The sequence below is a fragment of the Aquarana catesbeiana genome, linkage group LG04 (genome assembly GCF_042186555.1).
Source record: "Aquarana catesbeiana isolate 2022-GZ linkage group LG04, ASM4218655v1, whole genome shotgun sequence".
NCBI lineage: Eukaryota > Metazoa > Chordata > Amphibia > Anura > Ranidae > Aquarana > Aquarana catesbeiana.
In genome coordinates this window covers 272704104-272776192 of record NC_133327.1, presented here as the reverse complement: position 1 = coordinate 272776192, position 72089 = coordinate 272704104, and the positions used below count along the sequence as shown (strand labels likewise).

Below are 72089 nucleotides of genomic sequence, written 5' to 3'. Positions count from 1 at the left end.
AATTTTATATATTGGTAGATAACACCTATTGCAACAATATAATTGATAAACAAATCTGGGACTTTATACGTACCCCTCATCCAAAGATACCAACCTTCTATAGTTTGCCAAAGATTCACAAAAACAAAAATAACCCCCCAGGACGACTCATAGTCTCTGGGTGTGGGGCCTTGACGGAAAACCTAGGTAAATTCATAGATGAACAAATCAGGCTGTATGTTATGAATTTACCTTCATATATCAGGGATACTTTGCATCTTCTCCAAAATCTAGAAGAAATGGTATTGCCGTCTGATGCCCTGCTGGTGGCAGTTGATGTTGAAGCTTTATAAAGCTCCATCCCTCACCAGCAGGGCATCAATGCGATTAGTTATGCCATTTCTCAGTCACATAAGGGCAATCGTACGTTTAATGAATTTATTCTTTCAGCATTGGAATTTATATTGGTCCATAACACTTTTTGATTTGATGGTTTCCACTACCTCCAGGTGTAGGGTGTGGCTATGGGGACCTGTTGTGCCTCCTCACATGCCAATCTGTACCTGGGGGAGTGGGAACAGGCCTTTTTGACGGATGACAACTATTCCTGTCTAACTGAAAAGATACTGAGTTGGGATCTCTATATAGATGATATTTTGATTAACGGGGGGGTCACTTGAACTATTGAATGATTGTATTTCAGCCATGAATGAAAACCACGTTAGCAGTGCCCACCCAGCACCATTAATTAAATCTATTCCCTATGGCCAATTCCTGAGAATCCACTGGAATTGTTCAGATGAGATTATATTTTGTGTAATGATGATCTATATGCACTGTGCCTCTAAGTGACCTCTCCCTCCTCTGCCTGGTAGTGACTCATCACTAGTCATCTTTTTTGTTAACTTGCTCATTTAATCTATTCCTGACTACTGGACTAATTCCTCCCTGCGTCCTATTACACACAGCACATCTTGGATTACACCCACTACTCCCATTACATTTCACACTGCACCCAATCCACCCAGCACATCTCACACTGAACCCTTTACCCCCAGCACTACTCACACTGCTCCCACTTACTTAAAGCACACTTCACACTGTTATCCACCACTCTGAGCACATTTCACATTGCACTCACCACTCCTAAATCATCTCACATTGTAACATCTGTCCATTTTTGACAAATTGAACATTTTGTTAAGTGACGCTAGACATAATCACCCCTCCTTTTTAGGTGAATATGATGAAACTGTGTTCACTTTGAATACCTAATTTTGTAAGAGGAAATTAAAAAATCTGTATTTTTTTAGTACATTATTGAACATAAAGTAAAGTCTAGGTGTTGTTTTACCTTAATGCATTCCCTGCATTAAAGTGGATGTAAACCCCATTCATGAAATCTGACCTGGGCAGATACACTATATTACAAAAAGTATTGGGACACCTACCTTTACATGCACATTTGCAGCTATAACAGTTTCAGCTCCTCTGGGAAGGCTGTCCACAAGGTTTAAAAGTGTGTCTATGGGAATGTTTGACCATTCTTCCAGAAGCGCATTTGTGTGGTCAACCACTGATGCTGGACAGATGGTCTGGCTCGCGGTCTGCGCTCTAATTTATCCCAAAGGTATTCTATTGGGTTGAGGTCAGGACTCTGTGCAGGCCAGTCAAGTTCCTCCACCCAAAACTCACTCACCTGTATCTTTATAGACTTTGCTTCGTGCACTGGTGTGCAGTCATGTTGGAACAGGAAGGGCCAACCCCAAACTGTCCCCACAAAGTGTGGAGGATGAAATTGTACAAAATGTCTTGGTATGCTGACGCTTTAAGAGTTCCCTTCACTGGAACTAAGGGGTCAAGCCCAACCCCTGAAAAGCAACCACACACCATAATCCCCCCCCCCCTCCAGCACATTATTTGGACCAGTACACAAAGCGAGGTCCATAAAGACATGGATAAGTGAGTTTGGGATGGAGGAACTTGACTGGCCTGTCCTGAGTCCTGACCTCAACCCAATAGAACACCTTTGGGAGGAATTAGAGCAGAGACTGCGAGCCAGGCCTTCTCTCCAACATCAGTGCCTGACCTCACAAATCCACTTTTGGAAGACTGGTCAAACATTCCCATAGTAATAAAACAAATTTCTATCAGCGCAAATAATAATAACCTTCATCACTATATAGTGATATGTGTGGTAGGTGATATAACAAAATCAAAATCCCACCAAAAAACAAAAAAATTGAAAAATACCCCCCACCTGGCTGCTGCATACACAGAAAATGTGCAAATAATAATAACCTTTTTCACTATGTAGTGATATGTGTAGTAGGTGATATAACAAAATCCCACCACAAACCAAAAATTAAAAAATACCCCCCCCCCACCTGGCTGCTGCACACACAGAAAATGCGTTCACTTCACATATAGAATATACATAACAAAACAGTGTTGCGTTTCCTAAATAAATACCAATAAATCCTTAAAGAGAATAAATGATTAACTTGCGATAAAGCACGATACTAAGTGCACAATTAAATATTCGTGTTCCCTGACTGGGAATAGTGAAAAATACACAATAATGAAATATACATGTTCCCTATATGGAAATGATGAACAATAGACAAAAAAATACATTGAATAAAAAAGAGTCCAAATGCACAAATATAAATCTCAGTCTTCTGCACAAAAACGCACAACACACCACTAGTGCATAAACATTGAAAATGGATCGAGAGAGGCACCAGATAAATGTTAAGGGGGAAGGGGAGACAGCTAGTGGGGTGTTTTTTACATTAAAGCAGATGTAAACCCTCTCCTATACCCAGTGAAGTGAACAGCCTCAGATGACACGCAGAGATGAAACAAATCCTCCAACATAAGTTTTACATGTATATTTGCTGTCTTTTCCTTTCTGTAGTCTTTAGAAAGTGCACATGGTGTAACAAATGTTTCTTCCTGTTTCAGGAGGGGGAGTCTGGGCATACACTGTGTGACAGTTGATTGGAGGAAAGGCACACACCCCCCTCCACATATGCAGAGGAACGAAGAAACTTGCAGCACTGTGCTGTGAATAGACCAGCTTTCTGCTTATCTATTTATAGCACCCTCCCTGACACAAATTTTTAGCTGCTTTTATCTCATGTGTCAGAGAACTTGTCAGACGTTATCATGCTGATAACAGACAAATGGAGCAGCAGAAAGACACAGGGCTTTGGAGAGAGATAAGTAAACACTACAGATATACACTATGGTCATACTGCTGATAAAGGGGGGGTTGGTCATTAAGACCAAACAGTATTACCAAACGGAAATGGAAAGGCAGTTAGGGGATACAGATACTTATCTCAAGCTTACTGGTAACCCTTTGCTGGATTTTAAGAACAAACTTGGGGAGGTGGTGGTCAGTCAAGGAAGCACGATATTTGAACCCCATATCTTGTCGCATGCCACACTGCAGATGTAGGGTCTTTATATACCATTATCAGACATCATGAGGCTGTGGTATCTGTAAAATGGGCATTGGAGAGCTCCAACCTCCCCATTAAACAAAAGAAGTTTTTGATTAAACGTTTACATGTGCCTTGCGGCTTCACTGCCAGTTTCCTACTGCGCACGCGCGAGCAGCGAGGCGCTCTGTGAATGGCCTTGTGGTGTTCTGGGAACACACACTGTTCCCAGAAGGCAACGGGGCCGCTCACCGAGGAGCAGAACACGCCGCGGAATAGGAAGAGGCAGATTAGGAAGACTGCCTAGCAACAAGGGTTTAGGTAAGTTTTTTTTTTCAAATGTTTTTTTTTTTATTTTTTTAGGATTTTTCATGCAATTTTTTTTTTTTTTAGGGTGGCCCTCCACTTTAATATGGTTTGGACCCCGGGCAAACATTTTTTTTGGGCCCCCCCAATTCAATTTTGCTCTTTACCCCAACTTCTCAAAAAACGGACACACACATAGAATTATCTTAAAAGAAAAAAAAACTTTAATAATGTAAACATAAAAGAACTGGTCCACGAACAAGCACACATGTAGGTGTTTTGGCGGCACACATTTGCGCAGACACAGCAGCTCATTCATTTGAATGGGCTGCCATTCCTGCGTTTAATGCAGAAAAAAAGGTGCATGCAGCATTTTAAAAATGCAGTGGCCTTGAAATCCATTCTGCTTTTGCACCATGTGATTTATCTGCAGTTCCTGCGCACACATAAACATACTGCGTTTTTAAAAGTGTGGCCTAAACATCTAAAAATGCAGCAAGTTTGCCGGTGCAGGAACTGCAGGTAAGTCACATGGTGCAAAAGCAGAATGGACAGACAGAGCTGTATTTCATTGCTTGATGGGCATAGGTGTGCGCAGCCTAATTAATGATGCATGCACCTTTTTTTTTCAGAAAATACAGGTATGGCAGCCCATTCTGTGCCTGCGCAAATGTGGGCCGCCAAAACACATACATGTGAACCAGCCAGGCCCAAAATAAGCCCATCAAGCAGTTAAGACCCCTTTCACGCTGAGGCGCTTTGCAGGCGCTATAGCGCTAAAAATAGCACATGCAAAGCACCCTGAAACAGCGGCTCCATTCACTCCAGTGTAAAAGCCCAGGGGCTTTCACACTGGAGCGGTCCGCTGGCAGGACGTCAGAAAAAGTCCTGCCAGCAGCTTCTTTGGAGCGCATTAGGAGTGGTGAACTCATCGCTCCTAAAGCGCCCTTGCCCATTGAAATCAATGGTTAGCGCCACCGAACCGCCAGCGAAGCGTCGCTTTGTGGGTGCTTTTAACCCTTTTTCGGCCACTAGTGGGGGTTAAAAGTGCCCCGCTAGTGGGCGAAAAGTGCCACAAAAACGACGGTAAAGCGCCACTAAAAATAGTGGCGTTTTACCGCCGACACCCAGATGCTTTCAGTGTGAAAGCAGCCCAAATACAGTATGCCATGTGCTGTAAATTATACTGTGTGCTCTTCTCTGAGGCCTCACTCAGCCTGGACTGCAGGTCTGCTCAGTGTTTTTAAACTTTCTTCTATAACACAGACATGACATGGGGATAGGGGGAGCAGGAGCCAGTGGAGGAGAAAAGACCTTACCTTGTCCTGGAAAGCTCAGCTCTGATTCTCAGCTCAAATTTCCACACTGCTTAGTTGTTTCACTTGACCAGGCAGGCACCAGGCTTCAGTGCACTCCATTCCGCGCTGCTGTCTCACTCCTCTGATCAGGTACACAGCACTGCACACATAGCAAGGGGCGGGGCCAGAGCGTCAGTGGAGCTCAAGGCCCCGCCCACCCGTGGCCCGCTCCTCAAACCAAAAAAAAACGGCACTGGCACTGTGGGCGCCGTGAGCGCCGCTGACATAACATTCAGCGCCGATTTGCGGGCAGCGCGCAGGGTTAACGGGCAGCTCTGCTTTGGGCTGCAAACAGTGACAGGACCCTGGGCAGCTGCCCCGTTTGCCCTGCACTAAAGATGGCCCTGGGTGTGACCACCTGCATTCTGGCTCAGAGATCCTCTCCTGCTTTCAGTGGAATTGTTCTGGAAGGGAGGTTGGACTTGAGACCTGAGTGGCAGGCAGCTCATGTGGGGAGCTCTGACCAATCATTAATTTGCATTGGCAGAGGCCAGGCCTCCCATATAAGTTGGGGTCACATTCTTCCTTGCTCTTCTCCCTTGGAAGCACAGGAAAGACAGCATGGCATGCTGAGGTGCTATACCGGGCATCCCCATGCGGGGGATGTGCCGTGTGCGTGGAGGAGGGATGGAGCCGCAGGGAAAGTAGCTGAAGTGGAGGAACTTCATCACTGTGGAGTGCGTCAGGTTTCTGTGGTGGGTGAACACAGTGCTTGATTGTAAAGAGGATCAAGTGGAAGAAGTAGAAGTAAAGCGGCGGAAGTGAACCCGCTTATCGGATTCCTGTGACTGAGGAACACGGGACTTTGATATAAGGAGAAGGTCAGTGTAACGTTCAAAGAAGTAAAAATGCTGGAGAGAGTAGCGTAACAAACTGTGTGACTGTGGAACACAGTATGGACAATAATGGATGGCTGGAGCAATAGTCAGTCGTTTATTATGTGTTCAGTTCACATTTCTATAACTTCCAAAGACCGAAGGGTGTTAGTATGCGGGTCATGAATAAAGTGGTACAGCCCTTCGACCTTAGAGGATTAATACCTCAAAGGAAGCATATCAAGTCGGGCAGAGGAACTATTCAAAGTAGTAAATCTTCAGCCAGATAGTCCTGCAGTGAGAATCAATACAAGGGAGTTATTCAGAGTGATTCATCTTGTTAACTGGAAGCAATAGTCCTGCAGTGAGAATCAATACAAGGGAATTATTCAGAGTGATTCGCCTTGTTAACTGGAAGTAATAGTCTGTAGTAAGGAAATTCATCATCAAGGCCATGGATGATAACCTATCCTTATGGACTCATCATGGGCATCTCATACATCCCTGATATCTCTCAAAGTTTCATCCCACCAATAAAAGCAAAGAAAAAGGAGTAATTGACTGTTGTTGTGTGTCTAAGGATTGACAAGGGGATGGGGCAGGGTGAATGGCAGGTTGTACAACTAAATCAGCAGCTCCTTCGGGGGTAGTGCGGTACATAATATTTTCTATAAGTATACACAAATGTTTTGCCTTTCATTTCTATTTTAAACTGAATGGTTTGTTTTACAAGGTAAAGGTTTACATATACTTTAATTTATATTTCCTGGTGCATCAGTGCAGGATACAATGGGTTCTGGCTCTGCCCCTCAACCTGAACGGATCGTTAGACTATAAAGCTTTGCAGGATCTGGCCTGCGGCATTCTCTTTTTTGTCCTCACCTGATAGGATTGGATCACTCTTGGGAAGACCCCTTACCAAAAACACTAGTCCAGCCAGGTTCAGCCTCTCCTGTGTGGAAGTCCTGCCTGTGCAGCCTCTAATTGAGCTTTATAATAGAAGCCCCCCTCTGCTGGTCTCTGGGGCATTTCTTTAGATACAAGCTTTAAATAAGCTTAGAATATCGCTGCGTTCTCAGGGCATTACTTTGGGCTCTTGCATAGGTGTGCACAGCCTATTGTATTAGGGTGTGCACCCTTAAACTCAAACACACATGCATGTGTATGTCTACATATATATGAACCCAGCACATTGATCTCCCTGCCGGCACAGTGAAAGAGAAGAGCATAAACACTTTTCTTATGGCAGAGCAGGTAAGAGGGAAATCTTTACCATGTTCCTGCTGCTACACAGAGCGATAACACTAATGTGCATGGGGTGATTAGGGTGTGCCTGGGCACACCCGGCAAACCCTGTGCGCACGCCTATGGGCTCTTGGTGCTCCTATCCCTGTCTGTGCATCGTCGAGTGCATTCCCTCTCCCAAGATGGTGCCAGCGGCGGGGGATCCCTTCCCCTCATGTGCGACTGGATGTGATGTCAGGAGAAGCTAGGATTTCAGTTTTTAATATAGCGTTGGGTTGTGCGGCTTAAGTCCGCTCATGCGCGAGTAGGTGACATAATTTCCAGCAGACGGAGGTGCCGGACTTAACTTATTTAAAGCCCGTTTACTTCTGGCTTGCAGATTAATTCCCCATGTGGTAGGATATGTGGTACATGCTTGCTTTTTCAGGATTCTAGCCTTTTCAGAAGGTGAGCCTATTCAAGGTATGGTGCTGCTATCTCCTTCCTGTTTGCGCTGGGGCTATGGGTTCTACTGCCTTGTATACCATCCGTACCTGTGCATCCTCCTTTTTGGTGAGTTATTTCCCAATGTATGCTGCCATGATGTGCCAGGAAATTGGAAAAAACTGTATACTCACCTTTCCGTAATTTTCCTATCCTCGTGCATCTTCATGGCAGCATGCATGGACCCACCCTTGAGGTGATAGTTACATTATGGAGAGTGCCTCAGCCGGTACCTGCAAAGCATTATAGTGTAACAGACCTAAAAGGTTGAGGGGCACCCCAATGTATGTTACCATAAAGATTCAGCAGGAAGGAAAAATTATGGAAAGGTGAGTATACAATTTTCCGTTATTTTTGGTGATCTCACTTATTGACAGCTGCGTATTTTGATGACTGGTAATATATTTATAGATACAAAATAAATGATATTTCTATATATGTCAATGTCTTATGACTCATTTCCCCACAAGTATGTAAATCAGAAGTTCTGCTTGTCCTCTGACTTCACTAGCTGCTTTTAAGATACAGGTCAGGTCTCCTTTATCCATCTGCTTCTTGAAAAAAAAAAAAAAAAAACATATCCATGTTTATTCTGAATCCTTCCTTTTCTTCTCAACCTATGGAAATAAAAAAACTGTCAATTCTAATATGTTTTATTGCATTATATTCAGGCTGTAATTTATCTGTGGACAAGATTCTATAGCCTGTCTCTCATGATAAAACATCAATAAAGTCATTGTAAAGGCTTTTTTCTTTTCAAAATAAAAAAGAGGTTTATACTTACCTGCTTTGTGCAATGGTATTGCACAAAGCAGTGTTTACCTCCTCTTTTAAAGTCCCCCAAATTGTTGCTTTAAAAAAAAAACTTTGGATCACTTTTATTGCTGTCACAGGAATGTAAACATCACTTGTGACAGCAATAAGCATGTGACAGGTGCTCTTTATGGAGAGATCTGGGGTCTATAAGACCTCAGATCCATCCTCTGCCCTTAAAAGCATCTGATCACACCAAGATCAGTGTGTTCAAATGCTTTTGATTTTTGAAAATGGCGCAGCTTACATCCGGGTAAACTGGAAGTGATGTCAGGTCATTGCTTCCGGGTTACCATAGCCCAGAGCCAAACAAAGCTGATTTGGTCTTTGTTCGGCTTTGCAATCAGCCAGCAGAAGCGACTCCTGGTGGAACGGGAGATCCTGGTAAAGCTGCAGAAGGCGGGGGAGAGGGGGTTGTCTGGTATGGCTGCTTGTAGAAGCAATCCAGTGGCTAGTTAGCTGCTAGGATTGATTTTACAAGACAGCTGTCTGATGGCTCTAAAAAACAGTACCGGGATATGGCTGCAGCTGTAGGTATCATGCCTGTATAACCACTTAAATTCTAGCAACATACGCAGTGGCGGCTGGTGCTCAAAATTTTTTGGGGGGCGCAAACAAACTGAAAAATTCTGAAAAAAAAACCCCCATCAATTGCAGCCTCACTGTGCCCATCAAACGCAACCACTGTGCCATCAAACGAAGCCACAGTGCCATCAAACGCAGCCACTGTACCATTAAACGCAAATACTGTACCATCAAAAGCAGCCACTGTGCCATCAAACGCAGCCACTGTACCATCAAACGCAGCCACTGTGCCATCAAAAGCAGCCACTGTGCCATCAAACGCAGATACTGTACCATCAAATGCAGCCACTGTGCTATCAAACGCAGCCACTGTGCTATCAAACGCAGCCACTGTACCATCAAACGCAGCCACTGTGACCATTAAATGCAGCCACTGTGCCATCAAACGCAGCCACTGTGCCATCAAACGCAGCCACTGTGCCCATCAATTGCCGCCACTGTACCATCAAACACAGCCACTGTGCCATCAAATGCCAGCACTTTGCCCATCAAACGCAGCCACTGTGCCCATCAAACGCAGCCACTGTGCCCATCAAATGCTGCCCCTGTGCCATCAAACACAGCCACTGTGCCATCAAACGCATCCACTGTGCCCATCAAATGCAGCCACTGTGCCATCAAACGCAGCCACTGTGCCATCAAATGCAGCCACTGTGTCCATCAAACGCAGCCACTGTACCATCAAATGCAGCCACTGTGCCATCAATTGCCGGCACTTTGCTCATCAAACGCAGCCACTGTGCCATCAAACGCAGCCACTATACCCTCAAACACAGACACTGTACCATCAAATGCAGCCACTGTGCCATCAAACGCAGCCACTGTGCCCATCAAATGCAGCCACTGTGCCATCAAACGCAGACACTGTACCATCAAACGCAGCCACTGTGCCCATCAAATGCAGCTACTGTGCCATCAAACGCAGCCACTGTGCCATCAAACGCCGCCACTGTGCCTATCAAATGCTGCCACTGTGCCATCAAATGCAGCCACTGTGCCATCAAACGCAGCCACTGTCCCATCAAACGCAGCCGCTGTGCCATCAATTGCCGGTACTTTGCTCATCAAACGCAGCCACTGTACCCTCAAACGCAGACACTATACCATCAAATGCAGCCACTGTGCCATCAACCACAGCCACTGTGCCATCGAACACAGCCACTGTACCATCAAATGCTGCCACTGTGCCCATCAAATACAGCCACTGTGCCATCAAACGCAGCCACCGTGCCATCAAACGCTACCACTGTGCCCATCAAATGCTGCCACTGTGCCCATCAAACGCTGCCACTGTGCCCATCAAATGCTACCACTGTGCCTATCAAATGCTGCCACTGTGCACATCAAACGCTGCCACTGTGCCATCAAATGCTCCCACTGTGCCATCAAATGCTCCCACTGTGCCCCATCAAATGCTCCCACTGTGCCCATCGAATGCTGCCACTGTGCTCCCCCCCGCCCGCCGTCTGCCCGGCGAGCGATGTCATCGATGTCTTCTTCTCCTGTCCTCTCCTCCCGTCCTCTCCTATGATTGGACGCCTGACAGGCGTCCAATCACAGCGCCTGTCATTTCAGCCAATCAGGTGACGGGTAACAGACCCAAGCACCTGATTGGCAGAGAGGGGGTTCAGTGTTAGGAAAGCGAATATTCATTCGCTTTTCTAACACAGCTGAGTGAACTGTGAGCACCAAGCATGGCGCTCGCTGTTTACCTTTTTTGACACCTATTAGAGCCTATGGTTCTAATCAGGTGCTTCAAAAACACCCCCCGATGCTATAATTCAGGCGCCCGGCGCCCAAAAAGGGGACCAGGCACCTGAATAGGGGGTGGCAGTGGCGGCCATGGATAGATTCATGCAATGTATGAATCTATCTATTGGTGATAGAGGGGGTGGCTGGAGAGAGGGGGCGGCGCCCGTGCGCCCTTATGGGGGCAGAGGAGAAGCAACAGTGCACTGATCTTCCTTGGAAGAGAGCAGCATAGCTAGAGAACTGACCACAATGGGTTCTCCTGCTTAGTGTGGCTAGTTTTTTTTTAGAAAAGCAGAGGGACTGGCAGGAACACCATTGATTTCACACAAAGGAAGCAATACAAAGAGAACGGGATACTTTTTCATACAAGTACATGGTACAGCAGGCACGTACCAGGAATATAAAATTATGGGTTTACATACTCTTAAATGCCTTTACCGGGACTTTAGTTTTGGTGGGTTCTCTATAGGACTGACCCACTGGGTCTGTGATATAAATTTGGGACAGTGGTCTGGAACAGAGAACCCAGTGCCTGTGAGAGAACCCCATAAGGGACATCAGAGAGCAGCACCCAGAAAGAGCAAAGGAATGTTGCTTGCTACTGCCATTATGTATAAAGTCATCAAGACCTGGAGTTTGCCCCCTAAGATTCCAACACTGGGAAATGCCACTAGTGGATTCCATTCATCGTACATGGACTCTACCTTTGCAGGTATGGCTGGGCAGCCTGAGTTAGGAGTAGGGATGTAGGAAGAATCTCATTCTTGTATGTTGGACTTTGAGATGTTCATTTTGCACTTTTCTAAGTAAAGCTTTGAAACTTTGTTCCCACCTGGTCTGCAGTTACTCAAGGGGTGTAATACAAGTAACCGGCACACATAGTCAGTAGTTCGGGTCACTAAACACACTGGGGTATGAAGACGACAGTACCGAAGTTAGTGCAGTGTGCAGATATAAGTGGTCTACCGACAAAAGTCGTTAAGTGTGTGTCTTGGGCAGGTGGGATGGCATCTTGCAGGTGGGAGTTGTTGTTGGCTCTCTCTCAGTGAGTGGTCTGTCTCTCATAGCAACGGGAACAAATTCATGCCACAGGGGTCCCCAGCGTGTACACAGGTATAAAAAAGTTATATGTTTCAACCCTTTTTCTTCTTTCTCTTTCCTTTTCTCTACCTTACGATTAAAGCCCATTATCAGAATTTATTTGACCTATATACACTCTACTTGTAAACAATATGTATAGTAGGTATAAATCATTTAAATACCTACAAAAGTAACTAAGGAAATGATATATATCTTTAATTTAGGTTTACGTGAATCCAATGTTTAATATTTGAAATTTCATGATATTTACCTATATAAACCCTACTGTAAAACAATGAGCTTACTTTATAGATCCTTGTAAACTTACTTTATGTATCTTTATGTATCTTTATAACATTGTATACTCAATAAACTTCTTTTGACAAGGAAAAAAAGTTATATGACGTTAAGTGCACGCATGGCGTCTGCGCTGGGTGCACGGCAGGACCCTTTACCATTACTGAGAGTGAGAAAGTGGTGACAAGATGGACGGGTGAAGGTGGACAAGGCTCCGCAAGTCCCACCTAAATGCAAATTACTAAGGTGTACATTGTCACAGGGACCCGAAAGTTACCTGGAGGACAGTTAAAGTGCAAGTGTACATAGTGAATGTTCATCTCTAAGAACGGAGGCCTGCCTTAAGGTTAAGTGTTTCCTCATGGTGGCCTTAGCCTGTTCTCAGGGCATTGATGAATACGGCACAGAAGTAAAGGTACCCGATGTGTAATACTGTGACCGAAGTCATCTAATGTGACCTAGACATAAATGAGTAAATGTGAAAACATGGAGAAAAGGTTAATCTTCAGCCCTACCCTGCTTACAGGCACTTTCTGCTCCTTCTCCTTCCTAGTGTCCTCTTAGCAACTCAGTTGCTAAGGGGGCACCTGTGCACAAGCAATACTGAGCCATACTGTGTGAGTCCATAGGCACACACAGCACAGCTCAGCCACGCCCTCTTACTCCTCCCCTATGGCTTCTGCTGCTGCCTGTGTCTCCTATGAAACCAGAAAGAAAATGACAAGTACTGCAGAGGGGATGGCACTGGATCATTGAAAGGAGCCAGGTAAGTGTTTAGGGACCAGGGAAGAGAAACGGGTAGTGGAGTGTGTTTTACCTCACCTAACTCAGGGAAAAACTGGACAGCTGCTGGATAGCCAATAGTAAAAAGGACCCCGCCTTCTGTACTGATTTCTTTAGGGAGATCAGACAAAAATGGACAGCATGTCCATTTTCATCAGATCCCATCCAATCCACCAGACGGATGGTAAATGTATCGCCATACATCTGTCTTGAGCGGATTCGGGTGGCAGAAGGGTGTCAGTGGACACATCTCCGCTGACATCCACCTGCCCATAGAAGTCAATAGGTGGCCCGCTCGAATCTGCCTGAAAAACTGACTCCTGAGACCGGTCTTCAGCAGACAGCGGGCTGCAACGCGCTGTCTGCTGACATCATCCAGCTGGTCCAGGCTCAGGAAAGATTGCGACCATATGGTCGGGATCCACCCACATGCCTGGACCAGTGAGCTACTAAGAGCCTGACTTGGCTGCTCCCAGCCCCCCCCCCCCCCACCACAGCCCAGCATTCCAGTGAGCAGAGGGGGCAGAGCAGAGAGCCGGTGACTGACAGTCACCGGCTCTCTGCTCAGGGAACTTTAAGAACCGAGTGATCGGCGGTGTTTGATCGCTTCGTTTTCAGTGTTAGAGCCAGTGGGGGACAGATGCATCCACCTAGGTAAGTATGATTAAAAAAGAATTCAAATAAAATCCTGTTCTTTTAAACTGTTTTGTAGCCAGGTGCTGGGCTACAACAACATGGAGACTGAGACAATGTATTTTGTTGCTCTACTCTTTATTCATGTTATGCTGTATTATCCTCTCCAGCCAGCAGGGGGAAAACCAGCCCATTGATTTCTAGCCAGAGCACTGGTAACCATGGAAGTTATAGTTTGAGATGGCAGCCATACAAAGGAGACACTGAGGAGCAGGGGGAGTGGAAAGGTGGCTTTTACTGAACTGCCAGGGAAAACTTTGCTCTCTTGGCTCCACTGAATCAGGGAGTCCACCCCTGCAGCCACTGACAGACTGTTAAATGTAAATGAGTAAATTAACCCAACACCTGCGCAAAGGTAAACAGTGTGCAAATTATACAATATCTGTAAATAAGAGCTGCTTATAAAGCAAAAAGCTGAACAATGAACAAACTGAAAAAATTAACTAACCGCGCTCAAATAAAGTGCATGTGAATCCATAGAAACATCAATAATGTGATAACTAGAATAAGGTGCTACGAAGTCCAAAAATTCTCAAAGTAAAAGGTGAAGTCCCATAAAAACACTCTGTGTAGTCCAAAAACACTTCTGTGATCAGAAACACCCCTGACTGAGTGTATCTTCTCTTCACCGACATTAATATATGCATCTTACTAACCAGAGCATGGTGACCCCCATTACAGGTAGTCAAAGACAGCATGTTTGAATATATCCTCTGGAAGGAGGGACCACCCAGAATAAGTAACGCTGACATTGCTTCTAAGTCCCTGGGTATTCGTACCAGCTTATGTAGAGGTAAAAGAGAAGCCTCTCATGGTATAGTATGTCTCTACGGATGCACATGCACTTTATTTGAGTGTGGTTAATACATTTTTCAGTTTGTTCACTGACAGACTGTTGCAAGGCCAGTCCAGAGGAGGAACGAGCGGAAGGCCCAGGAGAAAATATATTTTTGACTTCTCCAGTGCTTTTGATACTATCAAGCTGGATCTTTTGGGCGTGATCAGCAATATTGGGGTTCCACGGAGGACAGTTCTCTTTCCCTTTCTTTTTACTGTCTACACCACTGATTTCAACTAACAGACAGAGTCTTGCCTTCTTCAGAAGTTTCAGAAAGATTTCAGAAAGAGGAAGCAACCAGTGACCCCAATCTCCACCCTGGAGGTGACAAGCACCTAACTGGACTTAAATTATAGTGTGCCTGCACTTTTTTTTTGCAAAGTTACTATATTTCTGGAATTCAGCTTTAAACACACCACATCCATACTGCCCCTGTGCCTTATTCATTCTGCACTTCCACTCCCACTGATACTGCATCCATGCTACATCAGTTGCATCTCTACCACCCCATACTGTATGCTGGTTTGTTAGGACTGCTGCAAAGTGCACCAACTCTTGTTAAGAGCCCCAACAATACCTGGCACAAGAACACTTTAAATGACTGCCCTTCCCATAAACCCTCCCACAAGCCCTTTCTGCTTCTTTTTTTCTTCCCATTTAGTTTTGTTTCTACAAGGACAGTGAATACCCAGTCAGTCAGGGCCTATCATTGTGAAGGAATGTGATGTAGATAATAATAGTAATCTGAAAATGTCTATTTTCTTATGTGCATACATATTTTTCTCCTTACTCATTACATAAGTATACAGATTAGCTCTGTTCCTATATTTTCTCAAGATGGCGCGTACCCCCTGCCTCCCACACATCAGAAGAACGCGGAACTGGAGATAAAACCAAAGAGAGCCAAACCTCGTTATGAAAATTCTCCATCTTCTTTATCTTCTTGACCAATGAGATGTACCTATTAGACTGACATAGCAATGACGTATTTGTGTGTATAAAACATTAACACCGCCTTGAATAAATTAGAAGTGTAACAGTAACGAAACTGAGCGTGTCTCAGTGTGTTTACTTTTATATGCATGCATATCAACACTTTTCAAATTAGAGACAGCAGCAGATAACCTTGGGCTCGTTTGGAGCTCTTAATCATTTCCATAACAGATGGAGCCGAAACCCGGGACCTCAGGCTACAGTCGAAGTTATACCGCGACAAGCATTCGGGCGTTAACTGATTAATGAGAGTGGGGTTTGCGCAGCCCTAACAGTACCGGTGAGTTGATTTATATTCTTACCACTGTACGACTCTCTTATCTTTCGGTTGACGGCTGGATTCTGTCGGTATGCTGAGACTGTCTTAGAGGCAGGTATTTCCTCGCCTGAGGTTGTTTTAACGAACCTGCTGATGGGTTTCTGCTGGCTGTATTTGTTCACTGTCTGCCATTCTTTGGGCTACGAAACTCAGCAGTCTAAAAGTGCTACATGAGTGAATGTGTGTTCTCATCTCCAGACGAGCTGTCGGCCTCTGGCATGAGATAGTTTCCATGTGGCAGTCGTTTATAGAAGGGCGTACTCTGGGTTCGAGGAACCTTTGAGGGTTATCTCAGCTGCTGGCTTTGCAGTCTGAAAGTGTTACAGAAGTCTCACCCCAAGAAGAGTTGTCGGCCTCTTGGTGTAGAGCTGTAGAAAAAACGTCTATAAACGGGTTTATTTTGACAGGGTGGTCTGCCCTTGTGGTTATCTTAGCCTGCTGAGGCTTTACGGTTCAGAGAGTGGCAGGTGTAATGTCCTGTCGTGATTGTATTTGTGGTTTATTGTTTGCTATATACACGAGAAGGGGTGGGGACAGGTTAAGGTTGGAGGGGGGGGCTGCCCGGGGGATCTGTTGGGTCTCGGGCCGTTGCTCCTCACTACCCCTGATGTGTTTGTTCTTGTTCTGAGATTAACCGTACATTAGTCTTATGAGCTCCCACCGGAGAAAGGAATTTGTTGATAAGAACGCTGAGAAAAATATTAACTCCTTGGTTGTATGTATTCCCCTCTCAAGCCGTTAGCCGAGAAACAGAAAGTGATATTGCAAAGAAGATGTTGAAATAGTTAACAAAGTTGAAAGAAGTGACGAAAGTTATGTTGCAGAAGAAACAGGGAGAAAAATCCTGTGTGATAAAGAAAATTGGATAAAGGAAGTTAAGAAAGATGGCGATTGTATTATGTATGTAAAGAAAATTGGATAAAGGAAGTTAAGAAAGATGGCGATTGTATTATGTATGTTTATCACAAAACTGATAATATGTTGGAACCTGAAACAAAGGAGGGGAGGGACAGCACTGCCCTCCGTCTAACAACCACTCCTTTCTCACCACCCAAGCACAACCCACTGTGACAACTCAGCCCGGCGGCCATCTTAGTGCACCCATGCCTTCACTTTCTACCCAGTCCAGTGCACTTCCTGCCGGCGGCCATCTTGGTACACCCAGTAAGCTTAAACAGCCTGTACCCAGCCCTCCCTGTTTTAAACCAAGATGGTTCATACCACACACCTGTCTTCCCCAATACGGGAGCATCACATTCTCAGGCCGGATATGTTAATGATGAAGAAGCATCTGAGTGGGAAGCCCGACAGCAGGCAGCAAGGCCACCCACTGATTTAACCCCCAATCCGGCTCCAGACTCTCAGTTCCGAGAGGATCTCAAACACATGCTGGCAACCGTAAAGAACAGTGCTTCTTGCCAGCCCCTGCCCCAACAACAGTCTCGGTTACCAGAAGGGGCACCAGTGATGTATGTCGCTTTTACTCTATCACAAGCAGCGGCCTTAGTGACAAGTCTGCCTGACCCAGAGAAGCAGCCAATTCCCTTCTACCACAGGATAGTGCAGATACAAGAAACTTACTCAGCTGCCTGGAGAGACTTGATCAGCCTATGCCAAATCAAAGCAGGATATGTCTTTTGGCCAGTCATGCAGATGGCCTTCAATGATGCCTGCCTGACAAGTGCCACTTCCTACACCTCAGGCGTGGAGTTCTGTGCACAACTCCACGACTGGGCAAAGGAGAAGTTGACGGATCAGAAGACCACAATCCAAGATATTACCCAAGATAAAGGGGAGTCTGTGAAGAAGTATCATGCTACACTCATAAAGGCACACACACACATGTTATCAACTGCTTTTGTTTCAGGGCTCAGAGAGGATATCAGAAAAGGCCTGATGGTGGCCCGCCCTGAATACCATTCAATGAAAATGTCTGATTTATTGTTGGTGACAAGAGGTATAGAAAATCAAAAAGGTAAAAAACCAACGCCCCTCATGGTAACCCATGACGAAGATCCCACCTACACTAGTCCACCACCACTGCTCAATACCAGGGAAAGGATCACCTGTTACAACTGTGGGAAACGGGGTCACTTCAGAAAAGAATGCAGAGCCCCAAGATGTCCCAGACGAAACACCTACCACTTTCCTCATTGACAGGGGTGCAGCCAAAAGTGTGTTGAGGGCGGTGAACCTGCCTAATAGTTCTTTCCTTTCCACTATTGATGTTTCCTGCGTAGGAGTGGATGGGGTGCCCCGCTCCAGTCCACTTCCTGATTTGCTTGCCAGATTTGTGGTGTCCTCTACATGTCCCTTGAATCTACTAGGAGCTGACGTGTTGTCCGGACTACAGGCCTCAATCAGGACACGCCTGAAGGGGGGATGAAGTTACATACTCCCCTATCTTTAGAAGACTCATCTGCTTTGTGTTCTCTGCCTCTCCTGATGACACTTAATGAAGAAAAAAAAAAAAAAAAAAAAAAAAAAAAACTTCAAGTTCAATACTGCAGGAAGTACTTGACAGAATCCCTGCGTGCCTATGGTCCACAGGACCGGAAGACAACGGTCACTTAAAGGTGCCACCAGTTTCAGTCAAGCTAAAGGAGGGCGCATCATTGCCCCGGAAACCACACAATAACCCCAAGAAGAGAATCCTAAAGAGAGAACCAGGTACCTACTGTGGATGCCTTTGACTGCAAAATGCCTCACAGAGGTGGACCTTACAAACGTTTTCTTCAGTGTCCACCCTCACCCCTCCTGCTGGTACCTTTTTGCATTCATCCACGGAAAGAAACGGCAACATACCTAAACAGTTGTGCCACAAGGGGCACAGAACTTTCCAAGCCAGTTTGCAAAAGCTATGGCTATCATCCTTGACACATGACAAGAGGAACACCCGGAAGTGATTCTCTTCCAACATGTTGATGACCTTCTCTTTTGTGCAGCTGACTTACCCCCTGTTGAAGTCACCTCAGAAAGCGTGTTGTGCTATCTTGCCAACCAGGGCTGCAGAGCCTCAAAGCCCAAATTGCAGTGGTGATCAACACCTGTCATTTTCCTTGGACTAATTTCCTAGTGCAGAGCATGGATTCCAGAAGCCTTCCTACTGATGCTCTGCAATCAGACCCCTTCCAGATGTCTCCTGAAGAAATATCTAAGTTTGAGGCCCTCAAGTGTGCCATCTCAGGCGCTAGGGCTCCCAGCCTACGACAAAACGCTCAAGCTCTTTGTATCCGAACGTCTGGGACATGCTGCAGGTGTACTCACCCAATCACACGGCATCAGCCTACGCCCCATAGGATATTATTCCTGTCGGCTGGATGCGGTAGCAAGAGGAGGCCTATTGTGTCTGTGAGCTGGCTTTGCTACACAAGCCTTGCTTGACAAAACTTTGAACTTGGTCCTCGGACACTGCCTCGTTCTGCTTGCTCCCCATGATGTTGTTGCCATATTCAACCAAGATCCAGCCGAAACACTTGTCCACTACCAGACACTTGAGACTCCAGTGTTCCCTCCTACTGGACAGCATTACTCTATTAAGTTGTCAAACACTGAACCCTACCACCCTTCTTCCACTTCTCGAGGGGGGAAAGGAGGAGGAGGAGTAGAGTCTTGACTTGTCACCCCCGTGACCCTCGCAGTCACCACTGAAAACACTGTTCTACAAGCTGAAGCCTTAACACCGGTGATGTCTACACAGGAGGCAGAGCTATAAGCACTTACTACAGCACGTAAATGGGCAGAGGGAAAAAGAGCCAACATTCATGGACTCAAGATATGCTTTCAGCATTGCCCATGATTATGGTGTTATCTAGGACAGAGGATTCCTGATGGCTGCAGGAACACCTGTGAAAACTTGATTGATGCCTTGCTTCTCCCAACCCAAGTGACTATTCTGAGTAAAAGCACACGACAAAATGAACTCAAAGGAAGCTTAAGGCAATCATCGAGCCAATACAGCTGCTAAACAGACAGCTGGTGGTCCGCGGGAAGTGGACAGCAGGGTGGTAGAAGAAAACCACCCCGTGCTTACCTTACAGACTTTCCCAGTGGACAGAGTTTATCTAAAAGAACTACAGGAAACAACAAGTGCGGATAAGAAGGAAAGCTGGAAACGGAGAGGAGCAACTCTCAGAAATGGACTATTCGAGTGCAACAAGAAGCCTTGTCTACCCAGGAGTATGTACCCAGCTGTGGTGCAATGGGCACATGGAGCTGCCCACTTGACAAAGACTTTTATGAACTCTCTTATCAACAAGTGTTGCACCAAGAGTTACTCCACTGACCGACAGCCTCTGCAGATCATGCATTATCTGCACCAAATGTAACCCAGGATGCACAGAAGAAGCACAGAAGAAACACCTGGCAAAAGCCCTATACCCCATTCCAGAGGATGCAAATTGATCATTCTCAAGTGCCAAGAAGTGACAGATTTGAATACGTCCTAGTGGAAGTGGTCACGACTGCCAGGACCACAGCTAAGAAACTACTGAGTGAGATAGTATGTAGATTTGGGGTCCCAGAGGTGATATTGAGAGATCAGGGACCAGCCCTAACAACAACCCTTACAAAAGAGATTTGGGCAGCACTGGGGGTTCAGTTGGCACTACACATCCCATACCACCCTCAAAGTAGCGGGAAGGTAGAAAGGATGAATGGGACACTAAAAACAGGATGTTAAAGATGGCCCAAGAGACTAACATGAGTTGGCCAGACAGTTAGCCCATTGCCCTGTTCAGTGTCAGACACACCCCCAGGGGAAACATGCCCTATCCCCTTATGAAATTTTGTTTGGTTCAGCCCCCAGACTTGGTTGTTACTTTCCACAACAGTTACAGTTGCAGTCTGATGTGTTGACTAATTATGTAACCACATTATCACGAGAATTAACCTGAATGCATGTCCAGGTGTTTTCTTCCATTCCAGATCCTGAATCAGATACAGGAACACACCAACTACTGTCTGGAGATCCTTGAGCCAAGTTATGATGGTCCATTCCAAGTTTTGCTGACCACAGCTACCTCAGTCAAGTTGGCCAGGAAGAACACCTGAATGCACGCTTATCACTGCAGGAGAGCGTGTTTTCGGGTGCTGCATATCCTTTTTCTGTTTGATCTAGGGGGGAGGGGCCCAGGAGGTGGCCATCACAAAAATGATAACATAATTATGTTTTGATGTAACTCTTCAGGTACACATGTGACCACCTTTACCTTAGATTACGGTGACATAGTACCTTGTCCGTTTGACCCTTCATGGTGATGCCATTGGTACAGTGATATCCCTGACGGTAAGGACATATATGTATGCCACACAGACAGTTACTGGGGACAGAGTTGTGGTTTCTGTGGGGGCCAGTGGGTTGGAACCCAGGGCCAGATTGGGCAACCACAGAGTGCATTAGACAAAAAAGATGAAAATAGAAAGCCCCCATATCCTAACCAAAGATACCCCTGATACATACACTGACCCAGCACACAGTCAGAGGAGGAAGCGAGCAGCTCTCTCCGGAAGCTTTGATCCTCATATACACATACATGTCATAGGGGTTTCAAGGGGGGTCCCTGATGAATTTAAAGCCAGGGATCAGGTAAAAGCTGGTTTTGAGTCTTTGATCCCCATAATAACTGTCAGCAAGAATGTAGATTGGATTAACTACATGTCATGGTTATGCAATAGAGTTTGTCGATCAGCATACCTGTCTCCATGTGTTCATCTCTAGAGACCAGCTGACCCTCACCAGACTGCTTTTGTAACCTCCCCTATAAGCATGGCCCCACCCCAAGCCCTATCAGGGAACCCTATATTAACCTGTGCACTGCAAGCCAGCAGTGCTGATCAACCACTGTGTGTTAGCCTCTATGTGTACTTGCTATGTTTCCTACATCTGATTTCTGTTACCGACTTTGGCCTGTTCCCGGCCATCCCTGTTTGCCTGTGACCCTGATGTTCCAGACAGCTCCCTCCTTCCTCTTCTCCTGTAGTCTACCGTGAGCGTGAGCTGTGAGACCCTGGGGGCCGCGACCTGGAGCCAGACTGCAGCGCAGTCCATCCTCACCACTAGAGGCTCTGGTGAACACCTGCTGGCTCTTAGACTCCGCGCCCTGGGGAATCTATGCTCTAGCTCCCAGTGGGATCTGTGTCAGTGATCCAGTAGACCTGATTCCTGAACCTCCCAGGGTACAATCCGCAGCAGTCAGCCATAGGGACCACTACCTTGCGGTGCACTCCTGATCCCAACGGTGTGCATCTGTCACCCAGCCTCTAGGTGACCTGACACTACACATATTATAACCAACAGAGATTTGTAAATTACTCTAAAGATGCCCTCCAGGGAATTTCTGATCAGTTAGCCCCCACTTCCTACATGACATTCCAGGACCTGATGGCCTTAGACATGGTGCTAGTTGGGAAAGGAGGTGTTTTGTAAAATCATAGGAAAAAACGGGAACCTGTTGTACATACATTCCTGATAATATTGGCCCAAATGGTAAGGTTACTTTAGCTATAAAGAAATTAGAAGATCTGTCATTGGAGTTGAAGAACTCAGGTATCACAGACCCATGGGATCAATACTTTAGCTGGATGAGTGGGTGGCAGAAGGTGCTCGCCCAGATACGGGTAACGGTATTAATAATCCTGGTTCTTTTAGCCCTGATTGTATGCTGTATTCTACCTTTTGTAAAAAGTTAATGAGCAAGGCTGTAGACAATAGCACACCTACATTTCTCCACCAAGAAGAAGAGGACCCCCTTATGATGGAAGATGACAAACCCTTCACTCCTTTACAGTCACTCCCTGTCCATAATCTCACAATCCTATAGGGTTATAGGGATAGATAGCGCCTGACTGCACCTCTCCAGCTGTATCGAGGAGGGAAGTGAACAGTTGCTGCCCAATTCTATATACAGCCTAAAAGAGTTGCTGAGGAGAAGGGCCAGGCCAAAGTGGGACCTTTAGTATTAGGGACAGAAAAGAGAAAATAGTCATTTTAGGGGGGATTGTGAAGGAATGTGATGTAGATAATAATAGTAATCTGAAAATGTCTATTTTCTTATGTGCATACATATTTTTCTCCTTACTCATTACATAAGTATACAGATTAGCTCTGTTCCTATATTTTCTCAAGATGGCGCGTACCCCCTGCCTCCCACACATCAGAAGAACGCGGAACTGGAGATAAAACCAAAGAGAGCCAAACCTCGTTATGAAAATTCTCCATCTTCTTTATCTTCTTGACCAATGAGATGTACCTATTAGACTGACATAGCAATGACGTATTTGTGTGTATAAAACATTAACACCGCCTTGAATAAATTAGAAGTGTAACAGTAACGAAACTGAGCGTGTCTCAGTGTGTTTACTTTTATATGCATGCATATCAACACTTTTCAAATTAGAGACAGCAGCAGATAACCTTGGGCTCGTTTGGAGCTCTTAATCATTTCCATAACATCATAACCACCATTTATGCACTCTGGCAAGTATAGTTCCTGTATTTGGTAGCTTAAATTGATACTAAAGTCTTGTATTTTTTTGTTTAAAAATACCAAACATGTTACTGTATACTTACCTGCTCTGTGCAGTGGTTTTGTGCAGAGCAGTCCAGGTCCCTCTTATGTCGGGTCCCCTCACTGGTGCTCTTGGCCCCTCCCTCCTGCTATGGGGCACCCAAACCAAGCCACTGCTCTGTGTGTCCATTAAGACACGAACCTGTGGCTTGGCCCCACCCCTTCTCTCTCCTCATTGGCTCACTAAGTTCGATTGACAGCAGCGGGAGCCAATGGCGTCCCCTGTGTGTCTCAGCCAAAGGAGGGAGAGTCCCGGACAGCCGAGTCTCTCGCACAACAACCTCTGTCAGAGGCTTCTTACCACGATCAGAGATCACGCCACACTTGCGATAGCCGCGCTGTGCGCCCCCAGTCGGGATAACTGAACCACTTCCCGGCTGTCAATCTGCTATAGGCCGGGCGGGAAGAGGTTACGCTTATTACTGCTCACTGTTGCACTTAAGGTAGCCTTGCTACTGTGTATGCTGATCTGGACACCAGATATCATTTTACACTTAGCCTTTACAATCCACCATCCTGTATGCTAAAGTATGTTGCTACCATTGTTGATTCAGCTTTATGCTTGCCTTGTTACCATACTTGTTTAATGATAATATATTAAATCTATTCTTACTAACTTGCTCAGTGCCTGTTGCTTTGTCAATGTGTTACTGCTGAATGTCAAGTGCCATTTCCAGTGATTTTCTGTAGCATTGCATGTTTGTACAGTACATATAACCTAGTGTGTCAGAGGGGCTGAGATTCTTCAAGAGGTCGAGGCAGGGGAGGGCTGGCAGCCTTAGGCCTGGGGGGCAAGTCCAGTCAAGTGGCCCATAGAACTGGTGGTGGCAAAGTGATGGATCGGGAAAACGGTCTCTAAAGTTTTTCATGATCACAAAGGTGGGGGGGGCAGGGAGGACAATGTGGCCCTCCATGGCCTGTGGGGGACTTGTACTACCATGGCCTTCAGGAACTAAATTGCAAGAAATTCCCTGTATGAATCCCTCAGAGCTGAGGACCTGACCCCCCCCCCGCAACTAGTGACAAACTACAAGTCCCAGCATTAACCCCTGAGATCTAAGGATGTGTCCCCTTAGATCCCACGGGTTCATGCTGTGCCCTGTAGTCATTTACTAATGGGGGGGTGACACATCCTCAGCTCTGAGGGGTTTAAGCTGGGACAGTGGCACCTGTAGTCCTTCACTAGTTGGGGGGGGAGGGACAGGGGTGTGTGACACATCCTGAGCTCTGAGGGGTTCATGCTGGGACCTTTAGTCCTTCACTTTTGGGGTGTCACATCCCCAAAAGTAAAGGACTACAAGTCCCAGCATGAACCCTGGCTGAGATTTAAGGATGTGATCTCCTCCTCTGCTGCCGGCTCCCATGACACACATATGTTCTAATTCATTCACTGCTCCCAACGTCACCTCAGGCAGCTTGAGGCTCCGAAAGGCTTCAATATAAGGTGGACTCAGAGCGCAGAGCATTGCGCTCAGAGCTCACCTGGGTTTGTTAGAAAAGCAAATGAATATTGGCTTTTCTAACACTGAACCGCCTCTCTGCCAATCAGGAAGAGCGGGTCTGATACCCGTCACCTGATTGGCTGAAAGGAAAGGCGCTCCAATTGGATGTCTAGCAGGAGGAAAAGCATGGAGGAAGCATAGAGAACACAGGAGCTGCTGCCTGTCCCACAGCTCCCCGCCATCACTCGCTGCCTGACCCGCCACCAAGATGGGGTAAGTGCCGGTCAGACAGCGGGCGAGGTGGGATGCTGGTTAAATGCCAACAAGGGGGTAACATTGGCTGCAATTGATGGGCACAGTGGCTGCATTTGATGGGCACAGTGAGGCTGCAATTAATGGGCACAGTGACTGCATTTGATGGGCACAGTGGCTGCATTTGATGGGGCACAGTGAGGCTGCATTTGATGGGCACAGTGGCTGCATTTGATGGGGCACAGTGAGGCTGCATTTGATGGGGTTTTTTTCAGTATTTTTTAGTTTGCACCCCCCCCCCTCAAAAAACATTTTGAGCACCAGCCACCACTGACAGAGAGAGACATTACTCCAAATTGTCCACACACAGAGAGACCACTACTCAAGAAAATTGCTTGATTCCTTTATCAACAACATAGTAAAGACTTGTGCACACCACTAGTTTTTTTTTTTTTTTGCTCAATCCAGCGAGTTGAACAAAAAAACTGACAGCTCTGGTTGGAGCCGCTGAGCATGAGCAAAAGTGACCTGAGCATTGATCACTTTTCAGAGTGGCAGTGCCTGCTGCAAGTGTGTACAAGCCTTTGGACACACACTGGTGTGCTGCGGTTTGGCCGCAGTGCTTATGTACAGTTTTCCTTAGCCGCCGTCCCATAGGCTTCTTTTAGGTTGTGCGTTTTTGCTGCAGTTTTTTTTTATAGCGCACCAAAGATGCAGCCATTTTTGTACACTTTCAGAAAATGCAGCAAAAATGTGCAAACTAATAGAAGTACATGGGACATGCAGGAAGATAGTGAGATCACCATCCCTGCAGCAGATCAGTGTGAGCCCACATCATAGTACATAGGACCAGGTACTGCACAGGCTGCTGAAAGAAACGTCCTTATCTGCAGAGGGAGGAGGGGGAGAGGAATTTGGGAGAGAGAAGGGGGGAGAGAGGCCAGTCACAGATCAATCACTTGAAAGTCAGCAGGCAGAAGGCTTAGGCTCAGTTATCAGCGTCCCATACAGATCACCGACGGATCTCAGTTTGAAAGTTCCCGCCCACACGTCCTATTCACAGAAGCAGCACACAGGCTGCCCGGAGTGTGGGCGGGCACAGTGAGAGAGGGGGCTGGAGGAGGCAGAGCGGATCCACCCACTTCCATTCGGCTGTGCTCAGTCTGAATAGACACAGAATGTCAGCTCTGAAGCCGGGAACAGCACTGTGACAGGACAGATGTCCGCTCACAGCACAAATGTTTCTGCAGCTTCTGGGCTGTTATCCAGCCCTGCCAACCTCCCTCTGGAGTCACCAGTCAGCAGTAACACTCGGCCAACTGCACATGCTCAGTTCCCAGCTGGCAGCACATTTTTGACAGCCTTTTTACTGGGAATCAGAGCGGCCTGGGGGGAAATTGCATCCCTGCCCCCCGGCCCAGCCCGCCCCTGGGTCGAGGTAAGGAACAAGAGACCCATCCCTATCCAGCGGCTCCTAAGAGGGTAGGGCTAAAGTTTCTTCCTGAGTTTTTCTGCCTCCTTGCAATGTCCTCAGTGAGTTCCAAAACCTCTCCCTTTTCCCCTCACTTTCATTTGTTTGGAATAAGCAGTGTAAATTAGTTACAGTCATGTGCCCTGCTCTATGCACACTACACCCCTGTAACATTTTTTTCATCACATTGCCTCACTATCACAGTAAGCTGCATTAGGTGGACTTCACTGTTCGGCTCAACAGGTACAGTACTTGTGGGACCTAGCAGGAGAACTAATAAAAAACTGCAATTGCAGAAGCCCCTATAATTAAAGCATATAGGCAGCAAAAATCACAAACAGTAAAATCAGCATAAAGGACATAACTTACAGTCAGTAGGATGGGTCCTTTGTGCTGATTCCTCTTTTGTTAATGAAAATCTTCCTTTTTCCTGCCCTCTCCACCACTATAATGTTCCAGTGCCGCAGGGGTTAATACAACTAATGGGTTATCGCAGGCTCACATCAGAAGAGCCTGACTATGCCTGCCCTTTCTGCCTATCTGCTCAATTTATAGAAGCCATACTACAGCTTCTCTGAATGGAATAGGGTCTGTGAATGGGGATCAGGTGAATGATTAAAAGGTCAATCCCCTCCATTCATAGATCCAGGGGCAGACTGACCAGTCGGGCACTTCGGCCGTGGTCCGAGGGCCTGGCCGAGGAAGGGGTGCCCGCTGCCTAGTGGAACATGCGGCCGTGGCGACCACCTTTTTCAGACCCAGTCCCCAGCATGAACTATAGCGGGGTGCTTGAAGTCCCGCACGCTGTGTGCACATCTCTATGGCAGCCGCTATATCTTCCCGTGGCTGCCTCTGACACACAGACAGAGCCAAGTGCATTGACCCCGCCCCTCCTCCTCCTGCTGTGATGTGGTCCTGTGCACAGACAGGAGGAGGATTCTGGAATTGCTGCACTTCTCTCTTCTGTCACTAGATGGCCGGGTATCTGGTGAGTCATGACATTAGATAAAACAAGGGCATTGCAAGGACAGATTAGGATTGAATGGGGTGTCTCAGCCAATGGGCAGAGATTTTCTTGGGTCCCTTGGCCTGCTGGGAGAACCTATTTATTTGGGTGGAGTCAGGTGATCGGTGTTCTGTGCCATGGCTGTCTGGGTGGACGTGTGCCGTATTGCTCGGGCTGCTAGGCCAGAAACCCAAGGCCTATCCCGGGGACATCTGGCTGCTAGGCTATCGGAGAGCCTATCCAGAAGTAGTGCAGGGTTGGGACTGTGGGCTTGTGGTCCAACCAGAAGTAATGGTTCCGCCGGCCGGGGAACCAGTCATGGTTGGTGGTAGAGGGGAAGCTGTCACCACAAAGGGACCATCCACCTTGAGTAAGCTGAGGCCAGTACCATAGCAGACTTCTCGCCAACCGGGGACGGTGAAGAAGTGGAAAAGCATCAGCAAGTGCCAAGTCAGGGACGCAGCGGGACAGCAAAGGTGAAGCTTGTGGAGTGCCAAGCCAGGGATCTAACGTGTCAGCAGAGGTGAAGCTTGAGGAGTATCTATGAGTGCCAATACAAGTACCCAGCAGTGAAGCGGAGGTGACGCTTGAGGAAGATACTGAGTGCTACAGTGAAAGTGCCCAGGGAATCCAGTGGCTAGTGGATCTGAAGTCTAGTAAGAGAGACTGGGAGCTCGTTGAGTGAGCGCGTGTGTGGAAAAGAAAACTGTTTGTGTTGCAGAAAGTTGAATACATTTACAGTTAGTAACAGCTACAAGATTGTTGCCATAGGAGACAGCGGTCCTACCTATACAGAAGTAGTGTCCGGCTGGAGGCCTTCACGTGTATAGCTGTCTACCTGTAGAAGTCTTGGAGTTTGCCAATTAACATTGCATCTACCTAAGGGTGTCCTGGCCCTAATCCTCTCTCCCACAGCTCTGTTTAAGAGATAAAAATCTCTTTGCATTCAAAAAGTATCTGGCGCCCACCTGTTCATCTTGCATTACACCCACCATGCCTTGTAACCCATTCTACACTGAAGGATGTCAGCTGTCCTTAACTCTGGAGGTCACCATTGGGCTTCAGGGGCCCCGGGACTTTGCTACACATATTTCCCAGTATATATGTGTATTTTTGTAAAACATAATTAGTAATCAACTTTAACTTTTATAAAGAAAACTGATGAAGAAGTCTACATATGAGTTTAAAGGGAAGCTTTTAATAGGACACCTTTCAAATATGGAATTGCAGAATATTATACACTATAGTCACCAATTACTGTTTTAAAATAGAAAAATCAATTAGAGATATTTTTATATAGGTTGCAGTGGCTATAAACATGTACATGGTAGTAGTAAATCACAGACTGAACACATAGAATCATTTTATGTTGCCATTCTTTTTTATTGTCAGTTACATTTAAATATTACTATTTTAAATTGTACTGCCACTATATTATATTTTATGCATAATTTACAACAAGAGCTGTTGATTTCTTAAGTCAGTAATAATAACATTTGCACCTATAACTCTCAAGAGTAACTGATAGAAAAGTGATAATGAGTGCTTAGTCCCATTGTACTACAAAGCCAACGCTGAGGTCCCTAGTGTAGTCCTCATGCTCACACCAAGCTAAGTCACAGCTGTTCATTTACTTCCTATTGGATCCGTTATTATAAACCATTCGGGGGTGGTTGTCTTCAATAGTCTTAAAAATACTGTGCAGTTTTTCCACCACACATTTTTTTCTTTCATATAAAAGTGTCATAAATAGTTCATTCACAAGCCGTTAGGCACTTACAGAAATGGAATGTTCCTATATTTTTGCAAATGATAGAAATACACAAAGGGGTTTATTTACTAAAGGCAACTCCACTTTGCACTACAAGTGCACTTGAAAGTGTACTTGGAAGTACAGTCGCTGTAGATCCGAGAGGGACATGCAAGGAGAATAAAAAACAGCATTTTAGCTTGAACATGATAGGATAATAAAATCAGCAGAGCTTCCCCTCATTTCAGATCTTCCCCTTTAGATTTAAAGCAATTGCACTTCCAAGTGCACTTGTAGTGCAAAGTGGATTTGCGTTTCATAAATAACCCCCAAAGACTCAGAATTACTTTTTATAAGCATCAGTCACTGTATTTGCTAGGGATAACCACATCAGATAAATAGGACACCAAGGACAAGGAATTGGTTAGCAACCTACAAAAATGTGTTCTTTAATTTTAATATATTAGTTTCACTAAATACAGAGCTGACCTCAAAGACATATTCTAAATATAGCTGTAGAGCCATCACAATCCATATAATTAAAGGTTAATTAGTTTAAATATGCAGGTTACAATTACACGCACCTAGAATTACCAGCAGCAGGTTAAAGTGGAGCTGCACCCATAAAACCATCTTTATCTTTTCTAATTTCTCCCTCCTCCCTCTTAAAGAATTGGGTGTTGTTCCCTTATAAAAAATAATGTTATTCAATAAAGAATTGATTGAAACGAAAAGGGTTTACTACCTTTTTGTGCTGCACTGCAGCACTTTTTGCTTTCTGGCCTGGGCCAGAAGGATGTCGTGCCCCACTGCTCTCTGGTATTCTCCTGAATTCAATTCAGAGCGCAAGCAACAGCAAGATTTCATACATGTGCAGATATACCGCAGGTGGTTTTGAAATGACAGAGACTTGTAGCACATTTGTGCACACACAGGGTAGATCTGTCCATGTGCAAACAAGCCATGAAGCCCTATAAGGTTTGCTGCCAGAACCCGTCACACCATTGTGGAGATGCGCATACACCAGGTATTGAAAGATGGTAGCACCAAACACGAGCAAGGGGATAACAAAAACCCCTGGTAAAGTTCCACTTTAAATTGCTTCTGCAAATCCAAATGCCATGCTGTTCTAAATTAGTAAAGCCCGGCATTTCCTTATTATGGTGGGAGCTGTTTGACTCCTTGTACCTTCCATGCATTCCCACTAGATAGAGAGACAACCCATCATAATATGCAAGTAGGATTGTAGGGAGGTGGAAGGTAATGGGCAATCTCCAACACTGCCCAGAAATGTTAGGGCTTTGCCTTTTCAGTAAGACATGGCATTCAAATCTGCAGGAAGCAATTAAAGCTGCTGTAGGCATGTACAAGCATCACCAGGTGCCTGCACTTTATACCTGCTATCAACCTGATTTTTAAAGTTAAAGCTTTAAGCAGAACTCTTGGGGAAAAAATGTTTCCTTACAGTGGGGCTGTGTGGATTAACAGCTTGTTTTGTGCAGGGGAGCACGGAAAGGATATACTCCCCTGATCCTTTGATCCTCTGGAAAGCAGTGTTCCCCCATGTCCATCGGTGGACTGTTCCTGCCGTCCTTACCTCCAGAGCACAGGCATGATGATGTCAGGAACAGTCCACCGCACAAGATCGCTAGCGTGCAGGGGGCCAGGAGCAGCAGGGACCGCTCTGTCATTCAGAGGATCAACCCTAGACAAAAAAGAGCAGTGGCACAGCTCCACTGCATGAAAAAAAAATCCTGGATTTTTTTAAAATGTAAACTGAATCCCGTGATTAGGCTATGGACAGTAAAAAATGTATATATTCATAGCAAGCAATAAATTAGATTAGAAAACAAGCCATTACTGACCTCTGTAGCTGCAGGCACTGTGGAGAAATTCACTTGTAACGTTTAAACTAAAAGCTTCAAATTGTTTGTCTACTGCAGTTCAGTTCACCCTGCTCCCTCAAGCTCAGACATCCAACAATCTTAATCTCCAATGTAAAAATGGAGCGAGTGCTCTATGGGGGTGAGGGGTGTCAGGGTTATCTGAATTGCCTGACAAAATGACTTGAGAGCTTCTGCTGTAAAATTTGGGCATGAATTGCTCCACTGGGCCTGCAGTTGTAGAGGTCAATGATGGCTTGTTTTTAAAGCTGATTTACTGTTTGTTAAAATAGATAAATGCTTTAAAGTGTATGTAAGGGCAACATTTTTAAAAAATAACATAAAATAAATAAACAAATATAATTCATCTCTGCAATTCATGCACATTTTCCTCTTGGTTATCTCTTTAATGAGATTGTATGTACAAAAAAATACCTGCTAATCTATCACTGTCTAACTGACTGCTTTTACTTGTTGCCTGGAATTAAATGCTTTTTCTGTTTTGTTACATTTGTATTAGTTTTAATATAGCAGTACAATATACTGTATAAAAAGGCAGAAATACATGGGAGAAGGGAAGTATAATACACATGGGTTAGATATTTACATAAAGTATAACAAAAGTTGTAAGAAGGAACATGTGGTAGACAGATAGAGGCATTGAAGACATAAGATTGCGTTTTAGATATATAATTTGAGTCAAAGTAACCATGTGCCCACTAACCCCTTTGAATCAGAACAAGTCATAGAGAAAGGTAATATTGTATGTTGTAAGATAGCACAAAGAAAAGAAGGTGGAAATCAAGAGAGAAACCAAAGGAGAAAACAAGGCAGAAAGGGGAGAGTGCAAACATGTAGGGAGGGGAAGTCCATGGCATCACAGGTCTTTTATGACTTTATATGTTATACCAGACACACCACACACTGATGATGATAATGGCATATGACCCAATGAAGATCAAATAAAGACGATATAACAGCGAGTCCAACACATAGCCAATTTGCACCCACTGTTCTTCATGTGCCTGCAGCTGATGCCTACTTTCTAACATTTGTCTCACCGTACGAAGATTCTGGTTGATAAGTGCCAGTTGCCTTTCTGCACCAGGGCACAGAGCTTCTGGTGGGAGCAGTTCCAGCACTGGTAGTGATAAATCCTTGTGCTCTATGGAAAGAAACAGACAACATAATATAGTATGTGCAATGCCTTGAAAAAGTATTCATACCCCTTGAAATATTCCACATTTTGTCATATTACAACCAAAAATAAAACTGTATTTTATTGGGATTTTATGTGATAGCAACACAAAGTGGCATATAATTGTAAAGTGCATTTGTATTCAGCCCCCCTAAGTCAATACTTTGTAGAACCCTCTTTGGCTGCAATTACAGCTGCAAGTCTTTTTGGGGATGTCCCTACCAGCTTTGCATATCTAAAGAGTGACATGTTTGCCTATTCTTCTTTGCAAAATAGCTCAAGCTCTGTCAGATTGGATGGAGAGCGTCTGTGAACAGCAATTTTCAAGTTTTGCCACAGATTCTCAATTGGATTTAGGTCTGACCTTTGACTGGGCCATTCTAACACATGAATATGCATTGATCTAAACCATTCCATTGTAGCTCTGGCTGTATGTTTAGGGTTGTTGTCCTGCTGGAAGGTGAACCTCTGCCCCAGTCTCAAGCCTTCTGTAGACTCTAACAGGTTTTCTTCTAAGATTGCCCTGTATTTGGCTCCATCCATCTTCCAATCAATTCTGACCAGCTTCCCTGTCCCTGCTGAAGAAAAGCATCCCCACAACATGATGCTGCCACTGCCATTTTTCATGGCGGGGATGGTGTGTTCAGGGTGATGTGCAATTGTAGTTTTCCGCCACACATATCGTTTTGCTTTTAGGCAAAAAAGGTCAATTTTGGTTTCATCTGACCAGAGCACCTTCTTCCACATGTTTTCTGTGTCCCCCACATGGTTTCTTGCAAACTGCAAACTGGACTTCTTATGGCTTTCTTTCAACAATGGCTTTCTTCTTGCCACTCTTCGAAAAAGGCCAGCTTTGTGGAGTGCACGACTAATGCCCTGTACACACGGTCGGACATTGATCGGACATTCCGACAACAAAATCCATGGATTTTTTCCGATGGATGTTGGCTCAAACTTGTCTTGCATACACATGGTCACACAAAGTTGTCGGAAAATCTGATCGTTCTGAACGCGGTGACGTATAACACGTACGTTGGGACTATAAACGGGGCAGTAGCCAATAGCTTTCGTCTCTTAATTTATTCTGAGCATGCGTGGCACTTTGTGCATCAGATTTGTGTACACATGATGGGAATTTCTGACAATGGATTTTGTTGTCGGAAAATTTTATAGCAAGCTCTCAAACTTTGTGTGTCGGAAATTCCTATGGAAAATGTGTGATGGAGCCTACACACGGTCGGAATTTCCGACAACAAGGTCCTATCACACATTTTCCTTCGGAAAATCCTATCGTGTGTACAGGGCATAATAGTTGTCCTATGGACAGATTCTCCCACCTGAGCTGTGGATCTCTGCAGCTCCGCCAGAGTTACCATGGGCCTCTTGGCTGCTTCTTTGATTAATGCTCTCCTTGCCCGGCCTGTCAGTTTAGGTAAACGGCCATGTCTTGGTAGGTTTGCAGTTGTGCCATACTCTTTCCATTTTCAGATAATTGATTGAACAGGGCTCCGTGAGATGTTCAAAGCTTGGGATATTTTTTCATACCCTAACACTGCTTAAACTTCTCCAAAACTTTATCTCTGACCTGTCTGGTGTGTTCCTTGGACATTCATGATGCTGTTTGTTCACTAAGGGTCTCTACTAAACCTCTGAGGGCTTCACAGAACAGCTGTATTCATAATGAGATTAAATTACACACAGGTGGACTCTATTTACTAATTAGGTGACTTCTGAAGGCAATTGTAAAGGGGCCTGAATACAAATGCATGCCACACTTTTCACATATTTATTTGTAAAAAATGTGGAAAACCATTTATCATTTTCCTTCCACTTCACAATTATGTGCCACTTTGTGCTGGTCTATCACATAAAACCTAAATAAAATATATTTATGTTTTTAGTTGTAACATGACAAAATATGGAACATTTCAAGGGGTATACTTTTTTTTAAGGCATTGAATGTCTACATTATGTCTGTAAATAATTTTTTTTTCAAAAGTACACAATTTATTTAATCTGAGTGACCTTGAAATCGTTGTTTAATATGATTGAAAAGTATAGTATGATGGCTTGTTTTGATGGCTTGATCCTTTCCCAGATGATGGCCAGACATCCACTCTGTGATCTAATGAGAGGTGGTGGTGAAGTACAATGTGAAAACATCTCTAATCTCTGCCCCATGTTTCATAGATGTTCTAATTCAAACCCTTTTTCTGAGTGCCATCTTTTTCTGTGTGACTCCATTAGGGGACATATTTATAAAAGGGTGAAGGTGACATTTGCCAGGAAACCATTTGTTCTGTTTTTAAAGCACACTTGGGTTTGCCAGTTGGGTTTGCCTGCACAATCATCAACATTGCCATAATTTGTCAAGAACATTGTGCACACTATACTATTCACTGTGTTGATAACTTGACTAATTTAACATTCATCTAAAGTGGTATTACACCCAAAAGCAAACATACCAATCACCAATTCTTAAATGTGATGACTGTATCTCTTTTTGTCTTTCCTTCTTTTATTTTCACCTGGTGATCCAGCCAGTAGGTCTGTTTTTCAAAAGAGCAAACTGTCCTGCAAATGTAGCAGTTACAGGGAAGAGACAAACCATTTACCACTGGCAATGGTGCTTTAACTTATCAGCTTTATTTATTGATGTAAACCATTATGCCAAAGGAAAGAAAACATTTACTGTAGCTGCTTATGAAGTGTAAGCTGGAGTTTGGCTCCTGTTTGTTAGTGTATTTAAATCTACTCATACATCTAACACTCCCCTCCCGCCAGACTGGCAATGCTCCTGTCCAAATGTAACACCTGTGCTCGTTCATCCAACATGGGGGAACCCTAATACAGGAGGTGTGTTACTATCCAGATCATCAGGTGAAGAAAACCCTGAAAAAGGAAACTAATGCATCCACTACATCTAATTATTGGTAAGCTGAAATATATTACATTTTTGGTTTTAGGTTAATACATTTATTTCACACACTTATTTGGCTAAAGTAGAAAATATTTGCATTTTCATTGTAAACTTCTCAACGGAGACCTACTGATCATAGTGCTGAACTTCACCCATACACAATTGTAACAAAAGCATGGCCTGGACTCACCAGCATCCCAAGGCCCAAGAATGTTTGTTAGGTTAATTGGGGTGTTTTGAGTAAAACCTACTTGACTACTTTCTCCCTTACTAACTGGGAACCTTACCTGTTCCCCAGTGTAACCAGACACATAAAATGTTAAAAAAGAAGCAACATTAGACTTCTTCATGCATACCCATTCCAGACCCCTGATGAGGAAGGAAAGACTCCCACTTCCACATGTCTCAGCTTCCCGTTGAGATGTGAGGGGGTTCAAAGCCAATGAACAGTTTTACATATGCAGTGATCTCTAGCACTAACTCTTGTGGCAGCAAAGTGGCAGCAAATTGCAAAATGTGTTTAGTTTGGTAAATTCTATGCAGAAAGTTTAAAGAGGATGTAAAGGCTAGACATTTTTTACCGAAATGAATTTCCTGCATTAAGACAAAAAATGTCCCAGTATTTGTATCCCTCCCCCCCCCCAAACACTTACCTGAGTCCACACTCGATCCAATGCTGTACCCGTCTGTAGTGGCTTTATCCTCTCTCTCCCTGCCAATCAAAGGACAGAGGCAGCAATGGAGCCATTAGCTCCTGCTGCTGTCAATAAAATCCTGTGAGGAGGGAGCGGGGTCAGGGCCGAGCCCCGCTGTGTATGGTGGTGCACAGAGATGAGGAGGAGCCAAGAGTGCGGGCGGGGGACCCCAGAAGAGGAGATTCGGGGTCATTCTGTGTAATACCATTGCACAGAGTAGGTAAGTATACCATGAACAACAGGGATTGGCTAGGGACCTTTAGAGGTAATCACAATTTGGTGTGACCACCCTTTCCCTTCAAAACAGCATCAATTCTTCTATGTACTCAGTGTTTGTGCACACAGTTTTTGAAGAAACTCGGCAGGTTGTTTCAGACAACTCAGAGAACTAACCACAGATCTTCTGTGGATGTAGGCTGCCTCAAATGTCTCTGTCTATTCATATAATCCCAGACAGACTTGATGATGTTAAGATCAGGGCTCTGTGGGGGCCAAACCATCACTTCCAGGATGTTTTGTTCTTCTTTACACTGAAGATAGTTCTTAATGACATTGCCAGTATGTTTGGGGGCGATGTCCTGCTGCATAATAAATGTGTGTCAATCACACGCCTCCCCGATGGTATGGCATGATGGATAAATATCTGCCTGTATTTCTCAGCATTGAGGACACCATTGATTCTGAGCAAATCTCCAACTTATTTGCAGAAATGCAGCCCCAAACCTGCAAGGAACCTCCGCCAAGGTCACTATTCCCTGCAGACACTCATTATTGTACCGCTCAATTGCCTTTTGGCAAACAAACTGCCTTTTGCTACAGACAAATATTTAAAATTTGTTATTCATCAGTGCAGAGCACCTGCTGCCATTTTTCTGCACCCCATTTCCTATGTCCTCATGCATAGTTGAGTCGATTAGCCTTGTTTCCAAGGAGGTATGGCTTTTTGGACGCAATTTTTCCATGATGACCACTTCTGGTCAGACGTCTCCAGACAGTAGATGGGTATACCTGGGTCCCAATGGTTTTTGGCAGTTCTGTGCTAATGGCACTGTGGACATCTTCCAATGTTGAAGGGAAGCATGATGTGTCTTTCATCTGCTGCCTTTAAGTTTTCTTGTCTGACCACTGCATCTACGATCCTCAACGTTGCCCAATCAATGGTGTCCTCAATGTGAAGAAATACAGGCAGATACTTATCCATCATGCCATACCATCAGGGAGGCGTGTGATTGCTCCCAAATGTATTATGCAGCAGGACAGCAACCCCAAACATACAGCCAATGTCATTAAGAACTATCTTCAGTGTAAAGAAAAAGGACTCCTCAAAGTGATGGTTTGGCCCCCACAGAGCCCTGATCTCAACATCATCCAGTCTGTCTGGTACATGGCCATCTTTAACATGGGGCAAAAGGGGCAGCTGCCGTGGGGCCCAAAGAAACTGAGCTGCCCCTTCAGCCTGCACTGCCTGCAAAAAGGTGATATGTGGATTTGGCTATCACTCGGGTGATGAGGGCAGAATGTTGGGGGTGCTAGTGATTGGTTGAGTGTTATGTCTGCAGTCTGTCAGTGATTGGCCAGCTCAGTAAGGTAAACCTTGTCCGGGGAGATCTGGAGTCAGTCCCGGGCACAGTCACACTGACCCCTCTCCCTCGCCATATCCGACAAGCCACAGACCAAGAAATTACACTTTGCTACAATATAAAATAGTGAGTGTACAGCTTGTATAACAGTGTAAATTTGCTGCCCCCTCAAAATAACTCAACACACAGCCATTCATGTCTGAACTGCTGGCAACAAAAGTGAGTACACCCCTAAGTGAAAATGTCCAAAATGGGTGCAATTAGCTATTTTCCCTCCCTGGTGTCATGTGACTCTTTAGTGTTACAAGGTCTCAGGTGTAAATGGGAAGCAGGTGTTTTAAATTTGGTGTTATCGCTCTCACTCTCTCATACTGGTCACTGGAAATTCAACATGGTACCTCATGGAAAAGAAGGAAGCCTCTTCTAACGATGATGCACAAGAAAGCATGCAAACAGTTTGCTGAAGACAAGCAGACTAAGGACGTGGATTACTGGAACCAAGTCCTGTGGTCTGATGAGACCAAGATAAACTTATTTGGTTCAGATGGTGTCAAGCGTGTGTGGCGGCAACCAGGTGAGGAGTACAAAGACAAGTGTGTCTTGCCTACAGTCAAGCATGGTGGTGGGAGTGTCATGGTCTGGGGCTGCATGAGTGCTGTCGGCACTGGAGAGCTACAGTTCATTGAGGGAACCATGAATGCCAACATGTACTGTGACATACTAAAGCAGAGCATGACTCCCTCCCTTCGGACACTGGGCCACAGGGCAGTATTCCAACATGATAACAACCCCAAACACACCTCCAAGATGACCACTGCCTTGCTAAAGAAGCTGAGGGTAAAGGTGATGGACTGGCTCTAGACCTAAACCCTATTGAGCAACTGTGGGGCATCCTCAAACGGAAGGTGGAGGAGCGCAAGGTCTCTAACATCCACCAGCTCCGTGATGTCATCATGGAGGAGAGGAAGAGAACTCCAGTGGCAACCTGTGAAGCTCTAGTGAACTCCATGCCCAAGAGGATTAAGGCAGTGCTGGAAAATAATGGTGGCCACACAAAATATTGACACTTTGAGCCCAATTTGGACATTTTCACTTAGGGGTGTACTCACTTTTGTTGCCAGCAGTTTAGACATTAATGGCTGTGCGTTGCGTTATTTTGAGGGGACAGCAAATTTACACCGTTATTCAAGCTGTACACTAACTACTTTAAATTGTAGAAAAGTGTCATTTATTCAGTGTAGACACATGAAAAGATATAATTAAATATTTACAAAAATGTAGGTGGTGTACTCGCTTTTGTGAGATACTGTATGTGAGCATTGACAGTGCATTGTAAGAGACATCCAGACAGGCTGCACATACACATATTTAAAGTGGAACTAAACCCATCAATTTACCGATTTCCTAAATCAGTTACGTTCAAGGCATATTCTAAATGATAACTGTCAGAGCTGCTTGTCTCTCAACCTTACTTTCAACCCCTAAAATGTGATCTTGTGTGTGTCACTATGATATCAAACAGAGGCTAAGAGGGCAGCTTCCTTGGATGGAAGGAATAGGAGGGTTTAGTTCCACTTTAATGCGGCAGTTTAAACAACAATGACTTGGAAAGAGTGCTATACCATACGTAATACTGTAAGTAAAATTAATCAACATTTGAAATGACTTCTGAAAAATGAATTTTAATTGTCTACTATGGTGTTAATGCAAAAAATGCTCTTTGCATTATTAAACAAGTTGGATAGTTCAATTAATATTATGTGATGACGTTACCTGTGTTAATAACTTTGTCATGGCAAGGACTGGGTGGCGCCATTCTTGGTGCATCGTTTTCATTAGTAGGATGGAGTATGTTATTATTAGTGATAGGGTTTTCATCACTGATAGATGCATCATAGTAACAAACTAGCTGAGCCAGAAAACCTAAGACAAAGCGTTTCACCCAGCATGGCACTGAGCCACTCAGCGTTCCACGATGCAGTACATGAGTGATAATCACTGTCTCTAGTAAACTGAGCACAAGCAAAGCCAGGCAAACTGAGAAGTAAATACCTGTGAAATACAAAGATTATACATGATCATCTGATATTATACATAATGATATTATGGTCTCATCAGCTTTAACCATCCAACTGTACATTTTTTTAGTGATGCAACCAATCCAAACATAACTCATGATAATAGGTTGGGTTAAAGCTGAAGTTTAGGTACTGTATTCATATTTTTGCAGTTACAGCTTGGACCAATGTAAGTATGCATGTGTACTATCTGAAAGATCCCCCTGGAAACTGGAAATCAATGTAGTAGGCACTGCTTCTACAGCTTCTGGGTTCTGTGCCAAGCAGTTGCCCTGCTGATTAATGAACAGTTGAACACAGATGATCACTCACTCGGCAAGGGCATCATTCAGAGAACTTGTGTTCAGACCAAACCTTAAGCTTATCCTTAACCAAACCTAAATAAATGAAAACCATACTGTATGTAGGCAGGTGCAGTCTGCTGTCTCCACTGCAGGTGGTGCTCCACCTCCGAGGCAAAGCAGAGGGAGAGGAAGTCAATGGGAACAGGGTTCCTCTATGGGTTCCTGAGTCACTGGGGCAGGGATCCGATTGGAGGCTGGCCAAGCATGTGACTATGGTGGCCCTCTTAGGTGTGGCAGAGTCTATTTAAGACCATGGCCCCTGGGTTTGGCGCACTTTTTGTGAGTGGGCAATGTGGGGAAAGGTACCCCGTCTGTTAGGGACAGTACTAGTGATAAAGAAAGGTTCCTGACAAGGAAGGAAAACTTAGGGTCGCATCTCTCTGGATTCCTTCCTGATTGGGCACGAGATAGCCAAGCCACATTCTGTCCCCTCCTAACAGATGCTGTCAGTTCTGCTGGAATCTACTTATTCACATCTTTGGAAACAGTGAGTGCGCCCAGCTGGGTAGCTATCCCACCAGGTCTATTGTGAACTGTTGCTGCATTACTTCAATACAGATTTTATATTGCACCGGACTGTGTAAATTATTGCCTCCGCACCATGCTGCAACCCACCTTCATGCAAACATGTTAAATAAGCAGATACCAATTGACATGCAAATTGTTCTTTCAATTGAATTTCCAACTCCCACTGCACCTCCACTGACATTTAAAATTACAATGAGTATTTGGTGATTAAATGTGAGTAGGAGGGTGGCTGATGTAGCTAATCCTGGGCTGTGTAAAACCTGTGGGATAGTAAGTGTGTGTGTGTGTATAAGTTTGAGCAACCCACATTAAGTAAAAGCAATAAAATGGGCTGTGTAGCACCAGAACAATCATCTGTTTCATCCACTTAGAGGATTCTTACCAATCAGTGGAGTACCATTGGCTGTACTCGGTAACAAGTCATTCATAATGAGCAGAAACACAGTGTATCCCAAGAGCAGGGTCATCTTAAAGGAGGCTCTGTCAGTGCTGTGTGGTGGAAGGAAGAAGCTCAGGATGTCAATCAACATCAGAAAGGCACTGGGGACGAGCAGATTCACCACATACAGGATAGGACGACGTCTGATCAACACCTAAATTGAAGTAGGCAAGACAGGCATACAACTTACAAAGAAATCATACCACTTTATGTGTGGGTGAATTTCCTGACTTTCTTACAAATTAAGTTTAGCTTACATTTTGTTTGTATACATAAGCATATACACTAGATGTCTCAATTACATTTTAACTGGATGTATATAAATAGGATAAGCTTTACTTGAACTTTGGCATTAAAGAGGAGTTCCAGTCAAAAAAAAATAAAAATAAATTAAAAGTCAGCAGCTACAAATACTGCAGCTGCTGACTTTTAATTGGATACTTACCTGTCCCTGGGTCCAGCGATGCGGGGGGATCGAAGCCCCGCTCGTCTCCCCCTCCGTTCAGCAGCGCCGGCATTGCAACTGTGGGCGCCGGGCTGTGGCTTCACAGCCTGGCACCCACTGCGCATGCGCGAGTGGTGCCAAGCGCCGTGATTGGCCACTCAGTTACCTGGAACCTGTAATGGGTCCCAGATGATTGACAGGAGGGAGGGAGCAGAGCTGAGCCCTTCCTGTGCCGAGGGGGAAGTGATGTCACCAGCCCAGGCACTGAAAGAGGCAGACTACGAGGGACCCTCTAGCAACAGGCATTTAGAGGTGAGTAAAAAAAAAAAAAAAATATCCAAATGTTTTTTTGTATTTTTTTTTAGGATTTTTCATGTAGTTTTTTTTTTTTTTTTTGGGTGGAACCCCACTTTAAGACCCAGAAAGCTATAATAGCAAATGATTATAATTAGTTAGCTCAGTTGAAGTCATTTCTCACCCTGAATGTGATTATATCCCATTCATCAATGCCAAATTTCAGGATATCAGGGTTTCCTTCAATTCTGAGGAGTTCCCACTCTCCACTGGTCTCAAGGTACTGAAGTGAGTTTTGAAGAATTTGCTCTACTGGAAGAGCCAGTCCAAGCCGTACATCTCTCACTGAGTAGGAAAGAAAATACGTGATTACAGAACTTTGGATGTTGGTCTGTCACAACTATGATTTTTTTTTTTAATTGGGTCTTATGAAGGGTGCTAAGGCTTTTGCCAGCAGCTTTAAGTTTCTGCGTTTGAAGGGCATCATCCTTCCATATAATATAACAGAGTCTAGGCATTTCTGAGCATAGCTAGGATAATTCAGGGTAATGTTCTGACCCAGAATTGTAAAAGCATTTGCATATGTAACAACACATAAAATGCAAGCATAACCACTGTGTTTTGTTGTAATTGCTGATCAGAACAATTGAATTGTTTACACATACTGTATTTACATTATCCAGTTGCCATGCCAAAAAGGACATAGGACCAATAACTATAGGGTGTTGGTGGAGAGATAGGAAAACCTTAGCGACACTAAATCATAGCTACAAATTGTATATATACCAGCAACCTGCTCAATGAATGGATGGCTCAGAAAACAATCCACACTTAGATAGATAAATATATAATTTGGTGGGGACCTCAATTGTTTGAATAGGGAAAAGAAAGTGGTTAAATCGCTTTGAATATTTGTTTTACAGCAATAATAAATGCAAAGTGATGTGTATTCCAAGAAATGCAGAAAGCTCTAGTGGCTTACTTTTAAGGAAACAAAATTTGGATGGTATTCATAGTTTCCAAACAGTACTCTACTCTGAGAATAAGAAATACACATTCTGATCTACTCCTTACTGTCCTTTCAATTGTCTAGAATTAGTATTTTAGCCTTTGAGTACTCTTATTGCTTTTCTGTCTCTTTTTCACACTGGCTGTGGTAATCTGAAGAAAGATAAATTATTACTGATAAGTACAGTAAATAAAAAAAAGCAAAAGCACCATTTATAGTTTCTGCTGTAGCAATTCTGAATGTTAAAGTACAGAGTTTACAATATGGTAACCCTCAAAGAGGCAAGGATTCTTTAATTTCTGGTGAGAGCATTTAGAGATTCCACTTAACGATTTTTAAATATAATTTTAATGAAAGAAAATAAAAAAACATTGCAAAAAAAATTCCTGAAAAAGGAGTATTACAAAATAGAAAATAACAGTAAAATAAATGGGATTAAAAATGAAAGGTACTTAGCAAAGCTTGTCTTTGGTTTTTGGTTTTCTATGCAGAGTCCACGTCACATTAAAGTCCACTTCTGATGGACTCACTGGGCCTCAGAAATTAATCTTACATTCTGGCATTGATCCAATGGAAGACAAAAACCAGCTGCAGGTATTTGGCAGCCCACTAAAGGGCCAACCACCCTTTCAAAACAATTTAGGGTTATGACATAGAAGTCCAGAAGTTTTGTATCAGGCTGGGTTCACACTAGCTTCTCATGCGGCTCACAACAGGGGTCCAGTACGTCCTCGTTTACCATTACATGTCCAGTTTCAGCCCAAATTTTTGGCTGAATTCGGACCTGAAACGGACCAAAAGACGCACAGGGCTCCTATGCAAATTCGTACTGGAGCCGCAGCGGAGATATGTGAACCGGCTTCATAGAAAGCCTTATAATTCAGTGAACAATTCCTTAATTTCAATTATTCAAACTATATCATATTTCCAGATGACACTGTTTTACATCCTGACAACCAACATATTTTTGAAGAGAATGAAATTCCAAACTTGAAAAAGTACAAACATGATATAAATGATATATGCATATCTTCTAAAAGATTTAATGTGACTATTTTGTTTGCTGTATATTATAGCATGTACATGTTTGGCATCAAACTGGTTGTTATTCCTTATACATTTGTGTAAATGCTTGCTATAAATGTTATCATAGCACTAATTACGGATATTGTATAAACCTTAGCTCTGTGTCGTTTACAAACAAGACTGTGGGTATACACTGTGGAGTCACGTGAAAGCATGTTTTACAACTTGATTTCAATAGAGGATTTGGCTTACTGGAGGTTTTATGACTGTTACCTGCAGGTTCTGGATTAGGACACATTCTGTTTATGGTGTTAATAGGATTTATGATTGTCTGTGTTGTAGTGAGCTGTGCTCTAGTGGGAATTATATGAAATGTGTCTCATGATTCTGCCTGTCCCCACACACAAGATCTAAATATGATAGTTTTGATTAGTCTTGATTGATTTGATTGATTTAGGAGAAATGAAGGTGGCACAATGTTTTGTATAAATCCCATTTCTTCCCACTCAGTTTGGGGTTTGTCAGACCCCATTATTCTCCTCTGGATTTTTTCGTATTTTATATATTAGAAGTGTTCTTGGAATTGTCTATTTGTCTTACAAGATATGAAAGGATTATCTACTAGCATTATTGGTGATTCAAGTCAACATTATGAATTTAACTTTTCAGTAGGTATATTTGTCTTCCCTTTGTAATTACCTGTGTGCATGTAAGAGCCAAAGGTTAGTGAGCAGTTTTGAACATCAAATGGGAAATTGAAGATCCCAAGATTGCATGAGCTGACTACGCGAAGCATTTTGTCATATCTGATATGCCCTGTGTGATTTACATAAACAAATGGTGTGCGCTGTGATTTATCTTCATCAATACTGTAAAAGACAAATGCATGTTAATGTTTTTAAATACTTACAGTAACATCTAATACTTACACAGATATATATAAATGTATCCTGGCTCAGTTTGGGTTTGATTCAACAAACTATACTGAAATTCGGATGCAGAATCCAAACTCTATAGAGGTCAACAGTAGCTGAACCTTAAAAATCAGTAATTTTTTAATCTAGGCTAATAGGCATGGGATTGTCAAAAATATGGCATGGGGGACATGTAGTATGGCAAGAAAGAAAATGTAAAAAATTCAGTGAGTTGGTGGGGAATTTATATAGTGAATTAAATTATGCTTAAAGCGCATGTAACCCCGACTCATGAAATTTGAGCTGGGCACATACAGTATCACACAAAAGTGAGTACACCCCTCACATTTTTGTAAATATTTTATTATATCTTTTCATGTGACTACTCTGAAGAAATGACACTTTCTGTACTCACTTTTGTTGCCAGCGGTTTAGACATTAATGGCTGTGTGTTGAGTTATTTTGAGGGGACGGCAAATTTACACTGTTATACAAGCTGTACACTCACTACTTTACATTGTAGCAAAGTGTAATTTCTTCAGTGTTGTCACATTAAAAGATATCATAAAATATTTACAATAAAAAAATGTAAAGGGTGTACTCACTTTTGTAAAATACTGTATATCTGCAGTGTTTTGTTATCTCTCTTCAAAGCACTATGTCCTGTAGATGTCTCCTGCTCCGTTCTTCTGTTATCAGCATCCTGACAAATTCTCCATCAACTGCAGCCTGAGTTTTGTGTTGGGGAGGATGCTATAAATAGATTAGGAGAGTCTGAACAATTCAACAAACAGGGCTGAAAATCTCTACCTATGAGGAGTGGGGTGTGTGCCTTTCCTCCAATCAGCTGTCTTGGTTGTATGCCCAGGCTTCACTGCAATGATAACCAAGAAGAGAAAATCTCCTAATACGATGTGCGCTTTCTAAACAGTATATAAAGCTGAAGGCAGCAGATATACATGTAAAACTTATGTAGGGAGATTTGTTTCATCTCTCTGTATCATCTGAGGCTGTTCACTTCACTGGGTATATGTGAGGGTTTACATCCACTTTAACGTGAACCAGTGACTTTAATAGTGCCTAAAATTACATAACTGACAAAATATGATCATGTCCATATTTGGTCAATTATGTCGCGATTGAGGAAAGGAACTGAACAGATTAGCAAGTTTTTTCTTTTGGGGGTTGGCAAACACTGTGCTTTGTGATTTATGTGGATCTGCATCACTGGATAATGTGACTGATGATGGAGTTTCTTTTTCTTAAATAAAGGACTTGTCAAAAAGTGTCTGTATGTTTATTTACTGTTTTCATTCACAAGGTGAGGGGAGGGCTGTATCTTGGGGCCCTCTTATATTTAAGGGGGGCTTCAGATTCCTATAAGCCCCTGCAACCATCAGTCAGGTTTGTGGAGAAGAGGCTCCTCTCCTCATGAACATGGAGACAAGGTGCTTTGCCGGGGACCCCCCAACCCCCACCCCTTGCTATGCATCCTCCCCATGTTAAGGGCATGTGGACTAGTGTGATTCAGAGTGGGGTCAGGCAGCATGCTCAACCCACTCTCCCATTCTTTTTTGGCCCTCCAAGCTGCATGCTCAGATAAAGGCTTGGTATGAGATTACTGGAGGACCCAAGCCATTTTTTACATTATCCCAACCCCCTTGTTTACATTCACCTGTCAGCTGAGAGTTGCTGACTGACAGCTGAATGGGCCAGATGGGGATGACTCACTGGTAGTTAGGATGATGATGCTCGTTGCCTTCCTCACGACCAGCCTGAGTGGAAAGCTGTCACATCTAGCAGTGGTAGTAATACCACTGCTAAATATATCACTTTCTGCTGCAGCGACTGTGTGTCAAACCTGCAAACAAGAAACATTTAGTCTAAGCATGGGTTTGGACTGAATCAATAGCCCATCCCTCTGCAAAACATTTATTCAAAAGGCAATTTCTACATACAATTCATAGACTATTATGTCAGGTGTCCAGATGTATTCTACTGGAAGAGAAATTTTCTCAACAGCTCCACATTTTGCTGGTGTCCAGGTCAGGAACTCATGCTGCCAAAACTGTTGAAGACAATAGGTTTATGTTTGTATTGCTTACTACACCATACACACAAAATTTCAAATTGCACCTGAACATAAAAAGTTAAAATTATCCATGTTATAGGGAACATTTAGAAATGTTAATTGTGCCATAGCAGTACCCTAAAAAATATACCTTGTGTCTTGAATTTCCGTGGCCTCATAGCTGTAAATCTGCAGTATAAAACCTTAGACACTGCTGCCTGTGACAGCTTGAGTAGAGTGAGATCTGAGTGGGATTTGGTGATGTAACTACCATGCACTGTTCTGTATGCTGGAGGCTCTGACATGAGGAAGCAAAGCTCTGCCTATGCCAAGATTGCTGCCTCCACACAGAGATACAGAACAGAACAAGGCATAGTAAGTCAGTAATGGAGGATCAGCTGCAATGAGGCCACAGGTAATAGTGGGGACTAATCCTTTGCCCTCCCTCTGCCTCTTTTTTTGGCACAGCATCCAGAGTTCTGTTCCTCACAGGATTGATAAAAACCTTATGAAAATGCTAGCTGCCTAGCTGCCATGCTGATGCTTTAGGTGCAATATGTTTTAAGTCATCAGTAAAGTCAGAGTTGGAGCTCAGGATCTGTGACATGTTTCAGAACACTAACTCAAAAAGTATCAAAGCCAGAAGATCAACATGATAACCAAGATACATGTTTGTAAAGAAAGAGTCAGAAATGACAGCCTCTATGTTTCCTAAAGGACTCTTTCCTTTACAATAAGACCTTTTACCTAGAAAATGTTTTCTTACTTTCCACCCAAGCACATTTTACTAATTGGGCGGTGTCATGGATCAGGGATCTGAGGGCACAGGGATGAAGAAAGACGGGCAATGCATTATTGTCCATAGTGCATCCTCTGGACCCAAAAGTGCCAAAAGTCCCCAATCCAGAAACAAGAAGCAATTAAAAATAACTCATACACATTAATATCCACGCTGCCACCACTCACAATTTGCAAGTTTTGAGAAACCTGGCTTTTGACAATAAGGATGAGCCGAACAGAAGATGTGAACAGACAAAAAATTTGGACGAACACGCAAACACCGTTAAAGTCTATGGGACACGAACATGAAAAATCAAAAGTGCTCATTTTAAAGGCTTATATGCAAGTTATTGTCATAAAAAGTGTTTGGGTACCCGGGTCCTGCTCCAGGGGACATGTATCAATGCAAAAAAAAGTTTTAAAGACAGACTTTTTTTGGGAGCAGTGATTTTAATAATGCTTAAAGTGAAACAATAAAAATGAAATATTCCTTTAAATATCGTGACTGGGGGGTGTCTATAGTATGCCTGTAAAGTGGCGCAGTTTTCCCGTGTTTAGAACAGTACCACAGCAAAATTATATTTCTAAAGGAAAAAAGTCATTTAAAAATGATCGCGGCTGTAATGAATTATTGGGCCTCAGCAATATAGATAAAACTCATTAAAAAAAAACAGTATGGGTCCATTTGGGTCTGATATGAATATTAAGGGGAACCCCAAACCAAAAATTTAAAAAAAATTGCATGGGGGTCCCCCCAAAATCCATGCCAGACCCTTCAGGTCTGGTATGGATTTTAAGGGGAACCCTGCGCCAAAATAAAAAAAATGGTGTAGGGGTCCCCCCCAAAATCCATAGCAGACCCTTATCCAAGCACGCAACCTGGCAGGCCACAGGAAAAGAGGGGGTTGACGAGAGAGTGGCCCTCCCCTACTGAACCGTACCAAACCACATGCCCTCAACATGGGGAGGGTGCTTTGGAGTAGCCCCCCAAAGCACCTTGTCCCCATGTTGATGGGGACAAGGGCCTCATCCCCACAACCCTTGCCCGGTGGTTGTGGGTGTATGCGGGCATGGGGCTTATCGGAATCTGGAAGCCCCCTTTAACAAGTTGACCCCCAGATCCCGGCACCCCTATGTGAATTGGTAACGGGTACATTGTACCCCTACCATTTCACAAAAAAGTGTCAAAAATAGTAGAAAAGACCAGAGACACTTTGGGACAAGTCCTTTATTAAAAAATAAAGATAAAAATGTCCCACCATGTAAACCCATCTCACGCCTCACACATCTCAAAAGAAAAAAAAAGCCGCAACAGATCCACCTCCATGGGAGGCTCCCACCGAGTGACGCTTCTTCTCGGCGATAGCTATTATATAACTGAGAGCGGGGCCACTTGGTGATGTAAACGGGCGTCTTCCTCTGACATCATGTGGTGTCAGAGCGTTACTCGGTGGGAGACTCCCATGGGGGTAGAGCTGTTGCGGCTTTTTTTTCTTTTTTCAGCTCGGCGGTGCCGTGAGATGGGTTTACATCATGGGGACATTTTTATTTTTTAATAAAGGACTTGTCCCAAAGTGTTTCCTGTCTTTTTTACTATTTTTGACACTTTTTTTGTGAAATAGTAGGGGTATAATGTACCCCTTACCAATTCACATGGGGGGGAGGCCGGGATCTGGGGGTCCCCTTTTTAAAGGGGCTTCAGATTCCGATAAGCCCCCGCCCGCAGACCCCCACAACCACTGGGCAAGGGTTGTGGGAATGAGGGACATGGGGACAAGGTGCTTTGGGGGGGCTACTCCAAAGCACCCTCACCATGTTGAGGGCATGTGGCCTGGTACGGTTCAGGAGGGGGGGCGCTCTCTCATCTCCCCTCTTTTCCTGTGGCCTGCCAGGTTGCGTGCTTGGATAAGGGTCTGGTATGGATTTTGGGGGGACCCCTACGCCATTTTTTTTTTAATTTTTGCGTCGGGTTCTCCTTAAAATCCATACCAGACCTGAATGGTCTGGTATGGATTTTGGGGGCCCCTATGCCTTTTTTTTTAATTTGGCACAGTGTTCCCCTTAATTTCCATACCAGACCTGAAGCGCCTGGTATGGATTTTGGGGGGACCCCCACACAATTTTTTTAAAATTTTTGTTTCAGGGTTCCCCTTAATATTCATACCAGACCCAAAGGGCCTGGTAATGGACTCGGGGGGAACCCATGCCGTTTTTTTTTCAATGTGTTTTATTTATATTGCCGAAACCAGACAATTCATTACAGCCGCGATCAGTTTTAAATTACTTTTTTCCTTTAGAAATGTCATTTTGCTGTGGTACTGTTCTAAACATGGGAAAACTGCGCCACTTTACAGGCATACTATAGACACCCCCCAGGCAGGATATTTAAAGGAATATTCCATTTTTATTGTTTCACTTTAAGCATTAAAAAAATTGCTGCTCCTGAAAACACGTCCGATAAAAAATTTTTTTTTTTGCATTAATATATGTCCCCTGGGGCAGGACCCGGGTCCCCAAACACTTTTTATGACAATAACTTGCATACAAGCCTTTAAAATGAGCACTTTTGGTTTTTCATGTTAGTGTCCCATAGACTTGTTCCGCGGCTTTCAAATTTGCTGCGAACACCGCATAATGTTCGTTGTTCACCGAACGTCCGAACAACCAAAGTTCGGCCCGAACTTATGCTCGGGCCGGACTGTTCGTCCATCCCTATTTGGCACAATGCACTGCACTCAATCAGACTGGCACACAGGCTTTCACATACCACACACAATGCTCTCACTAGCAGTTACAGGTTTGCTAAACCTATGAGCAAGGTTTGCAAATATATGTTTTTTATGCTTTAGAGTTGAAAGTGAGTTGTTACCTACCCAACCTAGCCAATAGGCTGGCTATCACATTTTACCCAGCCAGCACAGGTAGATTTTTGACTACCACACTCTTCAAACCTTGATCTTGTGTCAAGTTAAAGCTGTTTTAAGCCCATAACCAAAAATGTATTATATTTCAGCTTACCAATCTTTAGATGTTATGGCTGCATTAGGTTTTGTTTCTTTGGCTTTTTTTACCTGGTGAAATAGCACCTCTCAATAGCACCTCTCCTGTATTAGCAAGACACTACTTTGGATGAATGAGCACAGGAGGCACAGCAGACATCAGCATTGTCAGTCTGGAGGGGAGTGTGTAATGTATTAGCACAGCCTTTCTAAACCTTTTCAACACAGTGGAACCCTTGAAATAACTTTCCAGGCTCGGGGAACCCTTCAGTGTTGCCAACCGCCCATAGATTTACGGGCAGCCCGTAAATTTAACCCCTTTTTTTTTTGCCCGTTAAAGTCCGTTCTGGGCACTGGTGCCCGTAAAAAAGATGGCCACGAGCCGACCATGCAACTGTGCATGCACCGTTCCGAAGCCGGCCGGGCACAGGAAAGCTTGTACGCGCTCAGCCGGGCGGCGCATGAGCAGTAACGTAATGGCGCCACCCGGCGCCATTTTCAAATAGACGATCAGGACACTAAGGCGGTCGGTGGCTCGTGCAGTGCAATTGCAATAGGCACTAAGCAGAGGTCCAGAGGAGCCGAGCAGGGGTGAGGAGGAGGAGGAGAGCAAAACTGTGGGGGGATATCATAGTGAGAGCAGGACATCGCTGGGAGCCCGGAAGGTGAAGCTGTGGCATGTAGGGGAGGCCGGGACAGAGACTGATGTGCTCTGTCCAGTGTCCACCATAATATTACTTCTCCACATCATCAGTGTGCTGTGTCCTCCTCCTGTGCCCCTTTCACTTCTCCACAGGTCAGGGCAGCACAGTGCTGCCCTGACCTATGGAGAGGTGAAAGGGGCAAAGGAGGAGGACACAGCACACTGATGATATGGAGAAGTAGTCAAGTAGATGATGTGGAGAAGGAGTCAAGAGTGGGAGCGCCGCTGGGATGGGGGCTACGGGAAGAGAAAGATGTATGTGGACTGTGGAGAGGAGACTATAGAATAAAACCAGAGCCGCCAAGTTGGAGCTGTCTGACTGAGCCCTGCACGGTGCACCTGAGAGGAGGTCAGTGACAGTGCCACCAGGCCAGTCTGGGGGGGGTCACTGATGTAAGGAGGGAAGTGAATACAATAATGTAAGGGGGCACTGATATAAAAGTTCCCCCCTATATTAGTAACCCCCCCCCCCCTTACCTTAGTGTATTCACTCTGCGGAAGGTGGCCTCTATTCACCAGAGCCCCCCTCCACGTCAGAGTTCCCCCTTACATCATGATCTGCAGCGTTTCCCTTTACATAAGAGTTCCCTTGCACTATAAGGGGGAATCCTGCAGACTCTGATGTAAGGGGGAACTCTGTGCTGGCTGGGTTACAGTAACCATGTTTTTTTACTTTTGTTTAACTTAAACACATTGCTAATACCATTAGCTATGTGCTTATAGTTCGAATATTGATATTTGCACTGTTTAGCACTAAAAACAGTTATTTTAGGTACTTTTTAGCAGTGCCAGTAAAGAATGTGGATCTGCCAGTAAATTTCATGTTTTTCTGCCAGTAAAAAATTGGTGCCGTTTCTAAATTTTGTCGTTCTGCCAGTAAATTTTACTTCGGGGGGTTGGCAACACTGGAACCCTTCCAAATAATTACTTTGACAACAACAACTCATGATACATTAGTGTGATGGACAGTGGGAAGAATGCTCCTTATACTTCTGGTCATTGGGAAGAATTACCCACTTATAGATAGCTAAAAAGATCAATGGTGTCAGTAGAAACATATCCCAGAGGCAGACATTTCTCATTTCCCAAGGAACCCATACCAAACGCTGAAAGAATGCTAGAGGTTTATGGAACCCTGATTGAGAAACCTTGTATTAGCAGATTTATATCCACTGATAAATTGAAGCCAAACTCCAACCCACACTTTATAATCAGTTACAGCAAACAGTTTTTTCCTTTTGAGATAAAGGTTTTGCATGAAAAAATTAAAGCTGATCATTTTAAGCACCTCTACTAAATGGTGTGACTACCCTTTTGCTTCAAACCAGCATCAATTCAAAATTTTAAATATTTGGCTATAGCAGGAGGTAGATTGTTAGTCAAAGGGCTAGAGCATGGTAAAATAATGAGTGTCTGCAGGCAACAGTGAAGCATGGTGGAGGTTCCTTGCATGTTTTTGGGGCTGGATTTCTGTAAATTAAAGGGATTGTAAAGGTTTATGTTTTCTCACCTTAATGCATCCTATTCATTAAGGTGAAAAAACACCTGGCAGTAACCTGGCCCCCCCCCCCATTTTACTTACCTGAACCCCTTAATTCAGTCGGTGGGGAGCCATTGGCTCCTGCTATTGTCAATCAAATCTAATGACGCGGGGGCCGAGTCCTGCATTCAGCCTCTATGGATGCCGAATGTTGGACTCGGGAGCATGCCCGCAATGTAATCCCCCAGGAGAGCACTTCTCCCAGGGGGTTATCTAATGCGGGGAGGAGCCACAAGAGCTGCCGGGGGACCCCAGAATAGCAGGTTTGGGGTAAAAAGGGTAAAAAATTACCCTTACAATAACTTTAAGTTGGAGATTTGGTCAGGATCAATGGTGTCCTCAATGCTGAGAAATACAGGCAGATACTTAATCATCATGCCATTCCATAAGGCAGGCGTGTGATTGGAATCAAATTTATTGTGCAGCAGGACAACAATCTCAAACATGCAGCCAATGTCATTAAGAACTATATTCAGGAGTCCTGGAAGTGATGGTTTGGCCCCCAGGGAGCCCTGATCTCAACATCATCAAGTCTGTCTGTAATTACAAGAAGATACAGAAGGATTTGAGGCAGCCTACATCCACAGAAGATCTGTGGTTAATTCTCCAAGATGTCTGAAACAACCTGCAAGCCGAGTTCCTTCAAAAACTGTGTGCAAGTGTACCTGGAAGAGTTGAAGAATTAATGCTGTTTTTAGGTCAAAGGTTGGTCCCACCAAATATTGATTTGATTTGGATTTCTCTTCTGTTTATTTACTTTCCATTTTGATTTTAATTGATAAAAATAAACACAACACTTCTATTTCTGAAAGCATTCTGAATTTACAGCATTTTTTCACACCTGTTTAAATTTTTTTCACAGTGGTGTATATCTAAAAGTCTACCAATAATTTTGTTGTGTGGGTTTCACTGAAGGTAATTCTTCCTGCTTACACATTTTTCCATCATATACTCTTATAGATATACTGTACATTTTCACAGTTTCAATTAACTCACGCTGCTGATAAATTTGAGAAGAAGTTATTTGGGAACATAATGAAGATTACAGCACCTCAGGTCTTGTTCAATACATTGGATTGAACAGAGGAATAATGATACTCACCAGACGGAGCCAAAGGAAAGTGGTGAGAATCTGAGATTTTTCATTCTAAAGGAAGATAATATTTGTTCTGAGCAAAAGGTAATAAAACATATAGATATACTGTATAGGTTTTATAAAGCAGACAAGAATGCAAATCATTTCCAGCATTTTGTCTTATTTTCCAACAAACAAAAGAAGCTCTTACCACTCCAAGCACTGCATAGATTGTAAATGATATATTCACACTAGTCGGTCGGCTGTAATTCAGAGTTGGACGAAATGACTTCTTATCAAACACACTTTGCAGGGATTCATAAGAAGGTCCAGCTTCAGACCCTGTGCATTGCAGCTCAACACTTTCTGATATAGCTACAACAAACAAAAGACGAAAAAATCAAGCATACAGTAAATTATCCCAGTTCTACAATTTCACAAAATAAATCTGCTAATGGGCATATATTCTATAGCACTTTGCCTTTTGTACCTGGTGGTTCCCTATTTTCCCTTAAAGTTGTTGTAAACCCTCTCATATACCCAGTGAAGTGAAGAGCCTCAGATGATACACAGAGTTGAAACAAATCCACCTACATAAGTTTAACTTGTTTATCTGCAGTCTTCTCTTTTGTACTTCCCTTCAAAAGCGCTGATTTTAGATGAAATCCTTCTGCATTTTTCAGTATCACAGGGGGTGGAGAGCTGCAGTGTGATATTTGAGACGCTGTGTGAGAGCTGATTGGAGGAAAGGAGCACACCCCCCTTCACACACAGCAGAACTGTGTTCTGTATAGGCACACTGTGTGCTGAGCTCTCCTCCCGGACACAAATTTTATCTCGTGTTGGGAAAACTTATCAGAAGTGACTACTGCTTATACAGTGCCTTGAAAAAGTATTCATATCCCTTGAAATTTTCCACATTTTGTCATGTTACAACCAAACCTGTAAATGTATTTTATTGGGATTTTATGTGCTAGACCAACACAAAGTGGCACATAATTGTGAAGTGGAAAGAAAATGATAAATGGTTTTCAAAAATGTTTACAAATTAATATGTGAAAAGTGTGGCGTGCATTTGTATTCAGCCCCAATGAATCAATACTTTGTAGAACCACCTTTTGCTGCAATTACAGCTGCAAGTCTTTTTGGGGATGTCTCTTCCAGCTTTGCACATCTAGACAGTGACATTTTTGCCCATTCTTCTTTGCAAAATAGCTCAAGCTCTGTCAGATTGGATGGAGAGCATCTATGAACAGCAATTTTCAAGTCTTGCCACAGTTTCTCAATTGGATTTAGGTCTGGATTTTGACTGGGCTATTCTAACACATGAGTATGCTTTGATCTAAACTATTCCATTGTAGCTCTGGCTGTATGTTTAGGGCCATTGTCCTGCTGGAAGGTGAACCTCCACCCCAGTCTCAAATCTTTTTCAGACTCTAACAGGTTTTCTTCTAAGATTGCCCTGTGTTTGGCTTCATCCATCTTCCCATCAACTCTGACCAGCTTCCCTGTCCCTGCTGAAGAAAAGCATCCCCACAACATGATGCTCCCACCACCATGTTTCACAGTGGGGATGGTGTGTTCAGTTTGATGTACAGTGTTAGTTTGGTCTCATCTGACCAGAGCACCTTCTTCCACATGTTTGCTGTGTCCCCCACATGACTTCTTGCAAACTGCAAATGGGACTTCTTATAGCTTTCTTTCAATAATGGCTTTCTACTTGCCACTCTTTGAAAAAGGCCAGCTTTGTGGAGTGCACGATTAATAGTTGTCCTAAGGACAGATTCTCCCACCTGAGCTGTGGATCTCTGCAGCTCCTCCAGAGTTACCATGGGCCTCTTGGCTGCTTCTCTGATTAATGCTCTCCTTGCCTGGTCTGTCAGTTTAGGTTGATGGCCAAGTCTTGGTAGGTTTGCTGTTGTGCCATACTCTTTCCATTTTCGGATGATGGATTGAACAGTGCTCCGTGAGATGATCAAAGCTTGGGATTTTTTTTTATATAACCTAACCCTGCTTTAAAATTCTCCACAACATCATCCCTGACCTGTCTGGTGTGTTCTTTGGCCTTCATGATGCTGTTTTTTCACTAAGGTTCTCTAACAAACCTCAGAGGGATTCACAGAACAGCTGTATTTATACTGAGATTAAATTACACACAGGTGGTCTTTATTTACTAATCAGGTGACTTCTGAAGGCAATTGGTTCCACTAGATTTTAGTTAGGGTTATCAAAATTATCGGGGCTGAATACAAATGCACGCCACACTTTTCAGATATTTATTTGTAAAAAAAAAATTAAAACCATTTATAATTTTCCTTCCACTTCACAATTATGTGCCACTTTGTGTTGGTCTATCACATAAAATACCAATAAAATACATTTACGTTTTTGGTTGTAACATGACAAAATGTGGAAAATTTCAAGGGGTATGAATACTTTTTCTAGGCACTGTAACAGAAGAATGAAGCACCAAAGAGAAACAATACCTAGAGCTTTGGAGAGAGACAAATTAAACACTACAAATATATTTGCTTAGTTCAGATTTCATGACTGAGGTTTACAACCACTTTAACTATATAATGTATTTCTAGTGTATTCAGCACCCACCAACTTACAAACCCTCAGGGTGCCTTTCCAAAGACTCCAGACCAAAAACAGTTTTACATTACAGAGCTAAATCACAAATAATGTAAATGTCAGTGTTCTGCTTATTATCCAAAAGCATAGGTTCTCAACCAGGGCATAACTTTGACAGGGTTAGATGCTTTTCCTTTGATTCCCCATGCATTATAAATAATAGTTGTGAGTTTAACTCTTAAAACAATTAAAGTGATACTAAGCATACAATGTTTAACCACTTGACCTCAGTAAGATTTACCCGCCCCCTTCATGAACAGGCCATTTTTAGCGATACGGCACTGTGTTATTTTAAATGACAGTTGCGCGGTCGTGCAATGCTGTACCCATATACAATTTATGTCCTTTTTTTCCCCCCAAATAGAGCTATCTTTTGGTGATATTTGATCACCTCTGCGTTTTTTATCTTTTGTGCTATAAACAAAAAAAGACTGACAATTTTGAAAAAAACAACAACTTTTTTACTTTCTGCTATAAAACACACCCAATAAAAAAGAATTGAAAAAATCTAATTTCTTCATTAATTGGTATTCTGCTACATATTTTTGGTAAAATAAAATCCCTATAAGCGTACCAAGTAGAGATAGTGATGTGGGCTGGTGACAAATTCAAATAGGCACCATCATCCCTGGATAGAATACATATATAGGAAGGTTTTTAGTGGGATTTTAATGGCTGCCACACAGTCTTGGGGGAGGCAAATGCCGTGTACACACGAGCGGAATGTCCGACAGAAAAAGTCAGACGGGAGCTTTTCATCGTATATTCCGATCGTGTGTATGCCCCATCGGACTTTTTACATAGAAAATTTTTCCAACGGAACCAATCCCTATCCGGAAAACCGCTCATCTGTATGCTGTTCCGACATACCAAAAACGGTGCATGCTCTGAAGCAAGTACGAGACGGAAGCTATTGGCTACTGGCTATTGAACTTCCGTTTTCTAGTCCCGTCCTACTTGTTGTACATCACCACATTCTGGACAGTCGGAATTTAGTGTGACCGTGTGTATGCAAGACAGCCTGAGCGGAATTCCGTCGGAAAAACCTTCAGAGTTTATTCCGACAGGAAAACCGGTCGTGTGTACAGGGCAAAAGCCTCTCCCCCAGCCTGGTGCAATCCTCTGCTAGGAATGACCAAGAACTAATGTGCTTCTGGAACATAAATACAGGCAGGCAGCATGCCTAGGGGCACTTCCTCTTCTAATTGGCCAGGGCTGTATGAATATGTATGCTCCCATCTACATGATTTCTGCCTACTCTTAAGCACTTTCCATAGTTGCTAGGACAGTGTGATACATCAAGAAAGCAAGCTTGAGCAGCACCAGAGCACACCGAGCAGACTACACTAGCCGATCACTGCTCACTGTTAAGCAAACAGCAAATAAATTTACCTAGCTGCCTCTCTGTTAAGCAGAGAAACCAAAAACTATAATACACTAATCCTAGCACCTACCTAGGAGGATGCTACATGATCAAGAGAGGAGGACTAGGCTGGGAGTGAAAGGGTTGGTGACCCTGGAAGAAGATACATCACCATTTAACCACTTCACTACCCGCCCATAGTCATATGACGTCCACAGATGGGATCTCCCATCCTGGGTGGACGTCATATGACGTCCTGGGATTCCCGGGCGTCTAGGGGGCGCGCGCGCGCCCGCCGCGTTGCTCGGGACCCGGTGCGTGTGCCCAGCGGCTGCGATGTCCGCCGGGCACCCGCGATTGCCCGTTAACCGGGCCAGCATGTGGATCTGTGTGTGTAAACACACAGATCCACAGCCTGTCAGCTCTGAGGAGAGCGATCTGTGTTCCCAGAACGTAGGAACACTGATCGGTCTCCTCCCCTTGTACGTCCCCTCCCCCTTCAGTTAGAAGCATTCCCTAGGAAACATACTTAACCCCTCCCCGCCCCCTAGTGGTTAACCCCTTTACTGCCTGTCACATTTACACAGTAATCAATGCAATTTTATAGCATTGATCGCTGTATAAATGTGAATGGTCCCAAAAATGTGTCAAAAGTGTCCGATGTGTCCGCCATAATGTCGCAGTCACGAAAAAAAATCGCGATCGCCGCTAAAAAAAAAATAAATATATATTTTTTAAAAATGCCATAAATCTATCCCGTATTTTGTAGACGCTATAACTTTTGCGCAAACCAATCAATATACGCTTATTGCGATTTTTTTTACCAAAAATATGTAGAAGAATACGTATCGGCCGAAACTGAGGAAAAAATTTCTTTTTTTAAAAAAAAATTGGGATATTTATTATAGCAAACAGTAAAAAATATTGTGTTTTTTTCAAAATTGTCGCTCTTCTTTTGTTTATAGCGAAAAAAATAAAAACCGCAGAGGCGATCAAATACCACCAAAAGAAAGCTCTATTTGTGGTGAAAAAAAGGACGTCAATTTTTTTTGGGTACAACATCGCACGACCGCGCAATTGACATTTAAAATGCGACAGCGCTGAAAACTAAAAATTGGCCTGGGAAGGAAGGGGGTGAAATTGCCCTGTATTGAACCGGTTAAACATCGATCAAAATAAGACCCACAGTCAATGACACATGCTGAACATTACATAGCTACTTCATTCAGATTTCTATTCACAGTGTCTGGTAGACAAAAGTCTTCCTTAAGATGCCAAAATATTGTGATTTCAAATGCGGAGAGCTACAAATAGAGCCGATTGGGCAAGGTATTCAATAAACCAATACAGTAAATAAATCACCATGACATATTTTAATTTAGCTCACAGAAGTCTACCATGCCCCCCAAGGCCTAAAATTCCCTGTCTCAAGGGACTTCTGAGATAGGATTAGGCACACTTAGCAAGTACTGGCCTCCATGACATTAGCAGTTTTGTAGAAAATATCATAAACCTAATAATTTTGCTGTTGTATTATATTAGGTTACATAAACACATTCTTGGTGTTCTAAATGTGTTATTTTAGCCAGAATGCATCGATCAAATTACCCAATTTAGATTATTCATGTGTATGTATAGTCAGGCATAAAATATTCAGATGTGAAGTGCAATAATCAGTTGATTATGAAGACCATAAGTTTCACTAAGGCATGAATGTGTCTGTACAAAATATGCTGATGTGTTAAGTTTTCATGCATCATGCCTACTCACACAACTTTAAATAATAAAAAGCAAAATTTCTTACCGTAAATTTGAATATTGCAGATGATCGCACACAACAAAAGAATACTCATGGTGCCAGTTAATTTGCCATACATATCTATCTATCTATCTATCTATCGATCGATCGATCTATCTATGTATCTATCTATGTATCTATCTATCTATCTATCTATCTATCTATCTATCTATCTATCTATCTATCTATCTATCTATCTATCTATCTATCTATCTATCTATCTATCTATCTATCTATCTATCTATCTATCTATCTATCCTCTTTTACGGTGCATTACGTTTCTTCGATTGTCTACTCTTACTTATCACTCTCTATATATGTATGACCAGAATTTAGGGGGCAGTTCCAGGAACTGCACACTCTGCCCAGTGCAAACATATACCACTTTATTATCCAACAATTCATTAGAACTGAGAAGAAAGGTCTCTAATGATTAACATATCCCTTTGGTCACACATTTTTCACAGCTATATATTAGTGACACTCAGTCAATTGAACCATGACAAATCACCTATATTTTAATAACAATTATGTGTATGTCCTTTAAAAATACTAAAACTGATAGATTACTGCAAGTAATTTACACCCCCTCTTTTTTTTATTTTTTAAAGATAAAATATTCAATTGTTTATCTGCCATATTACCAAAAATTTGACAAAAGACAAAAAACCTCAGCATGAATTAGACATAGTTATTTATAAGAATTGAAATTACATTACAATGTGTCTGGGCAGGATATAGTTAATTTCTTCCCCTTTTTTGAATATGAATGTTTAAGCGGATGCATTTTCATGTCCATGGGTGGCTGTACTCAGCACCTAGGCTTCCCGAGAGGGGGAAATACGCCAGAATTTACATTACACAGTATTGGGCATCCCGTGTGCAAGAAGCGTAGGGATTTATGATGGCGCTATAAGCCTCCACTGATAACTATGCTATTCTGTTACAGCAGCAACAGATACAACAGGTTGCTACTATAGCAGTCTGTAACAAGCACATTAATTGTGACATGATTGTCAAATATCCAGTGCCTACCTAAATCAATATACAGCCAGCCATAGCTGTGCTCCTCACATGCCAAGAACTGCATTCATAGAGGGTGAGTTGGCAAGACCTCTAGACTAGTCTCTGCTGAAAATGAACGCAATCCAAGGCTTACATGCATAGGTAGGAGGATATACTGGGGACAGCTACAGCATTGGATTGATGCTGCAGCAGGTAGGTAAGTAAATATGTACAGAATGTTTGATTTATTTAATTCCTGCTCCTCTCCTTTAAAGTATATGTGGACTAATAAAAAAGTTATCCCTCAAGTACACAATTTTGTATTGCCTCATTTTACATCTTCTACTACATTCAAGGCTTCATAGAAGATACATAAATAAATGCAAGCATTATGATATTTTCCAAACAGAAACAGTTTTCTTACCCATCATCTATAAGCCATAACTAATTAAATATTTTTTCTCCTTTTAATTGTTGGAAATATTTCTAACATGAGGTACTTATTTAGCCAAATTCGTTTTTATTGAATATTCACATTTGCCAACATTGCACAAACCAACTTACGGTCATCTCTGCATAAACAGAAAAGTTGGTGAATTATTGCATTTAATTTAGTGAAAGAGTAGAATGTTGTACAGCTACAACAAGCAATTAGCTTTATGTCTAGGTTCACATCTATGCGGTTGCGCTTAATGCATTATTCAGGCATGTTTTGTGTTTTTAAACCCTCGTTTTTAATGCTTTTTTGCATGCAGTTTTCATGCATTTTGCGTTTTATGTTTTTTTTTTTTTCATCGTTAAACACACTGTAAACACACTGTATATAGCTGGTTGTTAAGGAGGGGGGCGGGAAGCCGGCCGCCGCATTCTTAAAAGAAAAGTATGCTTTTTTGATTCATACTTACCTATGTGGATGCAGCATCAGACCGATGCTACATCTGTCCCCCCGCCATCTCTGCAGAACCGAGCCACCGAACATCCCTGAGAGGAGAGTGTCAGTCAGTCCCTGTCAGTCAGCATCTCTTCTGCTCTGTTCTTCCACGCTCACTGGAGCGCTGAGCTGTGGAGGGTTGGGGAGAAGCTGTCTCAGCATCTCAGCGGCTCGCTGAGACTGCCATCAATCAAGGCAGCTGGCAGATCCAGACTTGGGGAGTCAGGATGACGCGCTGCCTCGACTGATGGCAGTGATGTCAGCGGAGAGCGGACTTCAGACCACTCTCCGCTGAAAACATGTCACAGGAGTACAAAATGAATGTGACCCAGAGGAGAAGCCCAGCCTAAAAAGCTCAGGCTGGACTTCTTCCTTGTGACGTCACAAATCACCCATTCCACTCATATTGAAGGAATGCGGCCTGGTATGGCTCAGGAGGGGGGGAGGGGGCATTCGCGCATCCCCTCCATTTCCTGACCTGCCGGGCTGCATGCTCAGATAAGGGTCTGGTATGGATTTTGGGGGTAACCCACGCCATTTTTTTTACATAATGGCGTGGGGGGGTCCCCTCCGAATCCATACTAGACCCAAAGGGTAAAAAGAATTCCCTGACCCTTTCCAAAAACTCACCGGCCGCAAAACACATAGAACGTGTACACAGGAAACCTTGGCTTATAGGAATGGAGACTGCTATAGGTGATGTTACACTAAGCTATATTCCCTGACTACTTGTATAGAGGCAACCAAAACAGTACATGGGTTTTGATACAATTGATTGATTTATGTGAAACACCAAACTTAGGAGGAGTAGCAGAATGTGTTTTGGGTTGTAATTCTAAGCATGCCCATGCTGTGTGTGAAAAATATCTCCATAAATTGACAACTTAGTTTAAAAAAAATAATTTTCACTTTCTTTTCGCATTTTCCAAAAACTTGTGGCAAAAAAAGAAAGTCTTCAAAAGACTCACCATGCCACTTAGAAAATACCTTGTGGGGTTTACTCTCCAAAACATGGTAATTATGTTGATGTTTCCACGGGCCTGGTGCTCCATGGCCTCCAAAAATGTGATGCATAGTCAGGAAATTAGATGTGTAATTCATGTCCCTAGAATACCTAAAGGTGTTTTTTGGATTTTGGGCCCTTCTATGTGGCTAGGCTGTGAAAAAGTCTCACTCAGGAAGAGTAACAGAATATGTTTTGGGGTGTGATTTTAAGTATGCCTATGCTGTGTGTTAGAAATATTAATTGACAACTTCATATAAAAAATACATTTTCATTTTCTTTCATGCAGTTTCCAAAAACTTGTGGCAAAAAATATTATTTTTAAAAGATTCACTATGCATTTCAGAAAATACCTTGGGGTGTTGTCTTTCCAAAATGTAGTCATTTTGTGGGTGACCACAGCTCCATTGAAAGCAAAGTGAGGCTGCCATCTCCTGCACCTAATCAAGCCCACTAGCTTGTAATTGTTGATGCTGTGATCACATGTGGGTGATCGACCCTGGATGCATGTGATTTTTGCTTGCAGTTCTGACTTAAACATTTTTTTAGAGAAAGATTGGATGTGATTAAAACCTTAAAATACATTGAGGTGTGTGGGATTAAATGTCACGTACCTTGTGGCAGAGCCTGATGTGTAGAGGGAGACCTCTCATACAGCCCCAGCTCAAGGACCACTGAAGCTTCCAGGTTCTTAACCTAGAAAGAGACCGTGTTATCCAGCAAATCAAATAAAGGCAGAAGCAAAGATAAAGCTGCTACAAGACACTGCATCTCACAGATCCGTTTCCACCAGACATTCTAAAATTTCCTCTAAATTCCATAGTTCAAGACACTCAGCACTCAGTGAGCGACTTATTAATGCTCACGCAGAAAGCGGAAGCCAGCAAAGTGCAGGTCGCATATGCAGAAAAGAGAGGAGAGTTGGAAACTCAGACAGCATGTCAAAGAGCAGATTTGGAAAGAGTTGGATGTCCTAAGCCACTGCAATGTACACTCCATTGTCTCCAAAGCTCATGACAACATAGAGACTTCTTCACAGCATCAAGTTAAAGAGGTTCCAGCAACTTCTTGCATGCAAAATCACTCCAGTGCCTTTCCTGCCTGCATACCTAACCTTCCTTTATACGTAACAGGGCATCAGAGAAAGTTGCAAGCAAGTCATCAATCTCCTGTCATCAGTACAACCTCAAATCAACATGCCATTGAAACAACTAACTTCAAGCAAGTAACTCGCTTGAATGCATCTGCCGCACCATATTTCCCTGTGTCCTCTGTCTGCAATGTCAAAGATAGCGCAATCAGCACTGTTCAGCCAACAACATCTTGCATGAGACAAGACAGAGACAACCGAGGCAGCAGAGTTTGTGAAGTACAGACAGCTTACAAAGACTGGTCTTAGAAGTTTTGATGACCAACCTGAAAACTATAGAAGTTGGAAGTGTGCCTTCAGAACTGCAATCAGTGATCTTGGTATTACAGCGGCTGAAGAATTGGATTTGCTGATCAGATGGCTTTGTCCTCTATCTGCTGCACGTGTTAAGCTATTAAGATCAGTTTTCATGGACATCGACTAGAGCAAAGGTATGGCAGTCTAGAAGCTATAGAAAATGCTTTGTTCATGCGTCTGGAAACTTTCCCAAAGATATCTGGTAAGGACAACAAGGAGTTCCAGAGACTGAGTGACCTTCTCCTTGAGCTTCAGCTAGCCAAGGCAGACTCAAAACTATCTGGACTCAGTTACCTGGGCACTGCCAGAGGGGTAAACCCAATTGTCTCCAAGCTCTTGTATGGTTTGCAAGAAAAATGGTCTGCACTAGGATCATCATACAAAAAAGAGAACAAGGTTTCCTTCCCTCCATTCTCTTTCTTCTGCAAATTCATCAGAAATATTGCAGAGACCAAGAACGATCCGAGTTTTTCCTATGGTAAATACAGTCTCTTTTCACACTTTCCTAAGAGTACCAGTTTTCAGGGCAACTATAGGAACCGTAGAGGCCTAGTGTCTGTGAAAAAGAATGACATCCTTCCCACTCCTACCACAGTTGTTGCCGCAAATAAACAGAGTGGAAAGATTTAAAACCCTAATCGAGAGTGTCCCATTCACAAGAAGCCACACCCCCTAAAAAAATGTATCGGCTTTAGGAAAAGACCTCTTGAAGAGCGTAATGAGCTTTTAAAGACATTCAGGGTATGTTTCAGGTGTTGTGCTTCTATTGAACATTTTGCTAAGCACTGTAATACGCCCATAAAGTGCATAGAGTGTGGCTCTGAAGAACATGTGCAAGCCCTCCATCATCTTGATTCCAGCTCTGCACAACCTGCTAACTCTCCTCTCAGGTCAAGGCATGGCAGGGAGAATACAGACCAAGTGCCTAATTCCACCATTATTTCTTTATCCTACACTAAAGTTTGTGGGGAAGACCGCTGTGATATGCCCTGTGCTAAAATATGCTTGGTGAACATATACCACAAGGATCAACCAGAAAAGACTAAAGGATTATGCTATCTTAGATGATCAGAGCAATAGATCACTTGCAAAATTCAAACTGTTTGATCTATTTAAAACAAAAGACGAAGCTCATCCTTACACCTTGGGTACTTGTAGTGGAATTACAGAGGTTTCTGGAAGAAGGGCTCGTGAACTCATGGTATCTTCTCTCAAAGGTAACCTGCAATTACCCTACCTACACCTGCTGAGTGCAACCAGATACCTGCTAACAGGGAAGAAATCCCTACTCCAGCTGCAGCCTTCCATCACCCACCCCTGAAGGTTATAGCAAATGAGATTCCCCCGCTCAACAAAGATGCTCCTTCTTCTGTTAGAAAGTGACCTTCTAAAGGTTCACAAGGTACACAGACAACTCAGTGGACCCCCAGATGTCCCATTTGCCTGGCGCACAAATCTGGGTTGGGTCATCATAGGCAGGTGCTGTATAGGCTAAATGAAGAGACCTACCAACATTTAGTCATTCAAGACAAATGTTTTGCCAAATGGCGGAAACACTTACTTTGAGACATGCCTACATCACTACTGGGTAAAAGAGAAGATAGCCAGCCATGAATGGTAACATTGTATCATGGATGGCTCGTCGCTCATGGATGGTTGTATTGCGTGTCATTACAAATGTGAGTTTGTTTTTTATGGTTGTTATTACAATTTTTTTTTTTTTATACGAGATTATGCTATGAGCATCTCTCTTTCCATATCTTAATACCACCCATCGAGTCTCTATTGGAGGAGTTTTGGAGCAAGAGCAGACCCAGGACTACATACAGGGGCTTACAAACTCAGTGTTCGTGGATTGATGCCTATGCACCTTATTTTAAAAGTGAGTGCATTACTTTAGGATCTGCTTTTGTCCCACCCCCTTTTCGTCCATTTTACAGAGTTATACTATGAACTTTATTTTTATGTTTCTCCATATGCTTTAAATCAGCTACTGAGATCATCCAAGCAATTAAATACAGCTAGGAGGGGATCATCATGTTTTGCATCTGTCATCATACTTTGCATTTGTGACCAACCAATGCTGTATACCTTACAGCAGTAAGGTGAGCTGCTTGCAGACACACAAGTGTTATCACTGAAGATTTACGTTTCAGCACTTGTGCGTTCTGGTGGTGGGACCCATTGATTACAGTTTACACGATTTTTTTGAGTCTTCATTCATCACTGCATCATTTTATATATGGACTTTTTTTTCACTGGACTATATTGATTTGTTTCACTTGATATTTTATCCACTTGATTTTGCCTATAGATTTGTTAAGTTTACACTTTATTACACTTTATTACGCTCTTTTATGTGTATTATGTTCATTTTTTTAATTCAATTTTTTTATCCACTTGATTATGCCAATTGACCCATCAAGTTTTCACCAGGATCTATTTATCTATTTATGTGATTTATTCATTTTCACACCACTCACCCTTTATATATTAGCAGTATCGCTTCCATTTTAGTAAATCAACCCCACTGTGACTGGCTGCACTATAAGCCAACCTTACACATAAGTTGGGGAGATAAAACCTTATGGTTGAGCCAAAGTTTTCACCGTCCCTCAACCACTACCCCCTTTAGCTGCAGAGGCAGTGGCCATGGGTGTACACATGACGCAGCTGTGATGCCTTGCTTGGGAACTGTAGCAGGAATTATACCCCATGTACCCTTGCCGATTATGACCTATTGAAGTGAAAGGGGGTTCTTGTGCGGGGTCCAAGGGGTGAAAGCAGGTGATAAAGAGGTGATACAATGCCTCCTCAATGCCTGTTAAATTCTCTCTGAAGATTGATCCAAACACAGATAGTGCTTCAGAGAGCATTGCACATGTGCACCAGTCCTTATGGCGACACTATAACTGGTGTGGAGTTGATCAGGGACACTGGGACTGGTGTGGCAGTGATCAGGGACACTGTGACTATTATGGTGGTATTTAGGGACACTTTGCGGTTGGTTTACTAAAACTGTAGAGTGCAAAATCTGTAGCAGCTCAGCATAGAAACTGTTGGAAGGCAACATGGTTTAATATCATATTTCTGGAGTTTCACTTCTTGGTTGAGGCAGGCCTTTGGAATGTAACAAGTTGCACATGAAAGCTTTGAAGCATATTGGATTATTCATCTGAGAGAAGCAAGGCTGTACAAAAGCTTGGCTCTGGACCATCTGATGTGATAACCCTATGCAAGCAAACTTCAGAGGGCCATGGCGGTCAGGATAATTGATAAAGGTGGGTTACAAAGATTAAAGGATCAAAGGCATTGATACATAGACATGATACATTGACAATGCTGCCCATAGAGACTAATACAGCAGGACGGGCAGAAATATAATATATTGAGAAGGACTGCCCCGAAACTACTTTCATTTGTTAGAAACCTAAGTGGGCTGGCAATGGGGTTGGGTCTGGACGTTGCATGGATGAAGTTTAAAAGGTGTACACAGAAGGGAAATCGTCCCTTTTTTCGCTCTTAGCTCGTGCCTGATGGCTCTCTGAGCCGCATGGCTCTCTCTGTTACAATCTCGAGCCCAGCTGACGATACCGTATCTATAGGACAGCTTTGCGATAAGTATATTTGATGATTCTTGTTGTTATATGCTTTGTAATATCTTTCTTTAGTATTTTCATGTTAGCGTTTTCCTATTTTCTTGGGAAATAAATAACACGTTGTTACTAAGCAGTGTGTTTGTTTTCATAGCTAACCTTATATTATTGTGCTATTGTGAAGGAATGTGATGTAAATAATAATAATAATAATAATAATCTGAAAATGTCTATTTTCTTATGTGCATACATATTTTTCTCCTTACTCATTATATAAGTATACAGATTAGCTATGTTCCTATGTTTTTCTCAAAATGGCGGGTACCCCCTGCATCCCACACATCAGAAGAACGCGGAACTGAAGATAAAACCAAGGACAGCCAAACCTTGTTATGAAGATTCTCCATCTTCTTTTCTATCTTAACCAATGAGATGTACCTATTAGACTAACATAGCAATGACGTATTTTTGTGTATAAAACATTAGCACCGCCTTGAATAAATTAGAAGTGTAAAAAGTAACGGTGTTGAGCGTGTCTCAGAGTGTTTACTTTTATATGCATGCATAGCCACACTTTCCAATTAGAGACAGCAGCAGATAACCTTGGGCTCGATTGGAGCTCTTAATCATTTCCATAACAGATGGTGCCGAAACCCGGGACCTCAGGCTACAGTCGAAGCCATACCGCGATAAGGATTTGAGCGTTAATTGAAAGATAACAGAGGGGGTCTTTGCGCAGCCCTAACAGTACCGGTAAGTTGATTTATATTCTTACCACTGTACGACTTTCTTATCTTTCGGTTGACGGCTGGATTCTGTCGGTATGCTGAGACTGTCTTAGAGGCAGGTATTTCCTCGCCTGAGGTTGTTTTAACGAACCTGCTAATGGGTTTCTGCTGTCTGTATTTTTTGTTCACTGTCTGCCATTCTTTGGGCTATAAAACTCAGCAGTCTAAAAGTGCTACATGTGTGTATGTGTCATCTCCAGATGAGCTGTCGGCCTCTGAGATGAGGGTTTACCTTTGTAGCAAACGGTTATAGACGGGTTACTCAAGGGTTTGTCGGACCTTTGAGGGAAATCTCAGCTGCTGGAGCCCCCAGCAGTCTGAAAGTGTTACAGAAGTCTCACCCCCAGATGAGCTGTCGGCCTCTGGCTGGAGAGGTGTAACAGGCGTCTATAAACGGGTTAATTTTTGCAGGGTGGTCTGCCCTTGTGGTTATCTTAGCCTGCTGAAATTTTGCAGTTCGAAGAGTGGCAGGTGTAATGTCCTGTCGTGAGTGTATTTGTGGTTTACTGTTTGCTATACACGAGAGGGGTTGGGGACTGGTTAAGGTCGGAGGGGGGGCTACCCGGGGGATCTGTTGGGTCGCCGGCCGTAGCTCCCCATTACCCCTGACGTGTTTGTTCTTGTTCTGAGATTAACCGTACATTACAGGGTTATAGCAGACAGTAGCAGCTAGGAGCGCAGCCTTATGTGCCCCCACCCAAGGAATTTGTTGATAAGGAGCAGTGAGAAAGAATATTAACCCCTTGGTTGTACGTATTCTCCTCTCAAGCCGTTAGCCGAGAAACAGAGAGAGAGAAGGATGTGATGTTGTAAAGAAAGTGATATTGTAAAGAATGTGATATTGTGAAGAGAAGAAGATGTTGAAATAGTTAACAAAGTTGAACAAAGTGGCGAAAGTTATGTTGCTAAAGAAACAGGGAGAAAAATCCTGTGTGATAAAGAAAATTGGATAAAGGAAGTTAAGAAAGATGGCGATTGTATTATGTATGTGTATCACAGAGCTGATGATATGTTGGAACTTGAAACAAAAGGAGGGGAGGGACAGCACTGCCCTCCGTCTAACAACCACTCCTTTCTCACCACCCAAGCACAACCCACTGTGACAACTCAGCCCGGCGGCCATCTTAGTGCACCCATGCCTTCCCTTTCTACCCAGCCCAGTGCACTTCCTGCCGGCGGCCATCTTGGTACACCCAGTAAGCTTAAACAGCCTGTACCCAGCCCTCCCTGTTTTAAACCAGGATGGTTCATACCACACACCTGTCTTCCCCAATACGGGAGCATCACATTCCCAGGCCGGATATGTTAATGATGAAGAAGCATCTGAGTGGGAAGCCCAACAGCAGGCAGCAAGGCCACCCACTGATTTAACCCCCAATCCGGCTCCAGACTCTCAGTTCCGAGAGGATCTCAAACACATGCTGGCAACTGTAAGGAACAGTGCTTCTTGCCAGCCCCCGCCCCAACAACAGTCTCAGTTACCAGAAGGGGCACCAGTGATGTATGTCGCTTTTACTCCATAACAAGTAGAGGCCTTAGTGACAAGTCTGCCTGACCCAGAGAAGCAGCCAATTCCCTTCTACCACAGGATAGTGCAGATACAAGAAACTTACTCAGCTGCCTGGAGAGACTTGATCAGCCTATGCCAAATCAAAGCAGGACATGTCTTTTGGCCAGTCATGCAGACGGCCTTCAATGATGCCAGCCTGACAAGTGCCACTTCCTACATCTCAGGCGTGGAGTTCTGTGCACAACTCCACGACTGGGAGAAGTTGACGGATCAGACCACCACAATCCAAGATATTACCCAAGATAAAGGGGAGTCTGTGAAGAAGTATCATGCTAGACTCATAAAGGCATACACACACATGTTATCAACTGCTTTTGTTTCAGGGCTCAGAGAGGATATTAGAAAAGGCCTGATGGTGGCCCGCCCTGAATACCATTCAATGAAAATGTCTGATTTATTGTTGGTGACTAGAGGTATAGAAAATCAAAAAGGTAAAAAACCAACGCCCCTCATGGTAACCCATGACGAAGATCCCACCTACACTAGTCCACCACCACTGCCCAATACCAGGGAAAGGATCACCTGTTACAACTGTGGGAAACGGGGTCACTTTAGGAAAGAATGCAGAGCCCCAAGATGTCCCAGACGAAAAACCTACCACTTTCCTCATTGACAGGGGTGCAGCCTAAAGTGTGTTGAGGGCGGTGAACCTGCCTGATAATTCTTTCCTTTCCACTATTGATGTTTCCTGCGTGGGAATGGATGGGGTGCCCCGCTCCAGTCCACTTCCTGATTTGCTTGCCAGATTTGTGGTGTCCTCTACATGTCCCTTGAATCTACTAGGAGCTGATGTGTTGTCCAGACTACAGGCCTCAATCAGGACACGCCTGAAGGGGGGATGAAGTTACATACTCCCCTATGTTTAGAAGACTCATCTGCTTTGTGTTTTTTGCCTCTCCTGATGACACTTAATGAAGCAAAAACTTCAAGCTCAATACTGCAGGAAGTACTTGACAGAATCCCTGTGTGCCTATGGTCCACAGGACCGGAAGACAACGGTCACTTAAAGGTGCCACAAGTTTCAGTCAAGCTAAAAGAGGGCGCATCATTGCCCCGGAAACCACAATAACCCCAACAAGAGAACCCCTAAAGGAGAACCAGGTACCTGCTCTGGATGCCTTTGACTGCAAAATACCTCACAGAGGTGGACCTTACAAACGTTTTCTTCAGTGTCCACCCTCACCCCTCCTGCTGGTACCTTTTTGCATTCATCCACGGAAAGAAACGGCAACATACCTAAACAGTTGTGCCACAAGGGGCACAGAACTTTCCAAGCCAGTTTGCAAAAGCTATGGCTATCATCCTTGACACATGACAAGAGGAACACCCGGAAGTGATTCTCTTCCAACATGTTGATGACCTTCTCCTTTGTGCAGCTGACTTACCCCCTGTTGAAGTCACCTCAGAAAGCCTGTTGTGCTATCTTGCCAACCAGGGCTGCAGAGCCTCAAAGCCCAAATTGCAGTTGTCATTTTCCTTGGACTAATTTCCTAGTGCAGAGCATGGATTCCAGAAGCCTTCCTACTGATGCTCTGCAATCAGACCCTTCCAGATGTCTCCTGAAGAAATATCTAAGTTTGAGGCCCTCAAGTGTGCCATCTCGGGCGCTAGGGCTCCCAGACTACGACAAAACGCTCAAGCTGTTTGTATCCGAACGTCTGGGACATGCTGCAGGTGTACTCACCCAATCACATGGCATCAGCCTACGCCCCGTAGGATATTATTCCTGTCGGCTGGATGCGGTAGCAAGAGGAGGCCTATTGTGTCTGCGAGCTGGCTTTGCTACACAAGCCTTGCTTGACAAAACTTTGAACTTGGTCCTCGGACACTGCCTCGTTCTGCTTACTCCCCATGACGTTGTTGCCATATTCAACCAAGATCCAGCCGAAACACTTGTCCACTACCAGACACTTGAGACTCCTGTGTTCCCTCCTACTGGACAGCATTACTCTATTAAGTTGTCAAACACTGAACCCTACCACCCTTCTTCCACTTCTCGAGGGGGGAAAGGAGGAGGAGGAGTAGAGTCTTGACTTGTCACCCCATGACCACACAGGACACGCGGTCACCACTGAAAACACTGTTCTACAAGCTGAAGCCTTACCACCGGTGATGTCTGCACAGGAGGCAGAGCTGTAAGCACTTACTACAGC

General features: G+C 43.6%; 1 protein-coding gene across 1 annotated transcript; it reads right to left on the bottom strand.

Annotated features, from left to right (window-relative positions):
* Positions 1 to 32056: 32056 nt before the first annotated feature.
* On the bottom strand, positions 32057 to 65553 carry LOC141141230 (5-hydroxytryptamine receptor 3A-like). Its single transcript, XM_073628916.1, has 9 exons — positions 65544 to 65553; positions 54010 to 54173; positions 53826 to 53870; positions 46589 to 46698; positions 44416 to 44585; positions 41866 to 42026; positions 40886 to 41096; positions 39327 to 39605; positions 32057 to 32325 (listed from the first exon to the last, which is right to left on the bottom strand). Exons 1-9 carry the CDS (start codon positions 65551 to 65553, stop codon positions 32057 to 32059), a joined length of 1419 nt encoding a protein of 472 aa, XP_073485017.1.
* Between the last annotated feature and the right edge of the window lie 6536 nt (positions 65554 to 72089).

Coding starts and splice junctions, on each gene's coding strand:
- LOC141141230 (XM_073628916.1), bottom strand. Junction 46,699..53,825: donor CTTTCCTTTGGCTCCGTCTG/GTGAGTATCATT, acceptor TGTCTTCAACAG/TTTTGGCAGCATGAGTTCCT. Junction 41,097..41,865: donor GGGATATAATCACATTCAGG/GTGAGAAATGAC, acceptor ACTTCAATTTAG/GTGTTGATCAGACGTCGTCC.